The following is a 70,522-nucleotide window of genomic DNA, read 5'->3' on the forward strand; positions in this document are numbered from 1 at the left end:
CTCTTCAAGCAAAACATGAAGGAAGGCATTCTGCACATCAAGCTGTCGAAGAGACCAACCTCGAGAAACTGCTAGAGATAGAAGGAGCCGGATAGTGGTAGGCTTGACGATGGGGCTGAACGTGTCCTCATAATCCAGTCCATGTCGCTGTTTGAAGCCCTTAGCCACAAGACGTGCTTTGTAGCGCTCAATGGAACCGTCGGCATGTTTCTTCACCTTGAAGACCCACTTCGAGTCAATGATGTTGACACGAGGTGGAGGGGGAACAAGTGTCTAGGTATAATTCTGGAGAAGAGCATGATACTCCTGTTCCATAGCAGCCCTCCAATGTGGAATACTCATAGCGGCTTGATAACTGCTTGGTCCAGAGGTCGGATCTGCCACAGCATGGGTCATGCAAGCAGCCAACCAAGCGACGGTGCCATCGGTGCGTTGCCGAGGGCAAACGATGCCACTATGGCTGCGCGTGTGAGGCCGGAGCACAGCAGCGCGGGCAGCAGGCGGTAAAGGCGCACGCGGGGGCGAGGCCGGCCTAGGCGACGACGAGGCACGCAAGGCCGGCCCAGGCGGGGGCGAAGCATGCCTGGCGGGCGTAGCCGTCGCTGGCGGAGTGTGCAAGTCCAAATCCGGATCGGACTCCACGGCAGGACTGCTGCATGCAGCCGAGGCGATGCGATCAACGTCGAGGCCACCCACTGAGGGGCTGGCGGAGACTGAGGCTGCATCAGGGAGCAACTCCAAGCAAGCACCATGACCAATTCCTGCACCATGATTAGGCAACAATAGAGGAGAATATGCAACATCTTCAAATTGGCCAGGCAAGATAGGAGATGAAAGCATCGATGTATCTGGTGGGACAGGTGGCTGTGGCATGGCGGAAAAAGGGAAGACGTGCTCATCAAAGACAACATCACGCGATATGTAGACACGGTTGGTGGGCACATGTAGGCACTTGTAACCTTTATGGAGAGAACTATACCGAAGAAACACACATTTTTTCGACCGAAACTCAAGTTTGCGACTATTATACGGACGAAGATGAGGCCAACACGCACAACCAAACACCTGAAAAAAAAGTATAGTCAGGGATCTCATGCAAGAGAAGTTCAATAGGAGTTTTCATATGAAGGACACGCGTAGGTAGTCTGTTAATAAGAAAACATGCGGTGGCAAAAGCATCACTCCAAAAACGAAAAGGTACAGAGGCATGCGCAAGGAGTGTGAGGCCGGTCTCAACTATATGACGATGCTTGCGCTCAACAGCGCCATTCTACTGATGTGTATGTGGACATGACAAACAATGGGAGATGCCAAGCTTATTAAAGAAGGTGTTGAGGTTGCGATATTCGCCCCCCCCCCCATCTGACTGAACATGAATAATCTTATGCTTGAGAAGACGGTCAACATGCAATTGAAACTGAAGAAATATATCAAACACATCAGACTTACGCTTAATAAGATAAAGCCAAGTAAATCGGCTATAAGCATCAATGAAACTGACATAATAGTTGTGACCACTAACAGAGGTTTGTGCTGGACCCCACACATCGGAAAACACAAGTTCAAGAGGACTCTTAACTTCTCTAGTAGACGAAACAAATGGAAGTTGATGACTTTTGCCTTGCTGACAGGCATCACACACAGCTATCTCTTTAGTGCTAGACTCTAATGGCAGCTCATGACGGTGGAGAATATGATGAACTATAGGAGTGGCAGGGCGACCAAGGCGAGAGTGCCACTGCGACGGCGACACACGAACACTGTTGAAGACTCGGGAGACGGACGGATCCTCCAGACGATACAAGCCTTGGCTCAAGCGACCACTAAGCAGGACGTCCCTCATGACTCGGTCCTTAATAAAGAGATCAAAAGGGTGAAATTCACATAGGACATTCTTATCAAGATTGAGTTTAGGAACAAATAAAAGATTATGGGTCACCGAGAGGACCCGTAGAACATTACGAAGATGAAGCTGCCTAGAAGGATGACTAGTGAAAAGGGATGCTTGGCCAATATGAGAGATGGCCATACCTGCACCATTGGCGGTATGGACCTTGTTGTGCCCATGACAGGGCTGGTGGGTGGTGAGCTTGTTGAGCTCGCTCGTCAGGTGATCCGTGGCGCCAGTATCCATGTACCACGCGGGATCAACATGGTAGGATGGAGTAGACCCCTGCTCCTTGGCCTTCGTAGTGACGTGGGCAGCAAGGGCGGCGGGGGGAGCGAAGTCCGCCATAGCGACTTGGCGCTCGTTGTTCTTGCCATCATTGTCGAGTCCCAGGAAGCTGCGCTGGAATCGGCGGTGGCACTTGCAGGTGAGGTGGCCCTCACGGCCACACAGCTGGCACACTCGCGTGGGCCGACCACCCGAGCCAGCGCCGCCCGAGGTCGGGGCAAGGGGCGGCTGCTTGGCAGAAGGGGGCGGGGTTGGGCGCGCGGCACCAGGTGGTTTAGCACCACGAGTGGACCAGTAGGCCGCGGCGGCAGGATCGGTGAGGATGGCCTGCGCGCGACGTGCCTCGACCTGCTACTCAGAGCTCAGGAGGCGAGAGTACAACTCGTGGGGGGTCATCGGTGGTTTAGCACCATTGACAGCCTCAGCCAACATGTCGTACTCCTGGTCGAGCCCTTGAAGGATGAAGCCGGCGAACTCCTCATCGCTCAGCGGCTTACCAATGGAGGTGAGGGTGTCCGCGAGCACCTTGATCTTGTTGAAGAAGGTTGTAGCAGAGGAGTCCAGCTTCTTGATCTCGCCAAGCTCGCGACGGATGGCCATGGAGCGGGAAGTAGAGACCGAGGCGAACGCGTTCCCCAGTATAGTCCAGACCTCCATGGAAGTGGAGGCAAACAGCACGAAACCAGCAACCCCCTCTCCCTAACAAAGACTGGAAGGCAGAGAGGATCGCTTGATCCTGCTGAATCCACGCACGGTGCTCGGGATTAATCGCCGGGCCATGCACCGTCACGATCACCTGAGGAGGACACGGAAGAGAATCGTCAGCGTACCCTAGCAGATAATAGAAGGCAAAATAGGTAATTATCCGGAGTCAAGCGGATGGTGATGAGGTGGCCGAAGTGGAACGGGCCCGAGGGCATGGCGACGATGGGAGCCGCGGGCAGGGCCTCGGGCAATGCGGTGCCGGCGTGGGCCGGGGCAGTGAAGGAGGCGGGTACAACAGGAGCCGTGACCGCGGGGACCACCGCGGATGGCGATGGCGAGGCGGCCGGCAGAGGCACGCCGAGGGGAGCCATCGAGGAGGCCAACACCAGGGCGACGGGCACTACAGCGGCGACAGGGGCAGAGCTAGTCTGCGGGATCGGGGCCGAGAACATGGACCCGCAGCTGGTCGTGCCGAAGAACAAGGGCACCGAGGGAGCAAGCGTGGTGGAAGGCGCATTGAGGAGGGCAGCCAGCGACGCCGGGAGAAGGCCGGAGGCGGCGGTGCCCGAGGCGGAAGCGGAGGTCATGGAGGCGGCGGCGGCGGCGCCCTAGGGTTTAGAGGCGGTGGCGGCGGCTGAGAGGTGGATCGGTTAGGCTGATACCATATTAAACTTAGGTTTTGGGAAACTTGCTCAACCCTCTAGGGGTGGCATATCTCTCATATATATAGTGGGGGTACACAAAGTATCAATACATGACAACCACCGCATACGGTCTGTACAAATACACAATACCATGCTATACAAATCTACGAGTCCTTCGGTGAGTCGCTGTCATCAAGATCATCATTGGGATATGGTGTACCATCTCACAACGTGGAGCGACATGTTCAAAGCACCACTGGTTGTAGAGTAGAAGTCGGTAAAACAGGTGTCAGTTATTCAAGAACGGGAGCATTGGCAATTCTGAATGGAGTAACGTCAGTGTAAGAAAAGTGATGCATATCGAGACAACGGCTACTAATCTGAGGAAAACAAAGACTGAGGAACGACATATGTCAGAACCATGAACCAGGATGAACTCAATGGAAGATAAGTTCAAGATTGATTTTCCCACTGGGTTTCATATTATTTCTTGGTGCTGAAGAACTCGAGAAGTTTCTTTCTTACGGTAGCTAAAAAAGGTGCACGTTGAGTCAGTGAAATGATTTAAACCAAATGTATCAAAAACCTGCAGTTGACACTGCGACATTCTATCGTCTCTTCAGTTCATTACTTTGCTGATCAACTTCTCAAATGCCTGAAAGAATCAGTGTCACTACTTTGTTAATCAACTTCTCAAATGCCCGAAAGAATCAGTGACTCAATAAATCACGTTTGATTATCAAGAAATACAGCTGATATTTGGCACCCAAGATATTTATTATTGATAAGGAAAAAAATATGAGCAAACACAGGTAGGATATCTTTTCTGGGAAGTTTCAGTCAATAACCATCTAACATCAGAATAGTACGGCTACACAGAAAAGCATCACATGTTCAAAGAATGCATATAATTAAGGACATGTGTAGGGAGCGGCCGCGTGCTTGCTAAGCCACCCGAGCGGCCTCCTTGATATGGAAACTACGTCCCTGCTGAAAAATACACTCGCGGTCCACAACGTCTAATCCAGTTGTCCCTGTCCATCCTCCACCCCTCTCTCCCTCTCTCTCTCTCACACACACATCCTCAATCCGGCCAGTGCTTCCCAACCAACTGAGCCACATGCACATGCATTTTATTCCGTTTGTTTTTCAAAATGCAATAACTTTCAAACCGAGTAACAAAATTATGATCCGTTTTCACTATTGGGTTTACCGTGATGAGATCTTCAATACTAGATCCATATTGGGTATATCTCGTCCAATATTTTACAAGAAGCAACTTTTATGATAAACAATGCAAACACGGTTCTCATACAAGCAACTTTGTTTGACATGCATAACCGTAGCAGTTTTTGTTCCAGTCTAGCAACTTTGGAACCTGTACTAGTAACTTTTGTGCGCCCGATAGCAACTTCTCTAATGTGTTGACAAGTTCGTCTTCTGTGCCAGCAATTTTACATACTATCACAGCAACTTTGGAACCCACTAATCACTCATCCCAAACAACTTTGGTGTGTCAAGTGAAAAAACTTACCTAATTTTTTGATAACTTTGTCCTTTGTACTCACAACTTTCCTTCTAAACTGACAACTTTGTCTTTTTGGCTAGCAACTTTCATTCTAAGTTCGCAACTCCCCCTCCTACATTCACAACTTTGCCCTTCCATACTAGTGGCAGTTTTGCTGCCTCTAGCAACTTTCACTCCATTGCAGACAGCCTTGGCATGTTAGATGGCAATTTTTTTCTGCTAATGCGCGCATGTGATCACATCTTTGTCTTGGTGATGACAACATTGTCTTTGGTTCTAACAATTTTGGCTCTCATACTAGCAACTTTCGCTCCTATATTGGTAACGATTTTTCTCCACTCTCGCAACTTTGGATCCTTTACGGGTAACTTTGGTGCGTCCGGTGATAAGTTTTGCTAATGTGTTTTTTGTTTTGAAAGAAAACTATAAGGGAGACCCCTACAATATAAGTAGGAATCTAAATTAGCATCCATGAAGACTTGAACCCAAGTGTGGGGATTGTACATCCACTCCCCCAACCAAGTGAGCTAGGATCATTCCCCAAGTGCCGACAATCTTGCTAATGTGTTGGCAACTTTGTCTTATGTGTCAATAATTTTGCCTTCTATTATCAACGATTCCCCCACACTTGAAATTTTGGCTCCACATGGAAATTTTTGATTCCGTACGAGAACTGTAGCTTACATACCAGTGAATTTTTTTTGTTCCCTCTAGACACTTTCGCTCCATCGCACACAAGCTTAGTTTTTTCAGGAGACTAGTTTAGCTCTCATACTAGCAATTTTGTCTTCTATAGCAACAACTTTGGCTCACATAACTTTGGCTTCTATACCGGTAACTTTGGCTCCCATGCCGACAACTTTGGCATTCATGTTGACAACTTTGTTGTGCCTAATGGCAACTATCGCTAGCAACTTTGCTTTTCATATTAGCAAATTTTACTCTGATACTAAAACATTAGTTCCTATACTCGCAACTTTCTCTCTCATACTAGCAACATTAAGTCCCATAGTAGCAACTTTTGCTCATATACCGGTAGTATTTTTGGTACCATTCTAACAACTTTGGCTCCTATCTGACAACTTTGGTGTGTCCAATGGAAACTTTGACTTGTGTACCGACAACTTTCGTTCACATACTGCCAACTTTGACATCCATACTTGCAACTTTGACTCACAATAGAAACTTTTAGCTCCTATATTTGCAACTTTAACCCCCATACTGGCAACTTTAGCTCCTATACTAGTAATTTTAATGTCTGTACGAGCAACGTTGGGTTTTGTTTTGACAATTTTGACTCGCATATTAGCAATTTTAGGTCACATACTAGCAACTTTGGCTCCCAAAGCGGCAGCAGTTTTTGTTTCACTCTATCAATTTTCACTCCATCACAAACAACTTGGGTTTGCCTAGATATAAATTTTCACTCATGTAATAACAACTTTGACTCCTATACTAGCAAGTTTGGCTCTCATACTGGCAACTTTGGTTCACATATCAGTGACAATTTTTTGATCTACTCTAACAATTTTCACCTCATGGCATACATATTTGGTGTACCGGTCACAACTTTCGCTAACGTGTAACACCTTGTCTTTTATACTTCTTGTTCTGAAGCGAGCAATTTGTCTTCAATTTTTGCGACTTTGAATGCGTGCAACAATTTTAAATCAAGAAACAACTATGATTGGTGTTTTACCAACGAACTACTTATATTTAGCCACTAACTACGCACGTTTAGCAACTTTATATTCAAAAAACAACTATGGAAGCTGTATCAACTTTTGATCAAACAAGAAGCAACTTTTTTTTGGAGCAGAAAACAAGAAGCAACTATATGGGTTATTTCGCACTGGGCCCTCTCTCTTCCTTCTTTTCTTTTCTTTCCTTCTTGGGCCTCCCCTCCCGTCCTAGCCCATTAAGTGGCTGGCCGCATCTCCTGCTGGCCTAACAGACGGAATCATGGTAGTCGTCTTCTTCGTCCAAGCGTTCCATGTTCACGAGAAACTCGAGTCACGGCACTGATGAAATCTTCAATTTTCTCTCGTCGTCCGTTTTTCCTCAAATTAAAATATGGGAATTATTTCCCTTCATCCCATGGACCGAGTCTGCCCTTTAACTTCCTATTTCATCACCTTAATCTTCCCCAATTCGTAATTGAAGGTTGCTAGGAGGAGGAGGAAGAGGGACGCAGCGGGGGCTGCGGGGTTGAGGAGGGGGCCGCGGCGGCAGCGAGGAAGAGGAGGCGGCGACAGAGGCCTGGAGGTCGGAGACGGGACTGCGGTGACCGGTGTGATTTGGAGAGCGCAAGCAACGGCGGCAACGGCACGTGCGGATAAAGACCAGCACGAAGATGCTCTCTGCGATGCTCCCTTGTTCTGGTCGGTGGCAGTCCGTGAGGGCCAAGCATCACCTGGTCGGAGCTCGGAACTAGTGGGTGCGCGACTTTGTTGTCCACACAGCGTGCGCTTGTCTTGCACAAAAAGTGCAGCCACACATCTTAGCGTTTAGGTATAATTAAGCCCAGTTCGGCGAGCGTCGGTCCATATTAACGCTAGAATAAAAATGCGCGGGCAGAGCACTTGAACCCGAGACCTCCCTATCAATACTTCCACTAGCTAACAACCACACACGTTAGTTTTTATGAAGAATTACAGCGCAGGACCCTTTTGATGATTATTTGATTGCCGGGCGGGCCGTTTTTGATGGGGCTTTTTTTGCAGGCCCGTCGGGCTTCCGGTGCCGGGCCGGCCCGATTGTGCTACGTGCTGTACCTGGGCCTTGAGGTGGCCATTTGGTGCCGGCCCGTCTATTGTCGGGCTTCGGCGGGCCGTGCCCGGGCTTGGCCCGTTTAGATGGTGTCGGGCCTGTGCCGGGCTGGCCCGGCCCGATAGCCACCTATACTCATTAGTAGTATCGAGGTATTGCTTTGCATTAAACATCTCTTAATGCATGGGCGTATCTAGGTGCCCCCCCTAAAATTTTGCAAAAAACCCCATACCATGTTGTATTTGTTCATTAATATAGCAAATTAGGTGGCCATAGCCTCAAAAATGCTTTCTAGCCAAAGTTTTGACGACTTTCAAAACAATACCGATGTAGTTTTGACTTTTGACAATAAAATTGTACCTTTTTGTACTATTTTGATGTTATGTGACCTAAACAATCAAAGGTGGCACCCTAGCGTTAGCAACCTAGATCCGCCGCTGTCTTAATGTGCATTTTTGTTACAGTTGTTTTGTTAACTATGCCTCTGTATGAACAAGGTGTGAAACTGTGATGGTACGCCAATACTGTTTAGTCCTGCAAATGATAGAAACAAAGATAGTAAGATGCCAGACCCAGCTTCAAATAATCAAGCATATTTCAACATAAAGAGAATCATCCCTTACGAGGATGTTTGTCACAGGCAAAAATCAAATATGCAGAAGGCGAGAGCTTACTTTGGACTTGGTGGAAATTGCAGGGGGCCATCCTAGATGTGCATGTTGCGTAGCTACTCTTTCAAAATCTGCAAGGACATGGCGTTCCTCACATGTGTCCTACTCCCTCCGATTCTAAATTGTTGTCGAAATATCACATGTATCTAGACGCTTTTTAAAAATAGATACATCCATATTTGGGCAAATTTGAGTCAAGAATTTATGATCAGAGGGTATCAAGAACTGGATCCTGTTGTATATTAGGATTTTGTGCCAAAAAAGAGTATATTAGGATAAATAAAGAGTTAAGTAACTAAAAACATCCTTAATTTGCCAACATACAGGGAGAACGATTTTTGTTTCGAGAAAACGCAAAGCTTCCGTCTCGATGCATTGACACAGGGAGAAGGATTATTACAAGGTAGGAAATATGAAGCATAAAACAACAGATTTCAAACATTGCAAACAGAATTGGTACAGCAGTATAAGGTTACAATATAGAGATAGAAAATACAAATTGAATATGTCAATTAGACATTGAAAAACAAGCAAAATAGTGGACCCGTGTAAATTAACCAAACTCCGTGTCTTTACCATGTCTATTTTCTGCAAGGTTCAAATGCAAACATGCGAATACTATAGCAAACATTAAGCACAAATACTAGAATACCATCAGAAACTGTATATAAATTTCCTAATTACCACTTACCATTTCTAATATTCCTCCGTCCAACAAAGGAGTAAGGACGTCTCAACTTTGACTAAATTTGAATGCATCTATTCACTAAGTCATGTCTAGATACATGTAAATTTTGACAAATTTGAGACATCTTTTTGTTGGACAGAGGGAGTACTGTTCATTTTATGCAACTCTTCCATTATGAAAAGAGAACCAACTCCTTCCCTAGAGAAGACAAACCCTTTTCTCCGAGTATATACAAGCACATAGATTCATTTGGTAGTCCGATAGTGGTTATAAAAGTAAACTCGTTGCAGTTTACACGACATAAATACGACATCCAGAAGAGGATTATCAAATGCAAATTGAAATTCAGAACAAAAAGAAGGGTTGGCTAGCAAAATGTGATAGTGTCATAATCTAATACTCCCTCCATCCCGAATTAACTGAAGTGAATTTGTATAAGAATCTATGCAAATCCACGTCAGTTAATTCTCGACGGAGGGAGTACTTTCAGCATTCAGAATTGTTAATTTTATGAAACCACAATCATCGATATACATGATACTTATGTAGAGTAATAAAATATTTAATAGTGAAACATTGATCTATATTCAATTTAAATGCTTACCTGAAAAATTCTAATCTTTATGAAGATGACAGTAGATCAGCTTATCCCAATTTTCAAGGGGCTAATGGCTCGTAGCGAGCTCATGACTGGTTTCAAACATCTTGGCAACCGCGTGAACGAACAATCGCTCTTCGTGATCGCTGGGACCGAACGAAATCGCCAGGAGCGGCTAGGAGGCGGCCAGAGGGGGTAAAGTGCAAAAAAGCCGAACTGACATGACCAGATGAAACGGTGTGGGTCCCACATGCTTGCAAATCACCACGCGTGGGGCTCACAACCTAGCCACGTCCGCGTGCCTATCATCTGTTCGTGCCCGGATGCCCGACCAGGCTCATTTGCCACCGCCGCCGCTCTGGAAGCTTGCCGCCGCCGCCCCTCCCGTCGCTCGCTGTCGCCCCGCCCATTCCAGCCGCCGCCGCTGACCAAGCTCGCCGCATCCCAAGGTCGCCGCTGCCGCTTCGCATCAACTGAGCTAGGGCTTCGAATAGACCCGCCGCCGCGCGTCCCATACGCTACACACCGGCGTCCCCTCGAGGAAGCCCCAACACAGATCCGGCCCGCATCGAGCACCGCTCCTCTCGAGGTAAGCCTTCTAGCCCTAACGCCGGCCATTGATTCCCTATGAACCCTCGATTTTGACATTTAGGTGTCCATTGTCCCCAATTTTGAAATTGCGCGTGAACCCATATGTCGGCCCGAAAACCCAATCGAGCTTGATTTACCTTGCAGACAGATGGTGTGTAGTGGTTTTACGGATGACGGGCATGCTTCGATGATGTCCTGGCTCCGGGATTCGGATCGTAGCAGCTCGATTGGCACTGTGGAGAAGGTGAATTTGATCTTGACATTTTGCTTTCTTTGCTCGATTCGTGTATGCCACTGTGCTCATGCTGTACTATTGGCCATGTATGTAGTTCAATTTGGGCTACTTCGACCCAGAATACTTTCTGGAGCATGAGTTTGATGGAGAAGAGGAGAAGGCCCCTGTTCGTCATGGACAGCATGTGGAAGAGCTAGACCCGAATGCTGTATTGATGAAGGAGATTCTGATGCTGAAATCAAGGGTGAAAGAAGAAGAGAAGAACAACAAAATTTTGTATGATGCTCTGATCAAACATGAATTTGAGTTAGCTTTCCAGGACCAGTTGATAGAGGAGATGGAAAGCAAGATTATTGTAGAAAAAATGCACAATGAAGCCCTATCCTGTCAGCTGGTAGAAGAGAAGAAGAAGATTGAAGGAGTAAAAGTCTTTTCAGTGGCCTGCCTGAGTGTTGCCCCGACTTTAGGGGTTGTGTTGTTCTTCATGATTGAGAAGATGTAGTTTATTGATTAAGTGGTTCCAGTACTTTAATTGTGGTCCCTTAACTGTTTGTGGACGTGTCTTGCATGGGAAAGTAGGTAGTTGCATGCAGGAGACGATGTTGTTTGTAAGCTTGAGACTTTGTTGTGTTGGAATAATGCTTGAGACTTTGTTCTGTTATAATAAAGCGTGAGACTTTGTTGTGCTCGAAGAAACATTTCTAGTGATATGATTTTGAAAAGGCAATTGTATCGTTGATACAAAGAACACAACAACAGAGAGGATAGAATTGTCGCAGTTTAACATTGCACACATATATAGGGGGGTTGCATATATGCATTGCACATTTGCAAAGCATAGCATTGTAGCTAGAAGGGCTTAAATGTACACAGGGGATCAAATACTTAGTGTTAAATATCCTACCACACACTTGATTAGTTCAAGCCAAAAGAGGAGGCGTGAGCTAGCTATAGGTTTCCCTCTAAACTTTCCCCTGTGGCCATCTTCTTTGCTTACTTGTTGCGGCGGCTATACCAATAACAGGCGGCCTGGAGTAGCGCGAACACCACCAACCCTGCAACACCTCCAGCGCGATTGATGTCCCTGTTGAGGTTGATTGGAGGACCAATGTAGGCGAGACGAGCTTGCACCCACCAGGTGCGTCCGTAGAGCACCATTCGCTCGTCTGGTTTGAGATCGGGTCCTAGGACGATGCCAAACCAAAGCCTTGGAAATCAACCTGCAAAAAAAAGGGGCCGCGGAAGCTGGCACCGGCACGGAAGCTTGTTGGTGCCCGACGAATCGCATTGTAGCTCAGTGCAATGGCCGTGGCGATAGCAGCGACGGATAGAACCAAAGGGCGACGCGCGCTTTCATACATGACAGGCAGCCCATCGATATTGACCAGTGCGGTAGGAAGCGTGAACTTGTCAGGAGATGGGTGCGTACTGTTTTTGTATTAGTACTTGGTTATATTTTTTGGCGAAAACGACAAGAAACAAATTGTATGTCAAGAGATGGGCGCGTATTAGTGGCAGGCGCCGACGACCGCCACTGAAACAAATTGTGTTTTTTGGCCAAAACGACAAGAAAACAAACTTTTGAAGATGTTATATTTTTTGTGTGTTATCCTCATATGTTACTGGTTGTTGTCAAAGAAATTCAGAATTTCTGGAACAAATTTGCTATATTTCATACTTATTATTGATTTCCAGCCATTTTCGGTAGTAAATGAGAAATACCTTTTTTCAATACAACTAGCACCAAAAAGTAATGTAAGTAAGTTCCATTCAACTCATTCTAACATTATACGACTGAAACACATTGGTTTACAATGAAAATTATATGTGTATTACCTTGAATAGTGCAATTTACAGTTTACCCGAAATTAAAATATTACTAAGAATATGAAATATTTGTCAGAAAATTCTGATTTTTGGCATGTGGAAGTATTTTGCGATGTATTCATCACATAAAAAAATTGTTGACATTATCTAAATTTTACAATGTACTTCATGTACAAACCACCATGTGCCCCTAGGTGTTTCTTAAACACCTCAGAGAGATGTTGGTGATTTGAACACATTTTGAGATTTTGATTTCAAAACTTTCTCCAAATCATGTGAAATTTGGTACACTAACCACATTTGGTATGTATTGCATGCAAAAGCATTTTCAATTTGGAGATGTTATAATATTTTTTGAATTTCAAATTCATTTAAATTTGATGTGTGGGGGCCAAAATTGTACCAAATATTGGTTTGGAAGTTAGTAAACAGCTATCATAAGTATGTAAACATGGTTAGTACTTGACTCATGCAAGAATAAGTCAAAAAAACATTTGAGTTTTGAAGATATGAACGGATTTGAATTCATTTAAATCATGGTCAACAAAAGTCAACGTTCTCCGATAGACTTGAAATTGTTTGAGTGCTCTTAACTTTTCACGTACATTGCATTTCTGCAATTAGAAACTGATTTGGAGCAGGTTAGTTTTTGAAGGTTCCTTTAAAATGACCCATTTTGGTTTGCTTGGGGCACAAAATGTACCAAGTTTCACCTAGTCAACAAAAGTCAACGTTCTCCGATGGATTTGAAATTGCATCCATGATCTTAACTTTTCCTCGACATTCCATTGTTGCAAGCAGAAAATGATTCTAAGAAAGTTGAATATGTACAAATACAACAAAGCCTCAAATATGACTAAGTGCAAGCAACTCAGTATAACTCAAATACAAGCCATCTCAAATAAGGTCATAGTACAACTCAAATACAAGCAATCTCAAATAAGGTCATAGTGCAACTCAAATACAAGCAATCTCAAATAAGGGCATAGTGCAACTCAGTACACACTCAATACAACTCAGTACAACAAATCAAGCCTTCTTATATAGCCTCCCAATGGAGGCGGTTCTCTTCCTTTTCTTCGAGTTGGTGGTGGTGCTTGCTGTCTTCTTACCGGAGGTGGTGGAGGTGGTGACATGGATTTTCTGACCGTTTCTGACTTTCCTCGGCTTCGGGACAGAGGTGGTGACAGTCATGAAAGCACGTCGGGGCAGGTCAAAGTCATCATCTTCACTGGCTTTAAAAACTTCAGTATGGAAAGTAGGGGCAGGAGGTGCAGTTTCTTCCAAAATTTCAGTATTGACAGTAGGGGCAGGAGGTGTAGTTTCTTCCAAAATTTCAGTATCGACAGTAGGGACAGTATGGACAGTAGGGGCAGGAGGTGACCTTTCTTCAGTTGCTTCAGCAGGGCCTTCCCAATCATCGACAGCAGGGAGGGGCTCTTCATCTGAAAAAGATTCTTCTTCAGTAGTGCAATATTCATCTCAACTTGAATCTTCATCCCAACTAGGACCTTTTGAACTGTCATCTTCTAATTTGGCCTCTTCTGGATTTCTTAACTCTTCTGCTTTTCTGGCCTCTTCTGCTTCTCTAGCCTTTTCTTCTTCAGTCTTCTTCTTACCACGCACCCTATCATCAACATCAAAAATATGAGATGGCATTCAGCAAAATGTAAAAAATGTGGAAAAAATAGGTGTAAAAAGCTAACCTTGGTGCAGCCGGAGGGCTGTAAACATACTTCCTGGAGCCAGCACGATGGCCCAATATTCTGCATCGTTCTCACCTCTGTCTTTTTTTAGGAGGTTTCACTTGGTCATCAGCTGCAGCTTCAGCAGCAGCAACTTTGCCCCCCTTCTTTTGGCCTTTAGTTCCTTTCTTTCCATTTCGCTCCAAAAAAATTTTGAAGCGCACATGTTTTGGCCTGCCAGGCTTTCTAGCTATATTGGGGGCAGCAAGATCATACCCAATGTTCACTTCAGGCCGTTGAGATTGGTCATTCAGTGTTGGGATCTCTCCTGCATATGCTGCCTTATATCTGTCAATTGAGTAATAGGGATGCAAATACTGCCCCATCATCAAGTCAGGTTTTGCTGCCAGTACCACAATAGCATGGGGACAAGGTTTTCCAGTAGCTTGACACTCAAGACAAGTGCACTCATGTAGGTCAATCTTCACTACATGTCTCCTCTTCTTATCTGTGTCTAAAACTTCTGCAGTGTAGGGGGGGCATTTGTTGGAAATATGCCCTAGAGACAATAATAAATTTGTTATTATCATATTTCATTGTTCTTGATAAATGTTTATTGCCCATGCTATAATTGTATTGATTGGAAACTCAAATACATGTGTGGATAAATAAACAAATACCGTGTCCCTAATACGCCTCTACTAGATTAGCTCGTTGATTAAAGATGGTTAAGGTTTCCTAACCATAGACATGTGTTGTCATTTAATAACGAGATCATATCATTAGGAGAATGATGTGATGGACAGACCCAAACCTAAACATAGCTTTTGATCGTGTCACTTAAGTTTAAGTTGCTTATGTTTTATTATGTCAAGTATTATTTCTTTAGACCATGAGATCATGCCACTCCCTAGTACCGGAAGAATACTTTGTGGGCATCAACCGTCATCTCGTAACTGGGTGATCATAAAGGTGTTTTTCAGGTATCCCAGAAGGTGCTTGTTGGGTTGTATGGATCAAGACTGGGATTTGTCACTCCTTGTGACGGAGAGATATCTCTGGGCCCTCTCGGTAATATAACATCCTAATGAGCTTGCAAGCATGCGACTAATGTGTTTAGTTGCGGGGGTATTATATTACGGAACGAGTAAAGAGAACTTGCCGGTAACGAGATTAAACTAGGTATGGCGATACCGACGATCAAATCTCGGGCAAGTAATATATCGCGAGACAAAGAGAATTGGATACTGGATTAATTGAATCCTCGACATAGTGGTTCAACCGATGAGATCTTCGTGGAATATGTGGGAACTATTATGGACATCCAGGTCCCACTATTGGTTATTGATATTTGATCATGTCCACATGTTCTCGAACCCGTAGGGTCACACACTTAACGTTTCATGTTGCTTGGGTTAGATGAGATAAATGATGATGATATCGAATTATGATTCGGAGTCTTGGATGGGATCCTAGACGCAACGAGGAGCTCCGGAATGTTCCGGAGATAAAGATTTATATATGGAAAGTTGTTTTCAGGGTTCTGGAAAGTTTGGAATATTTCCCGGTTTTGACCGGGAAGCTTCTAGAAGGTTCCGGAGGGATCCGGAGGGTTCCACCTTGAGGCCCACCTATCCCTGGGCTAAATGGGCCTGTGAGGGAGCACCCTGGCCTTAATGGGCCGAGGGGCTAGCCCACAGGGCCCATGCGGCCAGGAGGAGAGTCCTGGCCGCGGGAGAGTCCTGGCCGCCGGAGAGTTCTGGCCACGGGATAGTCCTGGCCGGCCACGCCTCCTCTACCCCTATATAAATAGAAGGGGGGGCAAGGGAGAGAGACACCCCCAAGCTTTCAGTTGGATCTCTCTCCCCTGAGCCCTCCTCTCCTCCTCTTCTCACGCGCACGGCGTAGCCCTGCCCGTGAGAATATTCACCATAGTCACCACGCCGTCGTGCTGCCGGGATCTCGTCTACCTCTCCCTCTCGCTTGCTGGATCGAGGAAGGAGGAGACAACGTGAAGCTGAACGTGTGGATACCAAGGAGGTGCTGTCCGTTCGGCACTGAGATTGATCTCATTGAAAGTTCCACTACACCAACAACGATCTCGTGATCGTAACGCTTAGCGGTCTACGAGGGTATGGTGTTCATGATCCCTCTCGTTACATACATCTAGTATATATATTCTTGGGTTTTCTTCCGCACTTCTCGTAGGAAAATTTTTGTTTCCTTTGCAACGAACCCAACAGCATTGACAACATAAAGGTGCCCCTGCCATCTGCTCCTGCATACCACCTGTTGGACAACTGATGGTAGCTTATCACCATGCAACATACTGGCAAGAGTCTTTCTCTTACTCCAGAGATTCATTAAATGGATCCTCAGAGTGTCCATCAGCTCATGCACAGCCAGATCTTTGATATCTTTTATCCAAGCGTTAAAACTTTCACACAAATGGTTATTGATGTGATCAACTTTTATATCAGTGTTGAAGGCACTCCTGTACCACAACAATGAATGGTAAGTCTTCGGATAAACACCAAATTCAGGGCTTGCTTCCAATGAAAATTGTGTGGGTTGTAAGCTCTTGCTGCTGGCCACATCCTTCCAAATACATCTCCTTGAAATTTCTTGATCAAATTAAGCCACAGATGGCCGAAACACTCCCTTTGTTCTGCATGTGGAAAAACCTTGTGTACTGCATTCTCCAAAACCTTTTGTGCATCTGTGCATATTGCTAAGGGATGCATTTCTCCTAAGGCCTTCTTCAATTTACTCATGAACCATGTCCAATCAGCCTCTGTTTCTGACTGAAACAAACCATGAGCAATAGGAAACATCCAGTTGTTCCCATCTAAAGCTACTACAGAAGCCAGCTGCCCAGGCCACTTCCCATTCAGTGCTGTGGAATCTATGCTGAGGTATGGACGGCATCCATCTTTGAAACCATCCACACAAGGCTTCATTGCCATAAAGAACCTACCAAAGTAAACCTTGCCAGCTTTTTCAAAAGTATCAATCTCTACCACACTCCCAGGACTCCTCTTTTCCATCTCTGCTTTGAAGTTGAACAACATTCTAAAGGTGTTGCCTCAATCACCATAAAGTTCCTTCATGGCTCTTTGCTTCCCTTTCCAGACAGTGTTGTAACTGAGTGTGCATTTGTAATCCTTCTCCAACTCAGACTTAAGCCATTTGGCAGTTGAGTTCGGTTTTGTACTCAATATCTTCATGACCTTCACTGCAACCCATGCTTGAGAAGTCATCCTTATAACTCTCCAGCAGATGTCATACATGTATGCTCATGTGGCATCTGATTGACCCTAACCGTAGTCTGATCAGGCAGCCTTCTAGCAGACATGTACCAAGGATAAGGCTTCTGTTCCCCATCCACACCCTTGCATTTCACGCAGTACCTGCTTTTGGATGTCCAGGCAGTATATGTGGCAAACTCCTTGTTGACAGCAAATGTCTTGAATGACATCCTTAGTTCCTTCATAGTTGGCCACATCTTGCCCACTGCAAACTCAGGATGCTCTTTGTCATACACACACTGCACCTCCACTTCATGTTCATCATCCACCTCAGGACCGGCGCCCTCCTCGAATAGCCTCTTGCAGGCGGCTTCATCAATAGCAGAACTTGCAGAAGGTACATTGATCGACCGCCGCGGCGGCGACGACTTTTCCGCTTCTTCCTCATCCTCGTCAAATCGAATTCCATAAAGCTTGCAAAACTTAGCCTCCGAAATTGTTTCAACCACGAAATATGTGGACTCATCTAAGATAATTTTGCTCCAATCAACATGTGGACCTTCTCCCCCAGGTCTCAAATCGGCGGGCACATGTTTCGGGGTCCAATTCTCCGGATCCCTCACCGGAGAGCTCCTAGCTAGGAATGCTTCATCATTGACCGCTTGTGCTGCTTTAGATGCAATATATCATACCACTGAGTCAGCAGAGGCTCTAATTAGCTCTACATAAATCCTCACCTCTGGAGCATCCTTATCTGTTGTCTGCCCCTGTTTGATTGCCGCAACCAGCTGAGGTGTAGTGGTGATTCTCACTAGCTTCTACCGCTTTCCGTATGAACACAATTCAACCTCCTGCCCTTTACCCCATTTAACAGTTTTCCCAATTTCTTCTATGAATCTCTGGACTGTGATGTCTCATGCTTTAACTCTCAAATTGACCGTATAATTGCACTCAATTACATCTTCGCTACCATCATCAAGCTTCGAAATGCATGGGCGGAACTTAACAGGCACAAGCTCAGTACCATCGTCCGCAGGAGCCCTACAACGATAACATATTAATCTACCATTGCACGCTCTCCTCCAGCAAAATTCAACCGAACTATAGCTAATCCCCATGAAAGAAACGAAATTGAAGGTACGTAGTACACAAATTACCTGCTTGGAGCTTCCGGCGGTGGATCCATCCTCCCACTGCACGACCTGACCTGGCCGGCGGTGAATGAATGCGGGGATGGCAGGGGGAGGCGAGGCTTACGCCCGACACCAGAAGACGGCCGACCGCTACGAGGCGTAGCGGCGGGACGATTGCCAGAGCAGGTGAGTGGCGGCGCGTGGCGTCGAGGGTGCGCGAGGGTGCGCGGCGGCGGCGCGGGCTAGGGCAAACAAGGTGGGGGAAATGCGGCACCTCGAAGCTTCAGGCAAGGCCGACCAGGTAAAACACCGAGTCGACGTGGCAAGTAAGTGGGTCCCCAGAGCCGTCGTCTATTCTATGCTGGGACCCACACCATGTCATCTGGTCTTAAGCTAAGACAAAACCGTTTAAGTCCGGATTCACCTGTCAGTTCGGCTTTTTTGCACTTTGCCCCCTCCGGCCGCCTCCGAGCCGCTCCTGGCGATTTCGTTCGGTCCCAGCGATCGCGAAGAGCGATTGGTTCACGCGGTCGCCAACGTGTTTGAAACCAGTCATGAGCTCGTTATGAGCCATTAGCCCATTTTCAAGTATTGACAAAAGAGTTGCAGCAGAAAATGTAATTTGGGCAGACTTAAACGGACTAAAAATAGTATCCAAATCAGTAATATTGGCCGCTCATAGTAGATATCGTCATATCAAGCAGTACCTCTTCTGCCACCATTGTACTGAGTAGAGTATCATTTGTCTGAAGAATTTTTAAAAGATAGTCAGACACCTATAAAGTGACCCAAATAGCAAACACAGTCAATAATATCTCAATGAGAACGTTTGCACATTCCCATTTTTGGCATATTGGTTTTTATCAGAGAGAATTAGGAGGTACATTTGAACGGGACATATTCATTTTCTGTAGCAAATGGAACTTCGACGAAAAATAGCTTTCTTTTAGGCATTAGTACAAGCAGATATTGAGCAGAAATGTCACTTATAGTCTTGTTCCATACCTAGGCCTGTCCATACCTCAAAGAAACTGAGGGACGTGGAGGAGTTCCCGTCAGCGTTCGGGCCGCATCTCCAGCGGGTTCGAGGAGGATGACGAGCTGCTCGTCATCATCTTTCCCAAGCTGCTGCCGCGGACCCCGCTCCGGATGGCAATGGGTATCCGATGCCTGTTACCCGACGGGTATTTACCCGAATAAGATGCGGGTTTGGTAAGAAAAAATACCCACGGGTATATAAATGGTAAAATTTTGTACCCGACGGGTATCGCGGGTACAGGTATGGTATTGGACTACCCGAACCCGCCTACCCGTCTACCCGCACCTAAGTTGTTAGCCCAGTACAAAGGCCCATAAAACCTTGCCTAATGGCCCAACCCAATACGTTTTGGCACCAATAGTACCTAACCCTAGTCCCTTCCCTATTCCCCACATCCCTTTCCGCCGAGCACGAGCTCCTAGCCCCAATTGATCTGTCCCCTCGTTCTCCTCCCTGCTGCTTCTCCTCTTCTTCCCCAAGTCCGGCGACAAGCGCCACCGCTCCTACGCGCCGCCAGGTCCAAAAGCACCACGCCGTCGTCCTGGAGCCCTGCGCACCGAGCCTCCCAGTCCCCGCCTCCTCCACGGCTCCGCCCTCCGCCGCCAGCCCACCAGTCCTCCGCCCCGCCTCCTCCACTCCTCGGCCAACAGCCCACCACCACGGCACCACTCCAGCAGCCCACCACTTCGCCCCTCCTAGCGCCTGGAGCAAGACCCTGCTGCCATCCGGTCGGCTGCCGGTGAGATGGACATTGGGCCGGGGAGCAGCTCTGGTGGTGCCGGCGGGCGGCATGGGCGTCGTCATCACGCTCGACCAGAAGTCCAGAACGTCTGACCTGACGGTCCCACAAGACAGAGTCTCCTCCAACGGGCGGGTAGAAATACCTACGGGTTACCTGTACCCGTGGTGGGTGACGGGTATGGTAAAAAAATTTCATACCTGACAGCGGGTACGGGTACGGGTAGCGGTTGAGAGTCGGGTCGTCGGGTACGGGTATGGTTGGGCTATACCCGTACCCAAACCTGTCGGGTGACATCCGAAGTCCCCGCTGGTCGTAGACAACGAGTGCGCGTCAGAAGTGGAGCTGGACGACAAGGGCGGCAAATCGTGTCGTGGTGGAGATGACCCTAGGAGTATAGGAGCCCGAGCCGGCGAGCCGCCGCCACTGCCTTGGGACCTGCCGATGGAGGTCGAGGGCGCGCGAGGTCGCGTGATTGGTTAGCTGTGTAGGTGAGTTCAGTTTGATTGTTAGAGTCAGATCGGGATTCAGGAAACCAGGAGGCATAGCGCGGTCGAACGGTCGGACGGAAATTAACAGCTAAAGGTACATAGCTAAAAAGCACACAACTCCAGCCTGCTTTTGGGGTCGGGTGACAGAGAAAAAGTCTCCAGTACGGCCTTCGCTCATTTGGGTTGGACCGGCGTCCAGCGGGAGGACGCAAGATGGGAATAAAACGAAATTTATTTGGGAAGAAACACAATAGTTATAACAAACCACACCGGTAAAAACTACTTATAGTACTCTATCCACACACGGAAGCCGCTGATTTACGAGGACGATGAAATGCATCTGCTGATTGTCCTCATCGACGCAGGGGAACACCTCCGGCGGCTTGTTGATCGAGTACCTGGGAGCAACGCCAGCCCCTGGTCTGCAAGCGACTTCCGGCGGTTGAGCTCGAAAGCACGGTCCACTGTGATCCCCCGCGCAATATCCGCGTCATCCAAGGCCTTCCGACGGGCGTCGTCCTTGGTGGCATGCTCTGACGGGGCCTTCTTCACGAAGAAGATGAGGCGCTCCTCCTCTTCCTCGGGAGTCTTGAGAAACCGGAAGCCGGATCCAGGGGATGCGGCCCCGCTGCTGCAGGAGGAGCCAGCGCTTCCTCCTCGATCTCCATCGCCTCCAGTTCCGGCGCCGCTTCTTCTGCCCAGTGCTCCATCTTGGGCACCCAGAGTACGCCGCTGCCGCGCCTCGGGCAAGCCTAGTGCGACGGCCTTCTCCACGAAGGGCTGGGAAAGCACCCCGGCCACGGCGCACATTCGTCGAGAAGGTGGACTGAGGAGATGCCGGCGGATCCATATCAGTCAACTTGTGCAAAACCGAAAACCGGAACAAATTAACCGAAACCAAACCGAAATTTCAGTTTTCCCGGTTTTCCGTTCCGGTTCCAGTTAGGCAAACAACTAACCGGATCGGATTCGGTTTTTTCGGTTAGAAACCGAACGGTTTCGGTTAAACCGAAAAAAGCGTATCAATATAAAATATATCGTGTGAAAGCCAACAGAAGGAATGCATTGTCCCAATGGTCTATACTGCGCTTGAAATGATTGCTGGTCGTGAGGGGAAGTCACTCCGCCAGCAATATTTTGTTTGATTTTTTCCGGCCGGTTGGGCTGGCTATAGGGCATATGGGGCTAGTTGGGCCGGCGGTAAAGCATATGGGCTGAATCCGAGGAAATTTGATTTTGACTTGAAGCAAATAGGCCACACGGCCAGCCCAGCTGCGGACTGACTGATGCAGTGCAATTTTTTTGTTCAGGGAAGCAAACATGTGTATAAAAATTGATGTGTCCTTTAAAAATTCGCGTCAACTTTGGTTAATTTGATTATAACCGAAACCGAACCGAAAGTAATGGTTATAACCGAAACCGAACCATATTTTTATACGTAATTGTATTAACCGAAGTATGCAAACAGTATTAACTGAAAAACCGTATAAACCGAACCAAACCGACATATCAGTGACGGGGAAGTTAGGATTTTGGGGATGTGGTGGGGAGGGGAAATGGTGACGACTCGGTCACATTAAAAAGGACCGGATGTGATGGGGTGGGGAAATGCGAAAGGGTTTGACCTAGTCAGACGAGCAGACCGCGTGGCGGTCCGTTTCCTAGTCCGTCGAGACGCAAACCTGCCCCAGATTTGGTGCTGGAATGGGTCGACGCGGACCAAAATCCGGGCCGCCACACTAAAGGGTCACCCCGATGGGGGACGCGTTTTGTCCGTTTCGGACCGAACGGACCGCGCAAGCACATATGCGTTGCCCCGCTAGAGTTTCCCTAAATGTTACTCTCTCCGATCCTAAATTGTTATCGAAATATTACATGTATCTAGGCGCTTTTTAAGAATATACATCCATATTTGAGAAAATTTGAGTCAAGAATTTAAGATCATGGGTAGTAGTTGTTAGAGCTGGTTTAGTGAGCCTAATTTTTGATAATTGTGAGGTGGAAATGGTTTGTATACACTTTACGGGGTAGTTCTAGAAAAATTGTTGGTGCGATACAAGAGTAAAATGCAGGGTCCTTGTACTAAGTCGTGCGGGTCACTTTATTTACAGCTTTCAAGACTTGAAATTAGCTAATGCATTCACTTAGTCCAGCGGCACGTTGAACTGTCAACATGTCATAGTGGACAAAGAGAGGCGCGGGAGGGTTCCCGCGTGTGGTGTTTTTCTTGCGAATAACTCAACAAAATCACCTATTTGACATGACAACGAAATTTCCCCACCCCCACCCGAAATCCCTAACTCGATCCCCGCTCCTGCTTCTCTGTCTCTCTCTCTCTCACACACACACACACACATGTTCGTCTGTTCTTTCCCGACGCTTCTCCTCTCGTCTTCGATGGCAACCGGATCTGCCTCGAGCACGTACCGCATCCCCATTCGGTAGCTCCCAGTCATCAAATGCTTGTTGCATTGTTCGTTATATGAAGATGTTCACCATGGGATTGATTTGAACGGCAACAAGGTAGAGATTTCTGCAAGTGCCCGGAGATTCATGATCAACATACGACAGTAAGTTCATGTGCCCTATCTTCAGCACGTCATCATCATCTCAATTGTATGAGCATCTTGCTATATAAACCGAAGTGCATCATCTCCAAGTTTTTTCCGAAACAAACACCGATAGATCTACAGCCTACCAGCAGCCTCATATCCAATCTCTTCAACCAAACACTCTATCCAGACCGGAGACCATGTATCGGTTTCACAGAAATCAAACATACACTCCTTCCCCTTACATATACTTGATTAACCCCACTGCCTACGAAAAACCCACCATGACATATCTCGACCGAGAAGAAATTGACCGAGAAGAAATCGTTGTCTTCGCCTGTATGAACAGCCACAAAATTCAGCTACTTCATGTTGCACAAAACCCCAATAGTTCTAACTAAACCCTAACCCCCAAAATCGGTTCTCTTTCAATAATCCACCACAAAGACCGAACAGATGGCATCAAAATAAGCCCATAACAATTCACATGGCATTGGGATTGAGAGAAAGGTGAAGAACTCACCGAACAGGGGCGGCGGGTAGCCTTCCGGTTGCCGGGTTGGAGCCATTGCATGGGCTCCGCACCGTGCAGCGGCGTCGCGATGAGGTCTAGAGAATCACCGCGCCAAAATCCGTCTCCAGCATCCAATCGCTGATGATCAAGCCGACCACCTCGACATCGCCTCCTTCTGTTTAGTCCTTCTGTATTCCCTACTCTGTCTCGGGCTTGTCATTTAGATGAAGGAGGGGTGGGGCAAAGGGAAAACATGGCATATCCCGTGTAAAAAAACGAGGGGGTAAGTGGAAAATGTTTGACTAGTCAGGCCTCTATGTGTCCATGATAGCACATTGACCGTCCGACATCATTAAGAACTAAAGTGAGCGCATTTGCCAAGTACAAGGATTAGAAGCTGCAAAATGGAGAAAATTACGCAAAACCACCACATTTGGGACAACCTTTTAGGAAAACTACCATCTTTTAATTTTTTTACAAATTACCACCGTTTTTGCGGATCCTGGTTGCTCTGGCCACTGATCTTCAAGTTGAACACGAATTGACAGAAAATCTGACAACGTGGCCCACATGTCAGGTCCAGCGTGGACGAACGGTCTAAGTTGACCTGCTTTGATCTGGGTTGCAGTCACCGTGTTGCTTCGCTTCAGCCGCCGCCGGCCTCTCAACCTTGCCGAGCTTCTCTGTATTCCCCCTCCTCCATGCCGCACTTTGCCTTTGTAGACGACGATGATGACTAGGCAGAGGCCGGCGGTATCCATCGGGGAAATAAACATGGGGAGGAGCAGGTGCATCAAGGTGGACAGCAGAGCGACGCGCCTGGCCGCCTGGAGATCGCGAGGCGGCACGGAGCGGGCTACCGACGAGGAGCGCCCGGAGCAGGTTGTCAACAGGGACCTGGAGGGCGTCGAGAAGGGCAGCAACCATGCCTCGTCGACCCCAAGCGGCGGCAGCGGAGGAGGTGGCCAGATCTCCTCGATGGTGGTGCCGCGCGCGGCAGCTCCTTGCGCCCGCCTCCGTCCGCCCGCGGCCGCTGCCGTCGCCACCATTGAGCTCTCCTCGCCCGCCTCAGGGATGAGATCGGTTTTGCAGAGTAATTATTTAATTAAAAAAAACAATGTGTAAAACATGTAGCATATCATGCAAATTAGACAAATTAAATATCAACGCATAGCAATAAAACTCATGTAATTTCACGGCATGAATAATAGAACTACTAATCAAAATCAACAAGAAAGAGCAGATTACGTACGGTGCAGTACTCTTTTCTTGTGTTTGTTTGTTAAGGTCGGTGACGAGTCCAGTGGCGTCCATGTTCACGCCGGTAGCAGCAACAGCCTTGACTACCTCCTGAGCAGCGGCCAGCGCCTGCGCTTGCGCCTGTGCAGCAGCAGTTGCCTGGGCTTGGAGTTGGGCAGCCTGCTGCTGCGGAGTTAGAGCGGCAGCCTGAGCCGCGGGACTCCGAGGTCGTCGGCCATTGGTGATGAAGATGCCGACGAAACAGGGACGTGAAGAAGCGAGCAGTCGCGTGAGAACGCTCTCCAAAAACCTTATCGACCGTCTCCCGGGTAGGATCTCGAAGGTCGGGGTTCCGGAGGCCTGCTCTTCTGGCGATCTGTGCACGCAGTTGACAGGATGAAGTAGCAGTTGGCGACGAACAGCGAGATTGGATCGTGGGCGTGACGGCTAGGGTTGTGGCTTGGTACGTTCGGAAGCCGCGGTCGTCTTATTATATAGGCATGCAGGCGGACTTCGGTTCGGTTTAAGAAACCAAAATCGACTCCGCAATTATCTGGATTTGTTACGCGTCCGCAACGGATATTGATCCAACTCTCCTTAAACTAGTAAGGTGGAACTATTCCCACTTACTCGTCCCACTCCATGAATAGGCTTTTAAGATTTTTCAGGAATTAATTTTAGATTGGGGCTTGAACCTGCCCAAAATTCCAACAGGTTTGACCTCCTTCGGGGAGAGGCCGGGCAGGCAGGGGAGGTGGCGCAGTGGGCAGCGTCAAAGGAGGTTGGGGGCACACGCTGGAGCAGTAACAGTGGCGATAGCAAGCGAGGTGGGCGGCTAGCAAGGGACGACGCAGGCACTGGCAGCGGGGAGACATCGGCACGCGGCGGAGCTAGCAGAGGACACACGAGGGAGAGACAGTAGGGAGGGGAGAGGGCACGCGAGAGAAAGGAATCCAGCGGAGAGAGATCTCGGGCTGGAGAACGAGAGGTTGGGGCAGTGACGGTAGTAGGGAGGTGGCGAGCTTGAGGGCAGGCGCAACGCGCTTGAGGGCGGCGGCCGGGCGGACGGAGGCAAGCACGAGGAGGGAGCAGGGGATTTAGAAAGAAGGTTCCAGAGTGGTGCCACGGTGGCGCTGACATCTAGGTCTTTTTGTCAGATTTTGCACCAAAACGTTCTTAACTGTCTCATTAGTGCGTGGGAGTACTTTGATGCACAAAAACGGTGGTAGTTTGTAATTTTTTTTAAAAAAAAGGTAGTTTTCCTAGAATGTTGTCCCAAATGTAGTGATTTTGCGTAATTTTCTCTTGCAAAATACGAGTTCAAGGGCTAAAGTGGCCACTTGCCCAAGTAAGAGGATTGTTACTGCATTTTACTCTCCCTTACAACTCCAAAACCGACTAGACTTCGAATTAAACCAGAAACAAACTCAATCTGGATTTGATTTTAAGCTTACATTCTCCCCGTAAGATACAAAACGAAACACCAATTACTTGATTTTGGCACGAACGCCGATCTTGTCCCTCATCTCTTGAAACTTTAATCTTCCGAGAGACTTTGTCAATATGTCGTCCAATTGTTCGTTTGTACTGATATAATCAATATCAAGCTTGTATTTATCCGCGCATCCTCTAATTAATATAATGGAATTGGGTGTAAATATGTTTGCTTCTATCATGGAACAAAAGATTCTTACATATTAATGTGGTAGACTTGTTGTCGATCCTCAAGTCAAATTTTTTGGGTTCTCAGTTTAGTAGATTGCCAAGCAAACGCTCTAGCCACACTCCCCCTGGCATGTTGTGTACTGCAATATATTCGGCTTCACATGAGGATAGGGCCAGAGCCTTCTTATGTGATATCTAGCTCACAGTATTTCCACGAAAGGAAAAACACCATGCGCAAAGTGCTTTTAGGAACATCACCGTCGGCGGCCATGTCACTATATCCGACTATTTGTTTCTTCTCCTCCTTTTTTTTGAGTAAACACACCACCCATAATTCAATGTTCTTTTGATGTACCAAAATCATCTTCATTCCTGCAAAGTGTTATGTTGTCGGGTTCTCCATCAAATCTGGCCTTGTAATCACAAAGTATCTCAAACTTCCCACAATATTTTTATATGGTACTATCAGCAGGATTTGCTCACTATGTTTGCTCAATTTATGTCTTGCTTCCATAAATGCAAATGTAATATCGAATTCTTTCATACTGCACTTCTCAAGGATTTTCCTTGCATAAGCTTCCAAAAGAAAGTTTTTGAGTATACTCGCTAGCATACTTCTATCCCAAGGTAGTAGCTCAACAAACCCACGTCACTCATCTTGAAAAGATTTAGCGACTGCTGCATTTTGGATCTGGCAATCTTCTTCTCATATGCATGTGTGATCAACAAATCATCAACATAGACTCAAACTAGGAGCCGATCCTTTCCATTGCCTCGTTTGTACATACCATGCTCCACTCGGCTCTTCTCAAATCTGAGGGACACCAAGGTAGTGGCCAACTTGGTTTTCCATGCCCTTTGTGTTTGGCGTAGTCCGTACAAAGCCTTATGCAGTTGTAACTCTTTGTGTTCTGCTCACACAAATGCTGATTTCACATCCATATGATGCAGCTTTTAGGATTCTTGAGCGGCCAAAGAAATCAACAATGGTACCAACTTCATAGGCACGCGTTGAATGGCTTTTGACCGTATTAGCCACGTCTCGACAGCCGTTTTAGTGAGTGCTCGAGTCCAAAGTCGAGACGATGAGGTCAACTGCGTGTAGAATGGCCTCTTGTCTCGGGGGTCCTCATGATAAATGATCTCATCGTTATCGTGGTCGCCCCATCGCTGCCGAGTATCAGCGACGACTCGTCGTCCTCGTTGCTGCAGAGTGCGTGCGAGGAGTGGCCGAACTGTCAGTCCCTCCATTATGATCCTTTTACCGAGTTAGATACATTTTTTACATTGGGCCTTTTGATACTTCCTGTTGTTTTGAGATGATATACTCTAAACATCTATGTAGAGTACCAAGAAGCTAGGGGCCGTTTGGTTCGTGTCCTGGACACCGTGCCTGAGAAATGTTGGTGCCTGAAGCTAGCCTGAAATACCAATGTCTTTTGTATACTGAGACTAGTTGAAAAATAGAGTCTTTGGTTCATTCATGAAACTGACAAAGCACTATAGTAGAGTGTTTGGTGGGCCATAGGAAGAAAACCCTCCTCTCATTTCAATGCATGCTACTTTTTTTAGATTAATCAATTCATTTAAGCCTCAGCTAGCACGGGCATTTGGAGGCTTGAGAGCATCTTCACTCCCCCCCCCCAAGGCCCCCCAAACGGGTTATGGGGACGCCGGCGTAAAAAACCCGATCCAATCCGCTCCCCCTAAAACCAAAAAGTAGCCGACGTGGCGCTTCAATTTAGCCGGTACCCCCAATACGCATCCTACTCACACGGGGGTTAGCGGGGGCGTCGGATGAAGCTAAAAGGCAGTGCAGGTCACCTCTGTCGGTGAGACAAATTAAATTTGGGGGCCGACGTTTGGAGGGTGCGGCTGGGTGGGGAGACGAGTGAAGATGCTCTCAGGAGCTCGCCTGATCTAGGAACTTTGTCACGATGTCAACCAAACAAGGTATAGGCGGTTCTCAGGAAGCCATCTGGCCAGGCAGCAAAGCATCAGGCACAAACCAACAGCCCCTTAATCCGTGGCTTTGATCACAGAAAATGAACGATCCATATTAATTTCATATTAATTTCGAGGTAAGGACCAAAAAGCTCAAAAAGAATACACAATTCGGGACGGAGAGGGTAGAAAAGATTCGATGCCCGTACTCGTGCTCGTGTGGAGCACGGGTCCCTCCTCCCCACCCCACGCTAATCCGGCACGCTACGGGAGGAGGGAGGAGACCACGCGCCTCCGCCTCCTCTCCTCCTCCTCCAGCATCGTCCTACCATGGATCCGCGCCCCCACAAGCCGCAAGACGACCGCTACTTCCACCAACACGACGGCGCGTGCCATGCCGACCCCAGGTTCCTTCTCACGCCACTTCTCCTTTCTTCACTCTTCTTTTCCCGAATCCATCAATTATACCGCAATTTCCCTACCCTGTCTTCCGTCTCAACTCCTTGGTCGGGTTTCCGCTTAGAGGCCAGTTCAGTCGAAGTTGTTATCTGCTCTTCCTCGAATCTGGGGATGTCTTGAGGGACATGGGATTAGCAGAGTCTGCAATGTTAATTTGATGATGCAGATAGAGCAGCTTCTGATCGTCGAATTCGGTAGATATCTGTTGCATTGGGAGTTCCACGATTTGTTAGATGACGCGTTGGGTTTATCCCATCAAGTATGTCTTGGCGCATACTGTCTCTGGTCAGTAGGACATGCTTGAGGAAATACTCTATGTCCACGGACAAAGTGATATCGGAGATCAATAGTAGAACTTCAACACGAATGAATGGGTCATTTAGTAGCCTCTGATTGTGATTTATAAAATAATTTATACTCGTGCATTTGATCCGTTGTGTGATGACAGCCACTGTTCCTTCTTTTGTTGGCAGTCAAAGGGCTGAATGTAAAGCCCAGGGTTTGGTTACCGTTCGCAAGGTTCAAAAGGCTGACCGTGAGAGAATGCGAAGAGACAAATTGAATGAGCAGTTCCAGGAATTGGGAACCACACTTGGTATGATGCATCTCTCTTTCCCTCATGTAGAGAACTTCACAATTGCTACTTGTAGGACATTGTGGGATTTTCTTGCCTCTGGTTGCCTCTATGAGTTTTGATGGATAAGTATAACTAGAAAGATGCCCTGCACGTTGCAGCGGTATTTTTTGAGGAACCAATTGTACATAAAGAAAAGGTTGAAAACCATTTCGAAAAAGTTATTATGCGACATAATCGGAAACAACCAATAAATTACTACACAATTTTACAAATATAATTAAGGCAGAACCTTTACAGGTGTACAGAAAACTTGAATAAACAACAGAGTATATGCCCATTGACATCATCTTTGGAGAGATGTGTTAAGTCACAAAAAATAATAGGCTAAGCTGTTATGTGTACGTCAAATCTGTAGCTCGTGGAAATAACTTGCATAAATACATATATCCATAATGGGATACAGATCAGACATAATGTTTCACATAAATTTCAAAATAAGTAAACACAGAACCAATGGACTGTTCCCACAAAAGAAAAATAAAATAGACAGGAAAGGGACAGGGATAGCCGCTTGAAGAAATTTACTAAAGCTCAAAAAGATTTACAAAAACAATATATTGATGCATTTGCTGGGTATCAAGCAAAGAGTACTGAAATTTTTGCATTGAAGATGCCCAAAGGGAGAGGTTACAAATCAGGGAGGGCTGCTTTAAAGGTTCCATCTTTTCAACTAACCCAACATGAAAAAAAAGGTAACATAATGAGAATGGGGGAATTAACAATGTACTCCATTTCAATAGATCACAGAAATTAACTTTAGCTCTCTTGCATTGTTAATAATAGTTCAAAAATAGTAGTTCAAAATGGGAGTTGCAGTGGAACTTTACGCCTTTTAATCTTTTATAGTGTTTAAATAAATGCGTGCAGTACATATATAAAAACAACATGATAGGTGAGGCAAAGCTCACCTCAAAACTGATTATATCGTCTGAACTAAAACAGCGACAACAATTTAGGATCGGAGGGAGTACTAGCTAGCTTCTAAAATTCAAATACAGCAATAATACACACACACAAAAAAAATAGAACCAAGTCCCCACCAAAAGGAAGGCTTAGGACTTTGGTACACCTTTGTACAGAAATAGAGATATTTACTTTCTGGCTTTTCTGGAATCTATGCAGGGTCTGAAGTGTGCTACTTGATGTGCGTAAGTTGTGAGGTTGTGCTAAAGACATTCAAGTTCCGGCTGACATATACGATCTATCCACATTTGCCAGAAAAGCTCTGATTATCTGTGAATAAATAATAAACTTTGCATGTACAATAGTTGGTAAGATGGTGTCCAGGCACATCGAAATAACTTGACCAATAGTTAGGCCAATGATATGTGCCTTGCGTGCTACAAATATTTATCATTGGATTCATATTTGGAAAAAAAAATCCGATATTTTTCCAATTGTAAGATAACACATAATCTACATATTATTGGTCTAATTGATGGTCAAAGTTAAACCTCAAAAATACGTGGGCACCATTCTTTGTGAAAAGAGGAAGTATGAAAATAAATACCTGTAAAGTGTAACTTGTGGAGCATATGCATAGCTGCACGGGGTCAAAGGATACAACTTGGCAACTCGACCTGACCTCCATGTGTGGCTGTGTCAACCCAGGTTGCAGCAGAGGTTTATTTACATGTGAATTTTACTCAGGATAAAGATTTTGAGCTAGCCCAGTCCAGCCAAAGTCAACTCGTAGGTCTGTATTGATCTGTTAGGCCAATAGGACCAATTTAATTAGGTTGGGTGTAGGGTGTGATTGGTTGCTTCCATCGCCTCAGCCTACCTCACTTAGACAAGCTGAGCCAGCTGGCTGGTTAGTCAACACAGTTTAAGAGATGCAAGTATAGGTTGTTGTTTGGTACTTTGGTTGCTTACATGAATGAGTGATGCAACTTGAAATTATGCTAAGACCAAAAATGATGTTAAAGATACTAAAATGTATCATTAATTCAACGCTAATATTCTTCATATATTTTATCCATCATCATGATCAACAACAACAGAACCATTAGTCCCAACTCCCAACCAAGTTGGGGCAGGCTACAGATGATACCCAACAGGGTCCAGACACACAAAAAGAGGAGACAATAATATAAGAAAGAATGCTGAACTAGTAAGCAGGGCTTGGTCTCCAGGTCGTGATTCAGGCACATGGATTGCTGATTTCCACTCCGTGTTATCCAAAGCTAAATCTTTGGCTACATTCCATTCCATCTATTTTTCAGGAAGTCCGATATACATGCTAATCACTGAACTGGTTGCATACTTAGCACAGACTCTCCAAGACTCGTTAATGGGTAAACTCAAATTAGCCTTCTGTTGCAGCCAGGCCCAAGGGAGCGTCAGGCTTGAGATAGTTAGGTAGCAATCACTGCCAGCATATGTTGGGAGTCTGTTCTAGTTTGTCTAGCTCATGCAGCCTAGGCAACTAATGACGTCATAAGTGATACAATTTTATCCAGAGCAGAGATGGGTTCTATAAAATATAGATTTTTTTTCTTTCTATTCAACCAAACAAGAATGACCAAAAGCGTATGCTCCATATCCCTTCTTGTCCAGCAGCCACACTCCTGTGTGGACAGCTTTGCCACCACAGAGCCCAAGCGCAGGAGCTCAGCAGTCGGCATTCATCACCAGCTTACACGGTTATAACTTTCATTCTTCTGCATCTTCAAATTCAAGCCCTGACAATTGATCAACGCGGACATAGGACTTGAATTCAGCTAGACTACCCGAACTAAGATATAAGATTTATCCTGACTCCAATGCATCAAGGAATCGGACTCTTACTCAGGTCCACTCGTGGGCAAGTCGGACTCCTTCATTATGCGTGCACCTCTGCCGGACAACATGAAAGTCGCATCTACATGTGCTCCTTGTATCTAGCGCTTCGTTTTGTTTTCCTCATCTCATGTCTGCTGCATATTCAAATATGCAGACCCAGATCGGCCCAGGAACGATAAGGCTACTATTCTTGGTGATACAATCCAGATGCTGAAAGATTTATCTTCTCAAGTAAACAAGCTTAAAGCTGAATACTCGTCGCTCTCTGAAGAAGAACGTGAGGTAACCTCAGAATAATTGTGTAAAAAAGCATGTCAGAGACAAACGTTGAAACATCTTGCTCAGACTTTTTTCTGGTTTTTGTAGTTGACTCAAGAAAAGAATGAGCTTCGCGATGAGAAAGCTTCACTGAAGTCTGATATTGATAATTTGAACACTCAGTATCAGCAACGTATTAGAATGTTATACCCATGGACTGGAATGGAGCCTTCTGTGGTCATTGGACCACCTCCATCATATCCCTTTCCAGTCCCAGTTCCTATACCCACTGGCGCGGTGCCTATGCATCCACAGCTTCAGGCATACCCCTTCTTCCGAAACCAAACTTTAGGAACTGTCCCCAATCCATGTACTCCATACATGGCATACACTCAACCCTGTCATCCTGATCAACCATCTAACCAGTTTAGCACTCCAGTTCCCCGTTCAAGTAGTAACCAATCTCACTCTCCTGCACAAGACCATAGAAGCAAGTCATGTACGCTGCAGCAAACAAGCTGTGGAAGGAGAAGTGATGATTTTGGTGATGTTGCAACTGACTTGGAATTAAAAACTCCTGGTTCCTCAGCGCCTTCACATTCAGAGATAGCTAAGAAGGTAAGGGTCAAATCTGTTACCCAGTATCCCTATAAGTGATCAGTGAATCTGCTGTAGCTGTTAATGTTATTACTTTGTTTAAACCTGGAGAAAAAAAGTGACAAAACACATTCTGTGTTACTGTCCTTTTTGTGTAAGATCAATGGACAGTTTTTTTTAAAAAGGGTACTTATTATTATGACAGGATTCCTCTTCAGACTTGAAAAAGAAGAAGCAATGCATAAATCAAATTAATGGCAGCATTCTTACAGAAGGCAGCAGTTCAAGCAGATGCTCTTCCAGTGGCCCTCCAGATGTCTCTAATAGTGTTGGGGATGGTTCAGTTCCAGATGACCAATGATTGACAGTATTCACATAGGCAAGTTTAGATGAAGTGTATGTTATCTTTTTACTCCGCTTGATGTGTGATGTAATCTGTTTGCATTGCAATTTTATCTACATGAAACAAAAAGAGAGGCCTAGAGACATAGAACTGTTCAGAGAAAAGCCAAATCATAATGGTTGCAGATGGACCAAAGCATTCCATGGCTGTTTGGAATACTCCAAGATCAGATGCCAATGTCCTGCAATTTGTGAAATAGATACCTGTGACCATATTGGTTAACATCAGTCTCGTACAATTGTATAGTTCTTAGTGGAATAACATTTACGTGAATATCTATGACAAATAGCCCATGATTAACCATATTACTTTTCATGGTTAAATAGTCATTGATGTTCTTCAGCATCAGCTGTACATGATTTCCTAGGAGGCAAATAAGTCATGATTAAAGCAGTTGCACAAGCACTGCCAACGTATGTATGGGGTCCCCATATGTATTGGGTGTGATTAAAGCAGTCGCGCAAGTGCCAACATTTTTTCGAAAAGCACTGCCAACATATGTAATGGGTGTTTTTAAACTAGAGCAAGGCCGCCGCAAAACTCATCGGGTGGCCATGAGGATTTTTAACCGGAAGCTTCTCACCTGGCAAGCATGGCTCTCCTGAACATTCTCCAATCAATAAACGTACAATGCATTCGGAAGATTAAACCCTCTAAGGCCTTGTTGGCACTGCATTTTTTAGTCACTAGTGGATTGATGTTTGGAGGGTTTGAGTGTTCACCCAATAATCTAAAAAAAAACCTTTCACTCAAAAACACTAGTATGAGAAGTGTCTTTAATTGATACATAAACGAGGTGTCTTGTGGAGGAAATTTATGGATTATCCCCTACAATGCATGCCTAGCAAACGACACATTGGGATTTTTAGTGTCCTTAAATTTGGAGGGGATAATACTTTAAAAATAATAGAAAAATACTGGTGCCAAACAAGGCTTTAGAGAAACGATAATGACTTCCTGACCTGGTTTCCAAACAAAAAGGAAATGTTCTCAGTATGACCTATTACTACCCGGGGCTAAATGAAATCGTGGGAGTACATAACGCGGGAGCGACGAGTACTCGTCAGGACGGATCTAGTGCTAAATGGGTCGCTCTTTGGCAAGGGCTAAGAAATAAAAAATAGGGTCTTCACCTAGAAACTGACCCTCCAAAGAGAAATGAGAACGACTTCCTCGCTTTCCGGATAAAATAAGGGGGATGTTCTCGGTAGATCGACTTACTACCTGTGGGGCTAAATGAAATAGTGGGAATACAAAAAACGGGAGCAACAAGTTCTCATCAAAAAGGGCCTAGCGCTAAATGGGCTGCTCTTTGGCAAGGCGTAATACCATAAAATGGAAATAGTGTCTACACCTCAAAACTGGCTCGAAACGCTTTGGTGACCAGGTGAACATGAGGCGACAAAAGATGGAATGAATAAGCACATGCAATGTAAGAGGATGAAGACACTTTCCATGCCATGATGTGATGTCCCCGTGGTCCGGGGGACCAGGGTTCTACTCCCTCGTCCCAAAATAACTGACTCCGTCTCAAAATAAGTGAGTAGATGCTATGCACATTTGTTACGACACCATTGTGAACACTAGACCCGAGTCGGGACACATTCGGTATCCCTTTGAAGCAGAATGAATCTTGCGTCATCCATTTGACCAACAAATATGTATTGTATTGTACAAAAGTATATATCATTGAATATTTATTATTTAGTTGGTCAAATTGATGATTTAGGAATATGCTCGGCTTGGTAAACTTAAAAGGATATATCATTATTTTATTATGATGTTAAAAGACTATTTGTGATAGCTTTTGTGGACCTCATCGCACGACGAGCATTCCATGATTTCAAACCTTTATCTGTATTGATAAATAAATAAACAATCAATTTGTCCTAGTAGGGAAAAAAACGAAATACTCTGCTAAGAAATCTGTATTTGATCTTAGAACTGGAATATAATATAATATTGAAAGATCGAGTACGTCACAGAGGGGGGTGGATGTGACCAATTTTAAGTTTTCTTCAAAAATGAAGACTGAAGATTGAATACAGTCACAGTACTTCAACAACAGAGATTTAACTTAGCAAGTTTTAGAGTTCGCAGCGGAATAAAGAAAAATGAACAAGTTTAGCAGTAACAGAAGAAGCAAGAATAGCAAGAACATATGTACTTCAACAAAGCAAGAAATACAGGAGTGAGGAACGATATCACCAGAACACGAAGACACAGGGATTTGTTTCCGAAGTTTAGATTGTTCGCACAATCCTACGTCTCTGTTGAGGGGGCTGAGTCACACAAGACTCGCGGACACACAAGTCCACCCAATCTCCTAAGCTAAGACCGAAGTCTCGCCCAGTCACTCGTGGTAGATCTTGAGGTGATTTCCGACCTTCACAGACTGGTTGATGACGAATCACAATCTTCAATTGCTCTTCAACCCTGATTCCTAGCCGTCTAGGTGATGCCAATCACCAAGAGTAACAAGCTTCAAGTGCTCAACTAGAGAGGGGATCTCATTCTTCACGCTCAGTTCAGTTCTAAGGGTTTTATCAGGTGTTCTTCAAAACAACTCATTTGGGATCACCAGCGAATTCCTTCGGGGTGGGTCGTCTTATATAGCCTTGGCCACGGCTGATCTAGCCGTTGTGACTCGTTGGATAAAGTGAACTTTGAGCCTCCAGCTCACACTTTATCACTGTCTCACAGCGGTTAGATTAGGTGGTCAAGCACGAAAGCGACAGATTTTCAAACACATTTGAACTCAGAGTGAAGACTTCACGCGGAAGTTTCTGTGAAGCCTGAAATGCTTCATTCTTCACTCCGACGAAAAACACTCACATAGAAAATGGTTTTCGCCTAAGCTGAACATGAAGAATAAGGTTTCACCTAACTAGCTCCACACTTCAAACCCCCCTTAATAGTACGGCATTTCTATACTCAAGTGAAAGAAAAAACTACAAAAAGACCTATGAAGAATGCTATGCTTCACGTTCTTCGCTGAGGTCTTTATACTTCACACCAGTACCAATATTTCAATTTTTAGGAGTCATCGATACTGGTTAAACCAACTCTTCTAAAGAACTAAAACCTGAAACACTTTGTGTAACTCATTAGTTTCTCAACCATGTTGTCATCATTCATTAAAAAACATACAGAGACAAGATTTTACTTTCAAGTATAATTACTACTGTCATACCTTTCCCTAATACTCTGCTAAGGGCACCCCGTTCATTTATCATCAGACAAATGAAACAACTGTTCCGTCCATCAGCGTTTCAAGCGCAACTGAAACTTCAGGCCTAAAGGCCCCAAAATACTACCAGCGGCTACTGAACCTATTACATCCACGAATCATACCGATCAACAGACAGTGCAAGCCATCGCGGGGAGTACTGACGACAAAATATCTAGTGATACGCAGAGCTCAAATTTCTTGCAGCGCTCGATCAGGCTTCCTCGAGGGGGATATCAAACAGAGAGAGGGCTTGCAGGCCTTGACAGGCGCACCTTGTGAGCATAGAGACCGTCTTCCTCCGCTTCAGCGTCATTGCACTCTTGGGATCTCCATTGACTTGGCCTCCAGCTGGTAGCGTACACTCCGACGTTGGAAGATTTCCTAACACCTTCTAGGACTTGAGGTGTCGAAGGAGCTTTCGCCAAATGACATGCATACCATACCATGCATACCATACCAAGACATTGAACGAAACAACATGTTATTACGAAATTTCCACAAAGTCCATGAGAAAGTAGCAGTTAACATATTCAGAACTACTCGCTTTGATTCTAAATTCTTGACTCAAATTTACCCAAATATGAATGTATGTATTCTTAAAAAGCGTTTAAATACATGTAATATTTCGACAACAATTTAGAATCGGAGGGAGTACATTATAATGTGTCTATTTCCTTGTTTATATGTAACGGAAAGACCATATTGACCCACATGAAGTATGTCTTGAACCTTTTCAATTTTATCCGAGAGAAGCGAGAAAAAAACACATGAAGTAGAATCTGTCGGATGTAAAAACATGTCTTTTTTCATTCCCACCACATATTTAATCATGGACCGAACAATGTTCCAGCCGGAGCATGCAGCAGAATTAAGAGCGCCCTTGTATGCAAGTAAAACAAAATTATGATGCATGCTTATGTCATCCAAGATTCATTCCTAATCCAAACATTCAAAATGTTTGGAGGGCCAAATTTATTCCAAAAATTACGAAATTTTGAGTGTAGGCTAGAAATATTTTTATTTCCCTCCTATAAAACATTAAGCTCATTTTGAGCAATTTTGAAATCTTTAAAAATATTTGAATGTGAGTAGGTGTTTAAATCCAAAAAAGTTAAAATGTATTCCATCGGTGATCCTGCCCTCCATCAATCACCCTATCGATATGTATCAGACTTGTCCGTATTTAGAATCTAACTAAATCATTTTTAGAATAGAGAGAGACACATTGAAGACTATGATTGATATTTTGGACTAATTTACTCTCAGCTAGAGGTTTCGGATTACTTATTATTTGTATTGTCAACTAGAGGCTGCGGGCAACAGTTTTATATGGGGACTCCAAATGCATGTATCTTGTTTGCCATTAATGTCTAATGCCACATCAAATATGTACACGAGCGTCGTTAGGAATTATGCAAATCTCAGATTCCACTGATTTATTTTTTCCGGTGATAATTTTGCACTTGACAATAAACAAAGCGTTATTATTTTCTCAAAAAAGTTGCTAAACATGTGATTTGTACCAAGTTACAGCAAAAACAAATTAACTATGCAAAACCAGGACTTCATCATCATCATCGACAGGCAGGGCCACTTAAGACTTCTCAGCATCAGCCATGGACCCATTAGTCATCCTAAATGCAGATTGTCAAACAGTCATGTTGTCTAACTATACCCGCTTATCTATCTTACCAGCACTATCAATAAGCTGCGACCAAAGAGAGGCCTGAGTGGCTGAGTCACAGGGAAGAAAAAACCTACTACGGCGAGAAAAATGAGCTAGCAAGAAACCCATGACGGCAGACCCTAGCCAGTAGCAACATGCTTGTTGCCTAGGCCAAGGGAGTCGGTAATCTCTGTGGCTGCCTCAAACATAAAGGTAACTTCGGCCGCTCTCCCATCACCGTTCATTTCAGATTCCACTAGTAGTACCAATTTCCCGTCACCATAAAGGTGAGAGCTTCCTCAAACATAAATAAGCTGCAATCGCCGATGCTAATCTCTGTGGCTGCCGCACAATGGTAGTCTTTTTTTGCTTCATGCATGTCCTATCCGGTGAAATAGAAAGCATCTGACAAACAAGTTCCTTGCTACGAGAAAATATGCTTTAGAAATTGTCAACCTAAAGAGTACAGCCGGTCGATGGCAATATATATGAATGAAACATGGTCAAAACATGAGCACCCTCAATCTGTCAGTAATCTATATCTGTATAATTCTGCAGATAAAACACCACCGAAGAGTCCTCCAAAATGTGCTATAACTTATGAAATTTAAAAGATGGATTCCATTTTAAGCATCGCTAGATTTTACTCATGTCATCAGCATGCTCATCACTATCTTGGCTTTCATAACTATCTTGGGTTTCATATGCATCCACATCTGCGCTTGCATCCATAGTTTTCCCTTCGGTAGTGGGAGGGGCATAGCTGGTATAATTGCTAGTTTCTGTCGCATTATCCTCGTTGTGTTTGTCCATCATCCCAGACAAAGCTAGCTTTGGAGACCACTCAAGAACATCATCAATTATATTAGAAACCTTCTTTTGGTACCTGATGGCAGGAAAATGAAAGGTTACTGAACTGACATAAAACATGCAACTGTATTCGATGACATTCATTACCGCAGGTCCAGTCCCACCCTGACAGATATACTGAGAAATGTAGTCGCGCAAGACGTATTACCCCTTGACTATTCGACAGATTCACTAACCCCAACCCTTCCCTTGAGAAGCAACCATTTGCATCAATGAGATCATTCAAGTGTAGTTTTCTCATTGGACAGGGAATTTACAGTTTTTGCACACATCTTGTAAGCACATATTAAATTGGCAGACTACAGTTCTATTATTTGGTAGATACACACATTAGATGGAGAAACCAGCTAACAAATATTTACTGCCCATCTTAAAGCTAGGACGGCGTTAGTTTCCTAGTAAAACTAATTAAGCCAGACACCAGAGGTCCTTGTTTAAATAGTACCATGCAGATCCAAATGTTGGTTGTTCTGATTTGAAAATCAATTGTGTGCTATTATAATTAGAAATTCATATAAGCTATCTTGAAAAGTAAACTGCATATTGCCAAAACAAGTGGCAGGTGGGTAGGTCCTGGAATAGTTCCCTATTTCCCTAACTGCAGATGAGTCGTGATATAGGATAATGCATATTGTATGGTAGAAAAGAAATTACCTCGCTCTAGCTGCTTCATCTGGAGCATGGTGTCTAAGCAGCAATATCACCAATACAGCAACAGTAGCATAGAAAAGTCTTGACGTCCACTTTGGTCGCTCTCCCTCATCCTTCTCAGGCCAAAAACGAATGAGTTCTCTAAATGTGGTCTCTTCTGCATTTATGTTGGGGAAGAACCACACGCGTTTCCCAAGAAGAACCCATAGAACACCGAAGATAGCAGCCCTTACTGCGATTCCATTGACAATATAAGAAAATGAGGTTGTAAAAGCCAAAATGATCATGTTGCCAAGTAAGAGCATTTGACGAATGAATGCAAGTTTTACGTGAGAAAATCATGCCACATAAAACACAGTGACAATAAAAGACAGCATAGACATACAGTGTCCTAGTTCCTAACTCTCTACGTTCGCACCAAGTACAAAATCAACATATTGCATCTGAAGAATCAAATATGAAGACTTTCTAACTTTATTGTGTAAATACAAAAGAACGTATCTACTAGGATTCTAAACAAATAGAAACGTGCAAAAGGTATCCAAAGGAACCTAAGTACTAGCCAGGTTGGCCTAGCGCTTGGTCTGTATTCTAAAGGAACCTAGGTACTATTCAGGTTGGGGTAGTGCTTAGTCAGGGCTAGGCAGACACCTAAGGTGAGCTAACTCAGCTAGACAGAAGCCTTTTACAACAGTGCCTGTCAGGTGCCAGATACTAGATTTTCAGGGGATCTGGGGATTACCAGAATTACACAGTGGACGTGAGATGCTGCTGAGGTATGCTAAGATATATGCTGGCACAAGAGGTTAAATGTCAACTTTCACATTGTTTCCTTAAGGAAGGGCATTACCCTTAAGGCGTGTTTGGGTGGTGGAAATTTACGACACTATTTCCATTCTCCAAATTAGATGAAAGGAACAACATAGCCAGATTAAACTATGTCAGGCTATAGCTTTGCTGTGACTATCTCGGTTATATCCACATTATATGGTGAGATTAGTCAACAGATATCGACTTTTAGTTGCAAATCCTTATTCTGTATGCAATTGAATTTGTACAGAACATTTAAAGACTAGAATTCCCCAGCCTATTAGAATTATCATGATGATAACCTTTCGAGATAGTTTGGAGTTGGAGCACAAAATTCCATTCCCGAACTACCTATTAGTTGGCATGCCCACTAATCAGCAAACGAGGGACTTGATAGCCCTTTTGCTGTTACCATCTCATTTCATATTTCCACCTAACAATTCCGACGAACATAATACCTATTGGTTAGGTACTTTTTTGCTAAAAACTGGTTCGCAATTTTTCGTTAACTTGAATTCAAGGATTAGGAGAAATGTTGACCATCCTATCCTACAATTGCTAGGAACTGAAACATATGTGATAGGAGAACAGTTCAGCTAAAATTCCTTTTTTTTCTTTTCTTCCACACAGCACAATGATGTCATCTTGAAGGCGGGTATCATTTGAGATTCCAAGTTTAGCAATAGCTGCAATATACAGGCTAGACCTGACTTCTATAAGTGTTTAGAAGTTTGCACTTCAATATCATTCATGTGAATGGAATTGCAGAAGTATATACCTGCTGAAAGGAACTTCTAGTTCTACTCGATAGTGCCACAATCGACACACTTGCATCTTCACAAGAAGAATGTGCAATTTCAATGCATAACTAGTAATACATGCAACTCAGTCTGTAAGGGTTAACTACCACTGAACAGAGACGGAAGTATTGGACGCCTAAGAACAAAAGGGGAAATGGAATCTTACATAAAAGCAGTGATACGATGAACAGTAAAGCTCCAGCACATGAGTACAGTACCACAATCTTGCATTGGTATGGATAAACTGGAAATAAGCAGACTGCCAATGCAAAGAGAGGCCAAACAAATGAAAGAATTGTTTGCCACAAGGTCCGTCTTTTGAGAAACATCCAAGCATAAAAACCATCATTTTCAGTGAATTCTTGATCCTGCAAGTACAAAAAAAGCTTAGTTCCATAGAAGAACAAATCAACAAACGCACCAAAGAGAATGATATCCTGAAAACAACACAATCTATAGTATCCATTTATTAGACCGTGACACAAAAGTGAAATGCATTTGGTACACAAATAGCTAAAATATACAAGGTACAGAAAACAGTTCAGAAGGGAAGCAATGCAGCAAATCTACTGGCTAACAGTTGTGTTGTTTCACCTCATGGGCTAATAAATCATTATCCGAAAGTAATTGTGTCAGTTGGAATAGACAAGGTAATCAACCTCAAACTCATCAAACATTCGCTTGGCATCAAGAAAATGATGATAAAAATGTGAGTTGGCAAATAAAATATTGTTTATTATGAATAAGGGTTCGACAAACTTCAGTAGTAGGTCACTTCAAAAGGCAAATCTACAAGCTATATCATACAGAAGGCAACAGCTGTCACTTATCAGAATCATTATAACAGACAAAATCAATAGTTCATACGGTATTATGCAATGCACTTCCTAAGAAACACGACTTACAGGATGTATCTCCAAGTGTGCAGGCCATGATGATAATTTTTTCTTTCCTGGCCTCACCGTCTTCCAAACTCTGTCACACCTTATTACAAGGTTCTTGCTCAGCAAAATGTTAACAATGTCTTCCGCTTCAACATCATTATCTAGCCCTAAAATTTCCGTAACTTCTGGATGATTCTTGATGAAGGTAGTGAAATCTTTTCCACGAAAATACTCAACACGAGTTTCTTGCATGATTGCCCATCTTGATTCCAGTTGCTTATTATCCCTAACCTTCTCAGCAAACAATTGAAAAACGTCTTTCTTTGGAGCCAGCTTCTCCTGCAAGATACAGCAGCACATTATTTCATTACTAGGCACTGCTATCCATTAGGGAAGAGAATATGTAAAATGAGTAATAATCTTAGATAATCTTCTAGTGTTAGAGAATGCTCATATCATCAAAGCGCACTAATATCAAATAATTTAGTGTGTTCTCAAGTTAAAGAAAATAAAGGTTAGAAAAAACCTTTCCAGTTACCAAAATGCTATCCTATAAGACTATCCACTCATGGAAGATCCATAAGTAGTGACTTTGTCAAGAAATTGCAAGTCACAGTGAATAAGTAAGGTGGAGGCCACAAGCATGACCACGCCCTAGCAGTTGGCACACCGAATGTCGACAGCAAGTCACAAAAAGGCCTCCCGAAACCTACAATTTGTGCAGGTCTTCATGCCAAGGAGATGAAATCTTTAAGCCACCAAGGCATCCACAGAACGCAACTAGACGAACACGCGCCTCTCCAGATCTACTATAATTTGGGAGAACTACGTAAGTTGTCGAATTTCGAACACACAACCATACCTTTCTTACCAGTATTTTGCTAAATCACAACGCGCTTTCGAGCCAACAGTATAAAATCAATCTAAGCCCCCAGAAACACCAAAATGCATATCAAACTAGCATCTAAACCAAATCAACCCACGTACAGCGCACGGAGCCAAGCAATCGAACTGACCTGAGGACCGCCGCGGCAGGAACGGGAGGCGGGGACCTTCTTCCCCTTTTCCTTATCCGCCCCCTTCGCGGCCGTCGCCTTGGCTCCCTTACCTGCCATCTCCGCCGACCAGACCCGCTCCGCGGGAATGAAGGCCAAACCCTAACCCCGGAGCGAAACCCGGGAGCGGGTTGCAAATCCGGTGGATCTCACGTCCGTTTCGAGAATTTTTGGGGCCAATTGAGTCTGGTTTGGAAAACCTTCAGTTGCTGCTGTTCCCTTCTAATTCTGACGTGACGAGAGGAAGAGAAGCCAGAACTCTTCTTTTACGTTTCCGAGGGTTTTGCGGGGAAAGAAAAAATGTTCGAAGTTGTGAAAGCATAAAATTAAATTTCGTTTTCCAAGAAAAGCAAGTCTAAACTAATCTTCACTTCTATCTCAGTTCCACTGTTTACTCCCACTCTTTCACAAAAAATGGTGCATGTCAATCCCTAAAAAATAAGAACGGTTCACTAAGTTAGACTAATAATATGTTGATTATGTGTTATAAATTTTATATCATTTTAATTTATTATTTTATGAATTCAATGAAATAATTTTTGTAGCACGTAACCACGTATCGTTATTCTAGTTATTGGTCAAAGTTAAAGTTCAAAATACGTGGGTGCCATTATGTGTTAAAAGCAGTATAGAAGAGTGAACTTTTCTCTCTAAACTCACCCAACGAAATGCACATGTACCAATTACCATCTAACGATTATAACAGTTAACGCAATCTAACTGCTAGCACTAACCTTCTGTCAATTGTGGTCTTAGAACCTAGTTCTATCAATTGCGCTCTTAGCAATTACCATTGACAAAACAAAGAAATTTCCACCCCGAGTCCACAAACCCTTCCCATCCTTGCTCGACAGTCGACACCACGTTGAGTCCTGATTGGTTTATGGTGCGGGGCCGCCCCGCGCGGTGCCACACGGCCCAAAGGCCTTTTTGCTCGCGTTTGTTCCTGGGCGGATTGGCCCCGAGGGGAATATCCCCTGATTATGCCGTTCCGCGTGAGCCGGCCAAATCAGTCAGGCTTCTCGCGGGCGCAGCGCAGGTAGCCGGCGAGGCGGCGCAGGCGTCCGGCGAGGTCAGAACGGCGGAGAGGGCTGCGGCGGCAGAGCTGCTGCTGCAGTGGCCGGCGGCGAGGGAGATGACGAGGGAGACAACGACATGTGGCAACAAGGGAGATGTCTGCGATGGCGTCCGGGGCCGGAGACGAGAAAGATGGCGAGGTCTGCGGCGGCGGCCATGGCCGGAGACGAAGGAGATGGCGGCAAGGGCTGACGGCGGCAAGGCCTGGGGCGGCGGGCGGCGGGGCCTGGGGCTGCTAGCGGCGGCCTTGGCTTGGGCGGTGGCAGGGCACCGACCTTGGCGACGACGCCGACGGCCGCTGGTGCGGGGCTTGGGGCTACGGGCGGCGGCGGGGCCTGGGCCTGGGACTACGGGCGGCGGCCATGTCGACGGTGGTGAGAGCTACTGGCGGCGTGCTCGTCTCCCCCTTCTCCTTCTTCTCCGATGGCGGGCAAGGGAACCGAGTTCACCTCGGCCAAACAACCAAACGTGAAATTTGTTCGCCCCGCTCAGAAAATTTGGTTGGGGTCGACCCACACTCCTCCACTAACCAACCAAACACACCCTAAGTGGGGATCTATTATAGCACCTTTCAATGAACAAAATGAGTGTTGAACTCAACGAGAAGCTAAAAGAATTGGCGTGTGAAATTGGCTCAAGATTAACGCGTGAAACCTGCAAAGGATTGTTGAGTAACGATTTTATTGCAGAAAGACTAAAGCCGAGCAAAAGTAACTTAGAATTGTAACAAAAGTTCGAAAGTGACACAATGCTCAAAAGTGTTGGTGAGACAAGCCAAACTGTAACAACAAAGTATTTGTCGGGTCCATTGATCCACATGAAAGGGACGAACCACCAGCAGTTGAAAATTAATAAATAAGTAGGCAAATGTTCCATGTGTTGCTACAGACTTCATGTAGTTTTTAAATTTTGCTTATAATTTATATGGCAACGTTTTTTTACTGAAGTCTTAGGTCACAAGAGTGACCTATAGCAACTTTATTAATGGTAAAAGAATACAGCAAAGGAAAATGAAATCATCTAAGACTATCTGTCCAGTCCTTCGTGGCATGATTTGTAGGACGACATATCCGGTGAAAACTCTGATTCGGTGCAGACTTCAGATTTTTTGTAAAAAATAGTAATCGTGGCGGTGGCTTAAAAATACGTAGCACATATATAGCAGCGTGAACGTATTCATGCTCTCGCATCCAGAGAAGGAATAAACAAGTGTTGTGGTTACTTCCCTCGAAAAAACAATGTTGGGGTTACAGCATCAACCGGCCAGCTGACTCTCACCAGTTTCAGAACAACCACGCACGTAACGTACATTCCTCGTGTCTACATCAACTTGATCTCCTTGGTCGATCGACTCACTACTAGAATCTGGCCTGTTCACCTAACACACACACGAGCACAGAGTATCGTTCGTACGTACGTGTGGCAAGCCAACGAACACCGGTTGGTCTGTCATGGACCTGGTGCGCCTTGTGGTCGTCGCCCTTGTACTCGTACCATGCGTCGTCTTCCGGCACTCGGCCGACGCAGAGAACCGGCACGTTTTCCTGGACTGGGAGGTGTCCTACGCCGTCCGCTCCCCGCTGGGCGTGGCCAAGAAGGTGATCGCCATCAACGGCGACTTCCCGGGCCCGCTGCTCAATCTCACCACCAACGACGTGGCACACGTCAACGTCCTCAACACCCTCGACGAGCCTTTCCTCCTTACATGGTAGGAGAGTACGTACGTGTGCGCCGCCGCTAGCTGCTCGTCCACCGCGCGTAATCTCCAGATTATTCAAATTGGGCGCGGCAATGCAATGCAGGAACGGTTTGCAGATGCGGAGGAACTCGTGGAACGACGGCGTGGCGGGGACCAACTGCCCGATACGGCCCGGAGAGAACTGGACGTACGTGTTCCAGGTCAAGGACGAGGTGGGCAGCTTCTTCTACCGCCCGTCGCTCGGCCTCCACGCCGCGGCCGGTGGCCACGGCCCCATCCGCGTCAACAACCGTCCGGTCATCGACGTCCCGTTCCCCCGACCCGACGGCGACTTGGACGTCCTCGTGGGCGATTGGTACAACATGGACGTGAGCGAGATGAGACAACACCTGGACAAAGGCAGCGATCTGCCTTCGCCGGACGGTATCCTGATCGACGGCTTGGGCCCTTACGAGGCGTCGCTGACGTTCAAGGCCGGCCGCACGTACCGGCTGCGCGTCTCCAACGTGGGCACCAGGACGTCGCTCAGTTTCCGGATCCAGGGCCACAAGCTGCTGCTCGTGGAGGCTGAGGGGACATACACCGCGCAGAAGCACTACGCCTCCCTGGACGTCCACCCCGGCCAGTCTCTCTCGGTCCTCGTGGCGGCCGACCAGGCGCCCAAGCCCTACTACACGGTCGTCAGCTCGCTCTTCGTCACCCCGGAGCTCTTTGGCGTCGGCACCGTCCTCTACGCCGGCGGGCCATCAGCAGCTGGTTCTGCAGCAACCGGCGATGCGCCGCTCCACGACCTGTCCTCGCACAACAGCTACAACCGGTCTATGGAGCAGGCGAAGACCATCAGGATGAACTTGACGTCCGGCGCGGCGCGGCCCAACCCGCAGGGCTCCTTCCACTACGCAAGCATCAACGTCACACGCACCGTGCTGCTCCAGAACGGCGTGGCCGATATCGACGGCCGGCGGAGGTGCACGGTGAACGGCGTCACCTTCGCCAACACCGGCACGCCGCTCAAGCTCGCCGACTACTTCAGGGTTCCTGGCGTCTTCACGGTCGTCTCCGGCAGGCCAGAGAGGAGAAACCGTCCCGCCCTCGGCACTACGGTCATAGACGCCTCGTACAAGGACTTTGTCCAGATCGTGTTCCACAACAGACTGCCGTCCCTGCAGACTTGGCACCTTGACGGCTACAGTTTCTTCGTTGCTGGGTAAGATTTGTGCCGCACGTCTCAGTTTTACTCGCTCGCTTTTCTGCTTTATAAACGCACGTTGTTAATATTAGCTTACCATGCATGATCAATTAACTTGACAGGATGGGCTGGGGCAAATGGAGCCCGGACACGAGGTCAACGTACAATCTGGTTGATGCTGTATACCGTTCTACCATCCAGGTGTACCCTGCGTCATGGACCGCCGTATTGGTTTACTTGGATAACGAGGGAATGTGGAACCTGAGGTCGCAAGATCTGGAGAAGAAGTACCTAGGACAAGAGGTGTACCTGAGAGTGAGCCAGGGCAACTCGGAAGTTTCTGATCCTAGAGATGAGCTGCCCATGCCTTCTAATGCTCTCTTGTGTGGGAAAGCTACTGGTCTAAGAAGTTGGTACAGGTTAGGGCCAGGGCCGGCGTGACCCTGTAATTAAGAAGTTGTTGGTACAAGCCTCTCACAAGTTGATTGATTACAAGATTTAGAATTTTATAGCCCCTTTCACGGCTACAGAAACGGTCATGGGGTCGAAAAAGTTCATCACTAACAGGCGGGACGGCCGCCACTAACTTCCTGTGAGTGATGATGGGCATCATCACTAACGGTCGCTCATCGTTAGTGATGATGCCATCATCAGTGGTGGGCGGCCCACCTATTAGTGATGATTCCCATCATCAGTGTCGGTCCCTGTTTCTGCGCCCGTCACTGATTATGGGAATCATCATTGTCGGTCACTGTGGTCTATCAGTGTCGATCACGCGACTCACACTGATACGTTTTCAGTAATTAAAAAAATAATTAAATTGTTTCCGGAACACATAATATACATTACATATATGAACATATGTGGCAATTCTCATGTTTCTCGTGCTCTTCAATGTATACCATGCAGTCGTTTGGACATGACTGATATTTCACGCAGTCTAATCCAAGCGTGCATATAATCTTTTTCGCCTCGTCTGTGCTATTAGGAAATTTGTTTGGCTGTGGGAAAACCGAAGCAAGGTAATTCAACAAGTCCGGAAAGCCCTTGTCTGACCAGCATGATGCTGCCTTCAGCCTCAGAAGTTCGAGTGTTACTTCGACCACGTTGTTTCCTTCGCCAGCTCCATCATACAAGGGTGTGTTTGAGTCCTCCAACAATTTTTTGAACTTCACACACTCTGCCTCATCGTCGGGGTCCTCCAGCTGGTCCCGTAGGTACGGACCATCTAGCATTTCGGCAATCCTGCCACGTGGAGCTCCTTCACCTTCCACATTAGCCTCCTCATCTACCATTATTTCCTTCTCGGAATCATCTGCCAGATCATACTACAGGCCCTGATCATCTTTGCTGCCACTACCGACATCCACCGCATCCTCCCCGTGAGAAGTACAGCATGAATAACCTTCCACAAAACCCGATGCTAGCACGTGCATCTAAACATCTTCAGGCTTCATCACGGATGTGTTTTCACATTTGCGACATGTACAACACATCGTCACAAGGCCTTTTCTTTCCATATCACCTTTGGCGATTTAAAAAAAGACCGTCCATTCGGTTATCCAACCAGCATTAATTCTTTCCGTGGCGTACATCGAAGAACGGTCACTCGATCTACAACACAATTCACAAGAAAAACACAAAGCAAATAGTTAGACTAATAATTAACAAGGGGATTAAGGGGTTAATTAACCGGGGGTTGAGGGTTAACTAGAAATTTGAAATTGGGGACATTTGGAGAGAAATTGGTCGGAGAGAAAGATTAGGAGGGAGAGAGAGCTCGCAAGGGAGAAGGAAGCTCGGGGCTCGAAAAATGGAGCTCACCGGCGGCCCGCGGCCGGATCTAGAGATGGGGCTGGCCGGGGGAGAGGAGGAAGGAGATGATACCTGTAGCTAGGTGCCGCCGCCATGGTTGATTTCGCCAGGGCTTCACCGGCGCCGGAGGCGGAAGTAGCCACAGCTGGTCAGTGACGACACGCAGCGAGGACCAGCTGCGGCTTTGGCTCTCCTACTTATATGGCGGGATAATCAGTGTCGGTCAGGACTCGGGCGACCACCAGTGATGAACCGTTGCGTATCTCTGGCGGGCGCGTGTGGCCGACCGAGAGTGATGTATAAAACATCAGTGGCGGTCGGTGCGTAAGCGACCGCCACTGATGAACCGCCGCGTATCACTGGCCGGTGTGTTCGGGCGACCGCTAGTGATGTACAAAACATCAGTGGCGGGCGTCCGACGGGTGGTGGGTCAGAGATGGACAGAGCCCTGTCTATTCATCAGTGGCAGGCGGAGGTGCGACCGACAGTGATGTTTTTTTTTCTAGTACATCCAAGCGGATGTCTCATATATTGAAGAAGAGAGACTGCAGAGCAGTTACAACGCCAACTCACACGGACTCCACATCCTACCCACTAAGCTACTATCTCCATGCCCTTTGAAGAGACCCGCCTGCCACCAGAGTGTGCCCTCAGACTCAATCGTATGAAGGGTGCTCGAGATCTCTGGCCGTGCCCCATCAAAGACGATTGCATTCCATAGCTTCCAAATGGACCACCAACTGAGGATGATACCAGTTGCCAGATCTCTCTTGTCCACCCTCAAACCCGCCCACCACTCTGTTGGGGAGCTATCCCAGCTGGGCTACCAATCGGGTTTCCTCCATCGCTCAAGGACCTTGAACCAAATCTCCCGAGTAAAGATGCAACCCAACAAGAGATGCGCAATAGACTCTGGCATCTGGTCACAAAGTGGGCATCGCGCTGGATGAGGAAGGCCTCAGCTGGCCAACCTGTCAGCCGTCCAACAACGATTCTGAAGAACCAGCCACACAAAGAATTTACAACGCATGGGAGCACGCGATCTCCAAAGATCCACCGCACATGGGATGACCTCTCTGCCGCCAAAAAAAGCCGCATAGGCAGAAGAGGCACTATAAGAGCTAGAAGAAGTCCACCCCCACCTAAAGGAATCCCTCTCATCTGTAAGCTCCCACCGGTTGACCAACCTCCACACCTCCAAGAACTCAAGGATGGCCTGCTCCGAAAGATTAGGGTTGACTAGTCGCACCCAACCATTATCAGTGAGAGCCTCTGCTACAGCCAAACGCAGTGCCGTGTTCGGCAATGACCTGACTAGTGTCTGTGCAAGGTCCACCAGAGAACGGCCCTGAAGCCAACGGTCAGCCCAAAACGAGGTATCAAGTCCATCACCCACCGAGACAGTCATGGCCGCATCCGCAATCTCACAGGCCATTTGAGGGAGTTGCAGCCGGAACTCCCCCCACGGCCTACAGAGCTCCACTTTGCGTAGCCAACACCATCGAGCCCGGAGAGCAAGATTTAACAACCGCAGGTTCAAAAGACCAAGGCCACCGAATTCCTTCGGAGAGCAGACTCTCTCCCAAGCCACTAGACAGTGTCCGCCTCTAGCCTCCTTTCGACCACGCCACAAAAAACCACGGCAAATCTTATTGATGCTCTCGATCGTTTTGATTGGCAGATCAAGTCAGAACATCGCATAGATAGGCATCGCCGAAAGCGTGGATTTGGCCAAGATCAGCCGACCACCTGAAGAGAGCAAAGGAGCAGTCCACGTTTGCAACTTGTTGGCCACCTTGTCCACTAGAGGTTGGAGTTGGGAAGCCGATTGTTTACGCAGTCCAAAAGGAAGCCCCAAGTAAGTGCAGGGAAAGGGAAGGACAGCACAACCCAACTCCCGTCTCACATCCTCCACAAGATCCTCATTGCAACGGATGAGATGAGCCGAGGTCTTGGCAAGATTCACCTTAAGCCTAGAGGCCTCCCCAAAATCCTGTAGGAGGCCAGCACCAACGTGAAGATTGCGAATCCACCGGCGCAGGAAAACCACAACGTCGTCTGCGAATAGCGATGTACGATGATACAGTCCCCGAGACGCCAACCTCCCAAGAAGACCACAATCCTCCGCCCTCCGGAAAAGAGAGTCGAGGACATCCATCGCAAGAATAAACAACATGGGCGAGAGAGGGTTGCCTTGTCGTACGAGCAACCCCAAGTAAGTGCAGGGAAAGGGAACTACCGCAGGAGCACACATAGCGTGGAGTCTATGAGCAACCCCCTGCACCAGGAGGAAACTATCGTGTAGACATCTCCCCTTGATGAAGGCACCTTGGTGCAAGCCCACCAGCCGAGGGAGCTCCGGAGCCAGGCGATTGGCCATCGCCTTAGCCAGGAGCTTGCCGATCCCATGGATAAGGCTAATGGGATGGAAGACCTTCACCGTCGCCCTCGGAACCTTGGGGAGCAAGCAAATATACGCCTTATTAACCACCTCAAGCCCCCGAGAATCCACAGCCGAGAAGGCCCTGAAACAATCGACAATGTCGTCCTTGATGATAGCCCAACAGGAAGTAAAGAACCTCCCCGTGAATCCATCCGGCCCAGGGCTTTTGTCCGGTGGCAGCTCTTTAACGACCTGCCAAATTTCGTCCACCGAGAATGCCTCCTCCAGGCCCAAAAGCTGAATGGAGCCCACCCCAAGGAAGTCCAAGTCCAGCCCAAACTCGCGGTCCACGCCGGCCCCCAACAAAGCCTGAAAGAAATCATCAGGGATCCCGGCCATCGCCTCATGGTCCGTCGCTCTAAGCCCATCATGCACCACAGCAGCCACAAAGTTCTTGCGATGACGGTGACTCGCATGCAAGTAAAAAAGACGGGTATTCGCATCGCCCTCTTTGAGCCACGTAAGACACGATCTCTGCCGGGCTATAGATCTCTCTAAAAGAGGCCCAACAACTTCTTCTTCAGCAAAGAGCGAAGCCCTCATTCCATGACCGAGCATGAGACTCCATGGCGACATCAAGACAGAGAATCACTTCAGTGGTCACCAAAATCTGCATCTTCGTGTTGCCAATAAAATGATCGCTCCAACTCCGAAGCCGCTTGGCAGTGCGTCGCAGTCTCGAGGCCACCCTCTGGAACGGATTGACAATGAAGTGATCATCCGCCCCCCAAGCCTCCTCAACCACCTGATGGAACCCATCAACCTTCGGCCAGAACGACTCAAAGTGAAAACGCTGGCCCACACGAAGATCAGTGTCCAAATCCACCAGAAGAGGCGCATGATTGGACGATGCCGTGCTATGTTGTTCATCACTAACGGGCTTTCCGGACCCGTTACTGATAGCCCGTGAGATATACTTCGTTTTGTAGTAGTGTTTAGCATCCATCCTTTCATTTCATTTAGTAGAAATGAAATGAAATCTAATTTTTGATAGGATTTCATTTGGTTGAATTTGAATTCCAGTTCAAAAAATCATGTTTATCTACCACATGAATTTGTAGAGAGGCAATTCCAGAAAAATCATGGCTCTTAGAGAAGAATTGGGATTGTTAGTATAAGTTCATGGAATTTCAGATTAAATTCCTGTATCCAATTCCGTGCCCGCCAAACGAGTCGGTTTCTGGATTCCAAAATTCTAGGCCCAAATGATGGGTGCCAAACGTTAGATTTCTATGATTTTGTTTTGGTAAAAGATATATGTAGACCAGATCAGCGGGCGGCTGCATCAGCCGCTTGCGGAACCGTCCGATACAAATCGATACGTCTTCCTCGCTCCTCCGCAACAGCATGGATCTTCCTCCTTCCCGCTTGCTTTTCTTTCCGATGCCTCTCGTCCCTCCCCTCTAACCGCCACCACTACTAGCCGTGGCAGCTTTCTCTGAATCCTCGTCGTCGGACCGCCGCCAATTCAACCCGAACCGCCACCACTAGTAGCCATCACCATGACCCTAGCCGCCCCCGCTCGAACTCGCCGGAGCCACCGCGACCCCAGTATCTCCTACTGTAGCTGCTGCTCGTCGTTACGATGGGAAGCCGTCACTGCCCCCGCTAGCTACCCCGCTATCCACTGTTGTAGCCCCTGCCGGTCGCCGCAGTTTGCCGCCACTCATCGACGGAGCTGAGCGGCCGTCATCGCCGTGGGAGCCGCCAGATATTTCGCATGGATGGTGCCACGACCCATCGCCACCAGATTTGTAAATGCATTTTTTAGAATTTTTCCGAAGTTGTAAAGTGTTTCTAAATGGTACGATGAGACATTTGCAACACTTGCGCCCGTAGAGAAAACGAATGTCGTGGATCATAGTCTCCTGAGCATCCAACTTTGCGTGGCCTTTACACCAACTAGAGGTAACAAATGCCTTCTTGTATGGTGATCTGTATGAAGAAGTGTACATGGAACTACCACCAGGATTTGCCACATCTAACTCTGCTGTGAAGGTGTGCAGGTTAAAAAAAAGTCCATATGGCTTAAAACAATCCCCAAGGACATGGTTTGACAGATTTTGTCAAGCTGTGTGTAGTATATGCGGTATGGCCATATACTACAAACACTCTAAACAGAAGATTACAATGTTGGTTGTGTGTGTGGATGACATTATCATCACACGAGGTGATGAGGTAGTGTCGAGGTTATAAACTATCAGAATATGATTCGGGTAGAACATGACCAAGACACCAGCTATAGCACCTAGAACATAGATTAATACATGTTCGGACCCTCGAGATGAGGTAACACCCTACTCTGTTTGTGGCTGCTTGTATGGAGCTTGTGCTCGAGCAACTCGGGGAAGATCTCCCTAAAGGTTGTTCAGCTCTGAGTTTACAAAGGTGTAGGAGAAGGCTTGGGGAAGCAGGTTGTATTTTGCCTGAGTTTCTCCCCTCACCTGGCTTATATAGTCCGACCCGGTGAGAGTTAGAGTTGCCTGGGTGGTTACAGAAGCATATTCCCGAGGGAGGAAGGCGGTGCATAATCTTGAAGCTTTCCGAGGCTACAGGTGAAGCCATCCCGACTCATATCATGGAGTCTCCCTGGCTGGCCATCTCTTTCCAAGTCTTGTGTCACCATGAGCTGGGTGGGTCATGATTGGCCCTTAGAGCATGTTCAATGAAAGGTGTTTAAGATAGTGCTACAAAATTAAACCGGTTTATTCTCAAGCACCAATGCTTATTTCTGTACTAGAGGTGACTAATTAAGCACCTGTCCTAAGAACACAAGCACCAGTGCTTAAACAAAACCCAGTTTTCTTTGTGCAAGCACCTTCCTAAGCACCCTGCATTGAAGATGCTCTTATGGGCCCACCCGAGTCCCATAGCCTCTGGGGTCTGGTCGGCAAGCGGTTTCGTCACCCGGTTGACTCCCGAAGCGGCTCTGGGGTCGAGTGGTCCCGTCATGAAGATCCGGTGCTGTCGTGAAGTACCCGTCGCGCTACTGTTGGGGTTTCGCCGCACCAACTCTCTTCTGCTCTCCTCATCCCCCAATGAGGACCAATCATTGATGGGAGGGTTTTCTCTCCCTAAGGAGGTGATGGTGGCCACAAAGTGGGTCGTGCCCTGGCCAAGAGCTTCCTCACAGCCGTAAGCGCCGTCCTTCTGTGCTTTCGCCCCCGCCGAACCCCACGGACATTGGCTGTCTGTAACATACCGGTTTTCGGAGTTCCAAAATATATTTCCTAAAACTGACTACTTGAAAATTTTGTTGAATTAAACAAAGCTTAATTGAAAATTTTCTTGATTTTTTGGTTTTAAATTGAATTAATACCAACTGGAATATAAATTTGATTTATACTTGCTCATTTGGTTTGCTTATATTTTATTTGGATTCTCCATGTTCAAATATGCACTTTTAAATCTCTCTGGAATTCATCTCGAAGTTGATTTGATGTTTGATTGAAGTTTATTCTATCTCTTAGCTTCTGTAAAAAAGAGCATTTCCTCTTTCTTTATAGCTTTGGCTGAAATCCCCACCCGTAACCCATCTCTCTCCTCTCTATTTTTCCCTGGCCCAATTCCAGGTCGAACTCCCTAACCCATACGTGAGTTCTCTGCTTCATTTTGTTCCTAGTGTTTAATCTGCAGAACACAGGAGCCTCTTTCCGCTGAAACTGCCGCAGGCAATTCTAGCCATGCGAACTGCCGCCCCCTTCCTTTCATCTTCCCAACACGCTGCACCAATCCCCTCTGCAGTCCCTACAAAGAGCACCGCTGCAAAGCCCATGCCTGCGCCCCCACTGCCCACCAAACCGCCATTGATGTCGACGACCGAATCCTGCGAATAAAAACGCTGCAGACCGAACCCTTGCGCCAGAACAACCACACCGTGCCCATTTTCCCCAACACAACTCTCCCCTGTCTACTCTCCAACCGAAGGAACCCATGGTGCAGCATCGAAGAGGATGACAAGGGAGATCAGCCAGCGATTAGGGGCACCACGCCAAGAAGAGAAGGCCAAGCCGCATGCACTAGGAAGAAAGGACTAGGCAGAAGCCTTCCTCTGATCGACTACAACAGCCACTGAATTCTTCTCTCCTCGATCCACTGCTGTTCATAGAATTGGTGAGAATCTGATCCAACCATCATCCTTGTGAATATTTCTATACCCAGCTCATCCACAAATTCAATTGGGATTGTGAACCAATTGATCAAACAGCCCCAAATCCTCTTTCTTCTATTTCCGAATCTTTTCCACGGATCAAATCTTTCTTACTTGCTTTAGTAATAACCATCTCTGGTCGTCATTAGCACTAGTTAGAGGTCCTAGACCAATCGCTTAGGGGTTGGGACTCAGAAACTCAAATCAGCCTATCCTACTTAGAGTCAAATTGGCTGATTTCGTCTTTTTGGTAGATTAATTTTGTTTGGCTGAAATCTGCTGCATCTACAGTGTGTATCATGATCTAGCTTTCGTGTAGTTTGCATACAAACAAGTTCACATGTTCTGGACTCGTAGGTTTGTTGATCTTAATTGAGATTGCAAGGTTGTTATTTCACGTGTAATAGTTACTTTGATCATAGAGTAAAATACACCCGCGGTCCTAATATTATTGACGAGGTGTCAAGTTAGTCCTAAAATTACTAACTGCATATTTAGGTCCCAATTTTTTGCTAAGTGTGTCACGACAAGTCCTACGCTCGTCCAGGAGCGTTTGACCGGCCTACGTGGCGCGTGGACCGAGTACACGTCAGCCAAAGAGCCCGTTGGACATAACTGACGTGAGGAAAAATGCATCCGCGATCCTAATATTATTGATGAGGTGCAAAGTTAGTCCTAAAATTATTAAACTGCATATTTAGGTCCTAATTTTTTGTTAATTGGGTTACCACTACAACAAATATGTCTTGTAGAGACATTATCATTGAGCCAATGTACTCTTTGTCTCTACCTAGAGACAATTTTGAGACAGAGTTTCATGTAGAGGCAGTCAATGAAGCACTATGGACAATGCCTTAAATATAGAGACACTAGTTGAGACATTATGATGTAGAGACATTTTTTTAGGCATTTAATAGATTGCCACAAAACTCATGTAGAGACATGGTTTTGAGATACTTGAGTAAATGACCTTACGGTATGGTTAGAGACACTATTTGAGACACATTTTATGTTGTGTAGAGACATTCTTAGAAGGTTTGAGACATCTAGCAGACTACTCATAACAATTTCATTAAAAGTATAAGCAAGAATTGGTATTAGGTTGAGATGGTTAGGTGAGCGTGTAGTTTTCCTTAAGGTCTTGAGTTTGAGGATTGGTTTCAACATGATTTTTTTAATGCATATTTTCTAGCACATGACTATAAAGACACAATTTAATGTCTTTACAAAATGTCGCGTTGAATGTAGAGACAATATAGTGTCTCACATGACTATAGAGACACAATTTAATGTCTTTACAAAATGTCGCGTTGAATGTAGAGACAATATAGTGTCTCTATGAAATGTCTAAAAATTATAAAGACACGATGAAATGTCTTTACGAAATGTCGTATTGAACATAGAGACGGTATGGTGTCTCTATGCAATGTCTAAAACAATAGAGACGTTTTATTAATGTCTCATCACACATAGTGACACTGTCCGTAGTGGCAGTTTTGTGGCATTGTACCAAGTATGTCTAAAGTTATGTACAAACAATTATAGTGTCTCTACAAACCAAAAATAGTGTATCTACGGGCTATTTCTCTTGTAGTGTACGAGAGGTCCTAAGCTCGATAAGGAGCGTTTGACCGTCCTACGTGACCGAATACACGTCGGCTAAGCAGCCTGTTGTCATAATTGGGGCTATGAAATACTGTGTTGTCTCACCCATCACCGCGGTTCTTGCCGGCGAGTCACCGGAGTTGTGGCTAGGGAGAGTAGAGAATTGGGGTGGCTTGCTGGGTTTTTGTGGCAGCTACTAAGTTGTTGGGGGGTGCTTGGTGGCGAACCGGAGGAGTGCTGGCAATGAGCTCGTGTAGCGATGGAAGGCGGTGCTAGGCGGTGGAACGTTCGGTATTCGCGGTGCTAGGGTGTATTTAATCTAATTTTATAAGTTCAGTCATGCCCAGCGGGCTCTTTAGCTGACGTGTATTCGGTCAGCGTGCCACGTAGGCTGGTCAAACGTTTTTGGACGAGTTTAGGACCTGTCTTGACACACTTCTAAAAAAATGGGACCTAAATATGCAGTTTAGTAATTTTAGGACTAACTTGACACCTCATCAATAATATTAGGACTGCGGGTGTATTTTACTCTTGATCATACTTGTCTTTCTCTGTAAAAATCTGCATACGTGTCTATGTGATCATGTTATTAGTTAGTTTTACTTGCAACCATGTTAGTTAGACATTCACTTTCGAATCTCCATGTTTCGGCAAGTTTTTGATTATTTAAAAAGCATTGTCGGCATGCTAGTTCATCGGTTTGATTAGAAATTCATGTGCATGAATTCCATGGCATAAAACTGCATTGCATGACATTGTAGATACTTTTAGGAGTATCCTAAACATGATTGCAGCCGTATTTTTATTGTTGCTGAATGTATTTAGTTTGTGTAGACTAATACAATGATCATTCTTGCATATGCTTGCCATCTATTATTTCTGCGGGTTAGATTTTTGTGGTGGGCTGCTTGTAGTATTTTGAGCCTGTGACAAATTGTATTGCTATATAAATGTTTCTGAAGTTTATAGAATTTTCTCACATGCTTAGATAATTTTCAGATTTATAAAGTAACATTCTTGCTTGTGTTTTTTTGTTTATGCACATCTGTGATACTTGCTTTGGTTATTTTAGATTAACAGTAGCGCTTCTATTTGCTCGTAGATGCTACTGATAATTCTTTGAACTTAGTTTGATGTGATTGTTAGTTTGTTTTTACCATTATTGTTTCCATTGGAATACCATGTTTTATTGTATAGAATCCATTTCATATTTGTGCATGATTCAAGTAACTTTATATTTAGTATGATATCCTGTTGCATGCTTAATTAGTTTCTACTATATACTAACATGAAGATCAGTTGTTGCACATGTCATGTCTTATATAGAATTTCATAGTACTTTGTCTCATGTTTCTAAATGTGTTGTTTCGTGTCATATAGATTACTATGCAGCATGTAGTTTGTATGATGGCTAGTTTATCTATGTGTTAGATGTGCCTCTTATGTGCTTCCTATAGATCCTTGTTATGCTTGATCGAATGTACAATTGTCAGTTATTGCAGGATACCTTGCCATGGCTGCCTGTTTTGATTATGAAAATATGATGATAGTATCTCTCTTCGTAGTGAGCATCATTTTTCCTATATGCTGTTGTAGGCTAGCTGTAGGTTAAACCCATAAGTGTGAGCCTTCTGGTATGTTAGAAGCACACACATATGAGGACTTTGCATTCTGCACTTGCTAACATGTTTATGCCTTAAATAATATTTTACCTATATGTGTGTTTCTTTCCATGCTAGTATATTAGGTTGTCTTGATGTGCTATAATGCTTACTGATCATCTCATATGCTTCTATGCTTATCCATATAACCTATAAAGTTGATCCCCACTAAGTGCAATTAATGTTTGCAAGCTTGACATGCAAGGTGTCTACATCATCATCCACATCATGCACATCATGAGCATTCAAAGACTCCACATCACCATCCACATCATGTGTTGTTGTACACTAGGAATCCATTTTGGTAGTTCATTCGAATTTAATATTTTGATACCTAAGATTTTTCATCTTCATGTTGTATATAAATATTTCACCAAACACACATATTTTCATGATATGCCTGTAAATTTTTCTAAGATCTGCAAATATTCAGGTTGACAAAACTTCACTTTTCGGTTTATTCGAAATTGTTAATGTTCATGCACATCAAAATTGCACATATTGTTTTGTTGAATAGGTGTTATGAATGATAAAATCGGTTTGTCCTACAATATTTATATTTATTTTACATTAAATCATATTTTTATCATCCGTTTTCTAAAATCATATTCAGACATGCATATAGAATTTTCCGTGGCAACGCGCTGGAAATCACCTAGTTTTCGTATGCCTTTGTTAGTCCAGGCCATGCATGTGCTAGTTGGATTGTTGTACGTCTCATATCTCTATGCGTATGTGTTCCATCAACATGTGGTCCATGATATGGGTGTATAGTTCCTATAGCTTAGATGCATTTATTAATTAAGTGCTAGATCATATACTTGCTTTACTTGTATAGAATCATGTGTGCCATGCATGCTTGACCCGTCTTCTATCTGTTGAGTTCTTAGATAAATTTTTTGTGATTACCTTTATAGAATCATGCCTTGTTGTTCAACTGTAATCTAGATCTATACCTAGAGTTACATGTATAGATCTATCTTCTATAATTCTCTCATTTCCTGCTGCTGCATTCTAGACATTATATTATATATGCTCATTGCTGGTTTCACTAGTATAACAGGAGTTGATTGATACTTGCAATCCTTTGGCTAGAGTGTCTACATATATGTTGGCTTATTTGGTTAATAGTAATATAGCTTTATGGTGTGGTATTTATTATTATACTAAAGGGTATGACCAATCAGCTATTCCTTCCTTTCGAGTACATAATTATCTTTGTTAGAATCTGTCCCACTATCATATCCTATCCAAGTTTTTCCTAGCCTTTTCCAAACCTATTCTCGGCCTCGTTGTCTATTCGTTCTCTTATTCATATTTTATTTGGCATTATTGCTTTTGTATTTATTTTGTTTGTTCTTGTTATCGTGATGACGAATAGAGAGTGACGAGGTGGAACAACGACAAAAAGGTTGAAGAAGAAGATTCATAAACGGAGGCATGCCCCCCCCCCCCTCTCTTTGAACATATTTCACCTATGTTTTCAAATGGGCATTAGATAGTTATTTTATTGTTTCATAAACATGCATGCTATTTTATTCCTATACCTAGTGTGTCGATTGACACTACCATGATACCATGATCTGCTTGTCGCCTTTCTCCTAATGCCTGGAATAGTTTTATTTAGTATTCTTGCACATAGTAGAATTGCTTAGCCTTGCTTAATAATTTAGTTCACATTGTTTCGGGTGTATCCATCAAGTGTGAGTTATTCTTTTAAAAGTGAATTATTGTGAGCATGTTGGATGCTGAGTGTGGTCGGACTTGTGGAACAAGTGCTGATTGTGTTTTAAAACTATTCTGGTGAACTTACCAAGGGTATGGCGGCATCGGATTGTTGGTGGAGTGGGTTGGAGTCTCTCGAGTTTGTGGTTGCCGTTGTACCCTATAGGGAAAAATGACTGATTACCGCTAACTTCACCATACCAGTGCAACCACATGCCTGTATGGGTATGGCGTACCAACTAGGTCAGCGTGAATTGGTGGCGTCTCGGCCAAGTGGTGGATTGGGTCTCGTGGAGACTTGAGGGACTTGCTATCCCTGGCGGCTGCGGCCGTTGTTTGGCGCAAGAGGGGCCTTTAGTAGGTGGATGTACTCACCTCCCACTGGGAAACCTCAGCGGGCTGAGACAATACCAAGGATCGTTGATTGAAAGGTCACGTAATCAATGCCATTGCTACTCTGAGCTGTATTCTTGAGGAAACCAACCTCCTGCTATTTTGTATTAGCCGAGATAGGCAAGCTCTACAATGGTGCTCTTTGAGCTGTATTCTTGAGGAAGAAGAAGAAGAAAAGGGAAACCCTAGAATGCTCGGTGCCCCATCTCTCCCTACAGAGGGGTGAGGTTCTATTTATAGGCCAGGCATGTCACTCTGACATGCGGGCCGAGTCTAACGTCATCTTCCTTGGGCCCTGCCGGGCACGCGTCTTGGTTCCCTCCAGGCAGTACCACGGGGGACAAGACAACTTTACTTTTCCTGCCAGCCAGCAGCGGGTCCAGCTATCCTCTACCGGCTTCCGTCATAGATTCGCTTTCGGTGCTTCTTTAGCGTGGTCAGTTGACACCGGTACGCAGGCGCTGACCGCTTTCCTTGGAATGATGATGGCGCTGCTGGCTTAGGCTGCTGAGGGATCTCGGCTACTGCCAAGACCAACATGCTTGTCCTTATCCTGCAAACTCCTAAAACAAGATAGCCCTGCCGGCATACGCTCGGCATGCCGGCTTAGCGTTAGTCGTACTTCATGATGCCGGCATACGTAGCTATGCCAGCTTTGCCTCCGTCATCTCGGCTAGAGTTATGCCGCTGTGACCCTACCTAGGGTCATCCCCCCGACACTAGTCCCCGAAGCTGTTGTGGTCCGGCATAGAAAGGTGTCGGGCTACGACAGTTTTCCATAGACAGACCACCAACCCCTAGATGTGTTTAGCCGAGAAGGATGACGAGATTGCCCTAGATTCTCGCAGCCGAGATCAGTCCGACCCGGGACTCCGGGTTGGCGTGCTTATCCAGCCCTTAGCCGAGATTCTTTCTCTTCCATGACCCACAGCTGAAAACTCACTTTTGCCGGCATAGCCGCCACCTGTGATTTGGACTCTGCATTTCTTTAACCCAACGGGAGGATAAGGCTTGAGTTACTGCCATCGCACTTTTTGAGGCGAGCGTGCCATCGCATCGGACAGTAAAGCCGACAAAGCCATTAAGGACAGAACTTCGGTTCCCACGCGAACACTTATCCTCCGGATCTCGCGGGATTCTTGGCGGCACGCCGCGCAGTAACCAAGCGTGCTCTTTGATGGGAATAACTGCCCAAAATCGTGCACAATCTTCCTGTTAGGCACTAAGATAGTGGGAGCGGGGGAGTCGGGCCCCATTTCTGTGCTGCGGGTATAAATAACAGGGGAGGGCGAGGGTAAAAATCCCTTCGCACTCCTCGCACTCTTCGTCCTCCTCTGTTCTCCTGCTCCTCGCGCACTCCGCCGCCACCTGCTAGCTCCGAGCTTCCCCACCGCCGCGGTCTCTCGCCTTCGAGCTCGCTATCGTCGGTTCGCTCACTCCCATCGGGGTCTCCGCCGCTTTAGCTTGCTAGCCCGAGCCTCGCGCAAGCACCATCTTCACCGAAACCTCCAAACCCTAGATCTGTTCTCCATCCATGGCGTCTTCTTCCTGCAACCCCGCCGTCGACCCTGCTGCTCAACAGGTTGAGGAGAGGACCGGCTCTGAGCGAGCCAGCTGAGAGGGCTCGGACATCACACCGGCGGACATCCAGTGGCTCCGCCGCTCCCGGCGGATCCCAGAGGACGTTGAGTGCCGGATTTCGGGCGACGAGCTCGTGCCAATTCCGGAAGCTGGTGAGCGCGTCGTCTTCCTTTCGCATTTTGAGCGCGGTTTTGCCCTTCTTGCTAGTGATTTTCTTAGGAATTTCCTAGATTTCTTCTGCCTCCAGCCACACCACCTTCCGGCGAATGCCATTCTTACTCTCTCGGCATTCGTCACTTGTTGCGAAGGCTATCTCGGCCTTTGGCCCTCTATCGACCTGTGGTCCCGGTACTTCATGTTCCGGCCACAGGTTCTTCCTGATAAGGACAATCCCGGCGCCGCGAAGCCGATGACTCAATGCAGCGCCGCCACCGTCGTTCCTCGCCGGGGTTCTGTCTTCCCCCGGGTTCAGGGTCTTTAGTCATGTAAAAAATGGCTCAAGACCTTTTTCTATGTTAAAAACTCTTCCGAAGCCAACAAGATCAATCTGCCGGGATTTGAAGTCGGCCCACCGGAGGAGAAGAGAAACTGATCTTATGACCCGAAGGAGACCCTCTCGAAGGTCAACGAGATCCACGCCGCCATCCTCGAGCTCAAGGACAACTGGATGTCGGCTGACGATCTGTTGGCCACCTTCATATACCGGCGACTATGCCTGCTCCAGCGCCGGATTCACAAGATGTGATTCTATGGCGGCCAATTTGACCAGGATAGGGTGTCGACCTTCATGCTTTCTCATGCTGAAGTTGGGCGCCGGGTCAAGGCAATCGCCAAGACGAACATGTCTGAGAAATGGACATGGGGTATGCCGGCATACAGCCGGTATCACCGCGCTCCTCTGGTAAGTTTTTATTTTTACTTGTCTCTTGTTCATATCTGACATATGGTTATGTCAGCACTTACCTGACGAATATCTTTCTCGGCTCAATTTGACTTCTTTGTGCAGAGGTTCTCTCTTCAGCGAAACGAAGACGGGGGACTCTCCTGACAAGCGCTCCGCTGCCCCGCGCAGATTTGCTGACGCCGAGGACCCGGATTCGGAGGATTTCATGCCAATCCCCAATGCTGGTCCTCGCCGTACCGAAAGTAAGGACCTCTGACACTCTTCCGTAATTTTTTCAATATCTGTTAGAAAAGTGTTTACTCTTGCGTTATCCCGTAAATAGCCGACTCGGGCGAGCCTGCTGCCGAGGCATCGGATGCAGGTGCCGCTGCGGCGCCGGTCCGGGAGAAGCACGCAGTTATAAAGCGCCCCGCCGAGAAAGATCTTCTGCAGAATGTGAAGCGGAAGAAAACTGCGGCGCGTGGACCCAAAGTTACCTCAATCGCTAACATCGGTTTTCTTCTTTATTGTCATGCCGGCAACTAACTTTTAGTTATGCAGGGCGGCTTTGACGGCCACGCAATCTCGGAGGTGTATCGTGTCTGAGATCCCGGCGGCTCTCTTATCTCGAGCCAAGGCCTCAAACCCGGCTATGGGTGGGACAGAGACCGCTGGGGATCCGACATTCCCCGCCTGGGATGTCGGCCCAAGTGCCGATGCCACGGTCGTCGGCCAGACAGAGACACCTGCGGCCGGGGTCTCGGCAACCGAGGCTGCAACCGAGGTTCCCCTTCCTCGGCCGCAGTCAAGACGTCGACAGAGCCGCCGGCCTTCGAGATGCCGCAACAGCCGGCGGCGGGTTCTCAAGAACCCAAGGGCCTCAGCCGACTCCGATGCCGCCTCCGTCTCCGTCGCGGCAGGAGGATGCTTGCTGCCGCACGGGCCAAGAAGGCCAAAGGCCCTACTGCTGCAACAAAGTCGGCAGCCCCAAGCTCTGCTGGTCCGCGGCCTTCCGGCAGGCCGCAGGAGGTTCCCCATCGGACGGCCAGCGGGCACTACTGGGGGTCATTGGGCCAGTCCGTCATGGACTGGAACAGTGCCAATCACTATGAAGTGACCTCCAGCAGCGTGCAGTCGGCCTGGCAGAGCCCCTTGGTGGGGCCACCACCGGCAGCGCCTCCGGAGTCGGTCTCGACCCAGATGTACCAAGCCAGGGTGGCTTTGTTCGAGGCCGGCTGAGCCACCGAGGTATGAACAATCCTTTAGAAAACTTTAACTTCTAAATTTAGCATAGTATCCATATTCCTAGTCCCCGAGGTTTAGGGCGAGTAGAAAATAATCGGCCTGAAGCTTATCCTGAAGAACTTCAAACACCTATTCCTCGAGATTCAGGCCGGGTTTAGAATAGTCGGCCTGAAGCTTAGAAAACTTCAAACACTTATTCCCCGAGATTCGGGCCAGGTTTAGAATAGTTGGCCTGAAGCTTATAATACTTCAAACAGTTATTCCCCGAGATTGTGGCCGGGCTTAGAATAGTCGGCCTGAAGCTTAGAATACTTCAAACACTTATTCCCCGAGATTCGAGCATTAACTTCTTGCTGCAGTAACCTTAACTGTGAATCACTATTTTGCAGCTCTGCATGAATAAGCGCACCGCCATCTTCAAGACTTTGCTAGCAAAGTACAAGAAGTTGGAGGTGGAGCACGAGGCTCTGAAGGCTGACCGTGAGAGCCATGTGCTGCAAAAGCTAATACGTGCTCTTGTTCACAGCCAGGGACAACGCCCAAGTGGCGGAGCTTCTGAAGCGTGTCACGAAGTCCAAGGTATCACTTCCTCCCTGCTTCGGGTTTCGTCCAATTTAAATTCCAGCCTCTGTAATGTATGTCTGCCAAACAGATGAGAAGACCCGGCTGGCAGAACAACACCGGGAGGACGTGGCTCGGCTGCAGGCACAAATCTTGGCGCAAGCGGAGGCACATAAGACCGAGGTGGGTGAACTCACCTCGGCCCTCTCTACCCAGGCTGATGAGAGGATCCGCCTGGAGAATGAGGTGAAGAAGTGCAAGGGTCTGGTCGCCGAGACTGAGATCCGCGTCGTTGCCGCCGAGAAAGAGGATGCCGAGAAGACCCGACGATTTCAGGTTGTCCGGCATGAGCTCATCAAGATCGAGACCATGCTGACCAGTAAGTTGCCCTGACACAAATTTCTTCATCTGATCACTTATCCGAGTAATAGTAGTAAAATGCCGAGACTCATTACTGTCTTTTGCATTTTTTTTTCCACAATCGGTCGAGACCGCCCAAGCCGCCGTGATTAAGGCGCGTAGGAAGAGGGATCCAGTCGGGATCACCCCCTTTGAATACGACTTAGAGGATTATCTGGTTAGCATTGCTAGCCGGGTAAAGCCTCTAAAATCGTTCGGGGTGAACATGTTGAACGCCAGCATTCGTGCCTTCCGGGCTCTGTGGCCGGGAGAGGAGGCTCCGACCGGCATCCCCGAATTAGCAACGCGCCTGCTGGAGGTGGGGGATCGCCTCAACAAGTGGCGGGAATCGGCCGCACGCGTCGGCGCCAACAAGGACTTGTCGTTTGTACTCTCTTGGTACGACGGCATCAACCTCAACGTGCTGCAGTCAATGCGTGCCGAGATGACCGATGGCGATGAAGAGGAGGCAATGGACGAGGAGATTGTCATTGAGTCGGCCTCCACTGCATTGGATGCACCGAGTTCCGGCGCCAACAATCCCTCTATCTCTTCTTAGCTATGCCGGAAAAAGAACTTTAGAATTATCAGATCCCCGGGATGCCGGGTGCACATGTAACAGAGATAATATACTTTTGTTTGTAAAACATCGTGTTTTTAATTTATATACAAGTCTTTTGCTTATCAAATTCCCGACGGAGTCCCCGAGTCCATTTTTCCCTTTAGTAAAATTTTATGACCTCGGTTCTTTTGTCTGCCTTATCGGCATTCGACGTATGAATTGCAAAGTCATAAAATTGTCCTTTTGGAAAAATAACCTCGACGAATTCGCTTCGCAATAACCGAGTTAGGAAAGAAATGCCGGGTTAAGACAACGCGTATCTCGGATCGCCTCTTTGCTTGTTTTTGCAGTCATTTTTCATGTGCTCGGTTATTTTATACCCATCTCTAACTTGCCATGACGCCGGGTTGCGGACAACAGCAAAGTCATAGAGGAGTTTTTTCAATACCGACACACTACTAGATTAACATAAGATTACGCAACCAAGCCATGCCGACATACAAAAGAGAATTGTAACATAGCACTTAAATGATGTGGAAGTCCCGGAGTTTGTTTTAAGAACTCGGCGAATAATTTCATTGTCTTAAAACATTTAACCATAATGAAGAAACGATACATATACTCAGCTCTTAGGTATAGAACGGACGAAGCAAAGCTACATTCCATGGCCTCTTGGTCTCCTCGCCTGAGCGGTCCATCCTGTTCACCTTGGGAGCTTGTGCATCTATTAGATAGTAGGAATCATTGTGGAGCGCTTTGCTCACAATGAAGGGTTTTCCACGGAGGTGATAGTTTGTGCATGCCGGCTGTGCGCTGCACAAGTCAGAGGAAGAGATTTCCTTCCCGGAATACTCGCGGGCTGACCTTTCGGCTGTGATAACGCCTTAGGTGCTGTTGATAGATCGCCGACTGAGATAGAACCAATTCCCGCGCTTCTTCGAGCAGGTCGACATCATTTTCTCGGGCCTCTTTCTCCTCGGCCTCCGTATACATGGTTACTCGTGGAGAGTCATGTTCAATGTCAGCTGGTAGGACAGCTTCCGCCCCATACACGAGGAAGAATGACGTGTAGCCTGTAGAGCGATTAGGAGTCGTCCTGAGACTCCATAGCATAGCCGGGATTTCATCCAACCAGCATCCTGGAGTATGCTCCAATGGTTCGATTAGCCGAGGTTTTATGCCGGCCAAGACCATGCCGTTTGCTCTTTCAACTTGCCCATTGGATTGAGGATGAGCTACGGACGCGACATCCAGCCGGATTTTCTTCTCCGCACAGAATCTTGCGAAAGGGCCGCAGAAGGTACGCTGTGGTGGGCCGGGGCGAACGGCGTACGCTGACACCGGCGCCATCACAGCGTTCTCGCGACGACCCTCGCCTATGGAGGCGCCCCCTGGAGGGATGCGGCAGGGACACTATGGCAGTGCACCCGTCAGTGCTGAGCGCGGATGGCATGCACCACCATAGTGTCTCCGTGGCAACCCTAGCTCCTTGTGGAGATACCCCTTGGAAGGATGCGACAGGAGCACTGTGGCAGTGTTTCCCGTGGCCTTAGAGCTTGTCAAAGGTTCTCGTTTTGAGCCCCCACACCACTTCTGCGTTGGCTCGCTCCGCCTGCCCGTTACTCCTTGGGTGAGCAATGGACGCGAAGTGCAACTTGGTGCCCCTGCCCTCGCAGTAGGCTTGGAACACGCGCTCGTGAATTCGTGCCGTTGTCGGTGATGATGTTGTTAGGCACACCAAACCGGCACACAATGTTCTTGAAAAACTTGATGGCTGCCTGGGCGGTCACCTTCTGCACTGGTTCCACTTCCACCCACTTGGAGAACTTGTCGATGGCCACGAACAAATACTCGTAGCCGCTGACTGCCCTTGGCAGCTTGCCGACGATATCCAGCCCCCAGACCGCGAACGGCCACGAGGCCGGGATGACATGCAGGGCCTGCGCCGGTTGGTTGCTCTTCTTCGAGTGGAACTGGCACGCTTCGCACGTCTTCACCAGCTACTCCGCATCGGCTAGTGCCGTGGGCCAGTAAAAGCCGTGCTGAAACGCCTTGCCGGCCAGCGCCCGGGAGGCCACATGGTGGGAGCATGTGCCTCGATGTATCTCCTCCAACAGCGCGCGCCCTTTGTCTTATGGTACGCAGATGAGCTTAACTCCATTTGCACGCCTGCGGTAGAGGTTTCCATCCACCACAGTGTACATTTTGGCTTGCCGCGCCACTTGCTCCGCGGCGACATCGTCTTCCGGGAGGCCTCCCCCTTCAAGTAGCGAGCGATTTCCACCGCCCATGGAGGGGTCTCCCTGCCAACGCATGCCTCTATGTCAGTGGCATGGACCCCTACCGTCACGGGGTTTCCTTCGGTTGCCGGAGGGGCTTCCCCGGCAACCGGCTTGGGGGCGACTGAAGGAGCCGCTTGCTTGTGGCAGAACACCCCCGCCGGGGGCTTCTGGCGCTTCTGCTGCCACTTTGGACAGCTCGTTAGCCGCGAAGTTGTACTTCCGCTTGAGGTGCTCGAATCGCAAACCCTTGAACTTGCGTTCTAGCTTGCGGACTTCCTCCATGTACGGTGCCATGTACGGGCAGTCGTAGTCCATGTTAACCTGGTTGATCACGAGCAGGGAGTCCCCGCGAACAACCAGGCGCTTGATGTCGAGGGCGATTGCCGCCCGCAACCCGGCGAGCAAGCCCTCGTACTCCGCCGTGTTGTTGGTGGAGTTCGGGAAATCGAGTTGGACAGCGAACCTCAGCTGGTCCCCTGTTGGTGACTCGATGACGACCCCGGTGCCAGCTCCCTGGAGACTGAATGCGTCGTCGAAGTAGAGGACCCAGTGGCCTTCGTCCAGCCTGCCGGGCAGGCTGGTCTCTGGCTCCTCCTCTTCCACGCTCATCGACGTCCACTCTGCGACGAAGTCCGCCAGGGCCGCACTCTTGATGCTCTTGGAGTTGGTGAAGTGCAGATCGAACTCTGACAGCTCCATCCTCCACTCGGCCACCCTTCCGGTGGCTTCGCGGTTGGTGAGGGCTCGCTCGAGGCAGAACCCGGACACCACCGCGACGCGGTGCGCTTGGAAGTAGTGGCGCAGCTTGCGGGATGCAAGGAGAATCCCCAAGAGGAGCTTCTGTACCTGCGGGTACCTCGTACGGGTGTCGCGCAGCACCGTGCTGACGAAGTACACTGGATGCTACACGAGCCGCTTGCGCAGTGCTGGAGTTGCCGGCTCGGGGGTGGTCCCCGGTTCCGATGCGGTTGCCGGGGGCCGTTCAGCCCCCTGCCCCGCAGCCTCGGTCCCTGGAACATCTTCCTCCCTCTCAGCAACCAGCCCTGAGCTGACCACCTGGTCAGTCGCTGCTAGGTAGAGTAGCAGCGGCTCGCCCGGCTTGGGGGCGACGAGGACGAGCGGTGAATTCAAGTACTGTTTCAGATCTTGGAACGCCGCCTTGGCCTCGGGGGTCCACTCTATTGGGCCCTTCTTCTTCATCACTTTGTAGAAAGGCAGGGCGCATTCGCCCAACCTTGAGATGGAGTGGCCCAGCGCGGCAACGCAGCCGTTGAGGCGTTGGACATCCTTCACCTTGCGAGGAGCCTCCATCTTCTCGATAGCCTCTATCTTCTGGGGGTTGGCTTGTATCCCCCTGTGCAAAACCAAGAAATCCAGAAGCTGGCCCGAGTCCACACCGAAGGTGCACTTCTCAGGGTTCAGCTTGAGTTTATCCTGCGGAGGTTATCAAACATTTCCCGTAGGT

General features: G+C 46.8%; 4 protein-coding genes and 1 long non-coding RNA gene across 6 annotated transcripts; 4 read left to right on the plus strand and 1 right to left on the minus strand.

Moving 5' to 3' along the window:
- The first annotated feature begins 10,090 nt into the window (after positions 1-10,090).
- Positions 10,091-11,301, plus strand: LOC104583509. Its single transcript, XM_010235887.3, has 3 exons — positions 10,091-10,368; positions 10,515-10,614; positions 10,700-11,301. Exons 2-3 carry the CDS (start codon positions 10,519-10,521, stop codon positions 11,105-11,107), a joined length of 504 nt encoding a protein of 167 aa, XP_010234189.1. The 5' UTR covers positions 10,091-10,368; positions 10,515-10,518; the 3' UTR covers positions 11,108-11,301.
- Positions 11,302-28,842: 17,541 nt separating this feature from the next.
- On the plus strand, positions 28,843-34,144 carry LOC100833498 (transcription factor bHLH121). 2 transcript variants are annotated; one of them, XM_003573153.4, is made up of 5 exons: positions 28,868-29,088; positions 29,614-29,735; positions 32,716-32,843; positions 32,928-33,437; positions 33,622-34,144. In XM_003573153.4, the coding sequence occupies exons 1-5, from the start codon at positions 29,012-29,014 to the stop codon at positions 33,775-33,777; spliced, it is 993 nt and encodes a 330-aa protein (XP_003573201.1). In that variant the 5' UTR covers positions 28,868-29,011; the 3' UTR covers positions 33,778-34,144. The 2 variants fall into 2 exon arrangements, with proteins under 2 accessions (XP_024317977.1, XP_003573201.1); XM_024462209.1 differs by lacking the exon at positions 29,614-29,735 and having other exon boundaries at positions 28,843-29,088.
- A 4,994-nt stretch (positions 34,145-39,138) lies between these two features.
- Positions 39,139-44,040, minus strand: LOC100833804. Its single transcript, XM_003573154.4, has 5 exons — positions 43,749-44,040; positions 42,754-43,071; positions 42,015-42,216; positions 40,242-40,470; positions 39,139-39,603 (listed from the first exon to the last, which is right to left on the minus strand). The coding sequence occupies exons 1-5, from the start codon at positions 43,845-43,847 to the stop codon at positions 39,354-39,356; spliced, it is 1,098 nt and encodes a 365-aa protein (XP_003573202.1). The 5' UTR covers positions 43,848-44,040; the 3' UTR covers positions 39,139-39,353.
- Positions 44,041-46,238: 2,198 nt separating this feature from the next.
- On the plus strand, positions 46,239-48,323 carry LOC100844473 (monocopper oxidase-like protein SKS1). Its single transcript, XM_024462101.1, has 3 exons — positions 46,239-46,572; positions 46,667-47,770; positions 47,875-48,323. Exons 1-3 carry the CDS (start codon positions 46,316-46,318, stop codon positions 48,191-48,193), a joined length of 1,680 nt encoding a protein of 559 aa, XP_024317869.1. The 5' UTR covers positions 46,239-46,315; the 3' UTR covers positions 48,194-48,323.
- A 17,323-nt stretch (positions 48,324-65,646) lies between these two features.
- On the plus strand, positions 65,647-66,902 carry LOC112271511. Its single transcript, XR_002964596.1, has 2 exons — positions 65,647-65,832; positions 65,906-66,902. It is a non-coding gene; the product is annotated as an uncharacterized LOC112271511 (long non-coding RNA).
- The last annotated feature ends 3,620 nt before the right edge of the window (positions 66,903-70,522 follow it).

The sequence above is a fragment of the Brachypodium distachyon genome, chromosome 3 (genome assembly GCF_000005505.3).
Source record: "Brachypodium distachyon strain Bd21 chromosome 3, Brachypodium_distachyon_v3.0, whole genome shotgun sequence".
NCBI classification, from domain to species: Eukaryota; Viridiplantae; Streptophyta; class Magnoliopsida; order Poales; family Poaceae; genus Brachypodium; species Brachypodium distachyon.

Bases quoted from the DNA above. Each gene is read 5' to 3' on its own strand.
- LOC104583509 (XM_010235887.3), top strand. From the start codon at position 10,519: ATGGTGTGTAGTGGTTTTACGGATGACGGGCATGCTTCGATGATGTCC. The intron at 10,615-10,699 runs GTGAATTTGATC...CCATGTATGTAG, and splicing joins CGATTGGCACTGTGGAGAAG to TTCAATTTGGGCTACTTCGA.
- LOC100833498 (XM_024462209.1), top strand. From the start codon at position 28,881: ATGCCCGTACTCGTGCTCGTGTGGAGCACGGGTCCCTCCTCCCCACCC. The intron at 29,089-32,715 runs GTTCCTTCTCAC...TCAAATATGCAG, and splicing joins GCGTGCCATGCCGACCCCAG to ACCCAGATCGGCCCAGGAAC. The intron at 32,844-32,927 runs GTAACCTCAGAA...TGGTTTTTGTAG, and splicing joins TCTCTGAAGAAGAACGTGAG to TTGACTCAAGAAAAGAATGA.
- LOC100833804 (XM_003573154.4), bottom strand. From the start codon at position 43,847: ATGGCAGGTAAGGGAGCCAAGGCGACGGCCGCGAAGGGGGCGGATAAG. The intron at 42,217-42,753 runs GTAAGTCGTGTT...TTGTACTTGCAG, and splicing joins CACACTTGGAGATACATCCT to GATCAAGAATTCACTGAAAA. The intron at 39,604-40,241 runs GTAATTTCTTTT...TCCTGCCATCAG, and splicing joins GATGAAGCAGCTAGAGCGAG to GTACCAAAAGAAGGTTTCTA.
- LOC100844473 (XM_024462101.1), top strand. From the start codon at position 46,316: ATGGACCTGGTGCGCCTTGTGGTCGTCGCCCTTGTACTCGTACCATGC. The intron at 46,573-46,666 runs GTAGGAGAGTAC...AATGCAATGCAG, and splicing joins GAGCCTTTCCTCCTTACATG to GAACGGTTTGCAGATGCGGA. The intron at 47,771-47,874 runs GTAAGATTTGTG...TTAACTTGACAG, and splicing joins TACAGTTTCTTCGTTGCTGG to GATGGGCTGGGGCAAATGGA.